The following is a 60,948-nucleotide window of genomic DNA, read 5'->3' as shown; positions in this document are numbered from 1 at the left end:
GGCTCCTTCTATTCATTGATTTTTAATTTGACGATATTACCCTTGCACTTTGTAATCATGACTTCGCATTTGCGTGGGAAAAATATTAACGGGGCGCATTACAAATAAGAAAAAATTCTACCGTTCCGGACTACGGAGATGCCGATTCCGTTTACTACTTTCGCTATTGACGAGGTTTTCCTATAGGCACCTGTTTATTTCGTACAAAGTCACCAAAAATGTGAGGCAACTGAAAAATATCGCTACATTTTTCCCGCGAGGCTAATTGCCGGTCTGTATACATTATGGAGGTCTGTGTAGAGTTACTGCAAATTTCCATGGCCCCATTTTAAAATCTATAAAGAGTTTGCGGAATATAGGTAAGGGAAGGTTTTGCTGAAAACGCAGTCCTCCGAGAGTGAGTACTTGCAAGCGAACTAAAATTTAGATCAAATAAAAATTGTCACACCTAAATATAGCCTGATTAATATTATTTTGAAGCATTAATATAGCCTGATACAAATTTACATAGCATCTCTTTGGCATTTTTATCAACTATGTAAAGGAATAGAACTCATAATCAGGATTCAAAACTTTGGAATACAAAACTTTCGTCAAAACTCATTAGAACTGGATCTCCCCTTTAGGAGCTCGTCCTGTTCTTTTCCCCCTTGCTTTTTCTCCATATCTGCCGTCTAAGCTTCTGAAAGGCATCTCTTTGTGATTTAAGGCCTCACACAGGAACTGATGGTTCTTCATTACCTGTCATTGGTTGGTTTGGATTTCATAATCAGGATTCAAAAGATAAGTCAGTAGTTGAATATATTGTGGAAATTTAGCTGGAGGTGAATTGTACCATTAGTACTGTCTTGTGCCTTCTTGTTTTCCATCCGTTTAGCAGTCTCAGCTACACCCAATTTCAAAAACATTAGTGGAGGTAGCTAAATACTTGAAATAGCCATATGAAGTCTACAGTGAAATTTGGAAAGTGAGAAGAAAACCCGATTCACCTTTAATCTTGCCTGCAAACTTCCTTTTCTTGCTAGCCCTCCTCCGTTTTCGCTCAGCTTGTGTTAGCTCTGCTTCTTCTTTGATATCTCCTTTGCCAGCAAATACCTCCTCGGGCGCCAACATGGTCGCATCAGAGACTACCAAAGGCGCAATCTGCCGATATAGGACAAAACTTTCATTATCCAATACCTAGTTTAAAATCATGGCATTTACACCCACTAATCTATTTTTTCTAAGTTTGATTTCTTATGAACGAGTGAGTGGGCCCTTACCTCTTCCATTGCCAAAGCAGGAACGTTAACTTGTATTGACATGTCTTCGATAATCTGTTACAACAGATACTAAATAAATATCGAGATAATTATGGTTGATATCGTTACTATGCTCAACCGAAAACTTAAACAACCATACCGGCTTAGGGGTGAAGTGGAAATGGGATAGAGCATCCAACTTATAGCAGAGCTTCTGGAATAGAAGACTTGCCTGGCCATAGTTAAAAAACACATACAATTCAACCAAACGCAAATTAATATTGGAAATTCAGCTAAAAAAAGGCACGTGAAGAGAAAACTAAAAACATAATGATTCCTTATTTACACCCAGATTCCCATATATTATTGCTGAATGAAGTTTATCATAGACATGAAATACTAGACTACCGCAATCCTCAGCCAAATGCATGTGGAATTGTGAAAACATATAAATCTTCACCAGACCAATAAGCATTGATTCTTCTTCTTAATTATAGAAAGAAGCACAAAAGTTATTGATTTGTGAATTTGTTGGCAACAGTCTAGTCTCCACAAGTACCTGAACAGAGAGACTGAAGAGTAGTTGCCTGCGGCAGTAAAAAAGCTTTTTATATCAACCTTAAGCAAGCATATTATAACTTTACGCCAAGATATTAAAAGGAAAAATGCTATGTTTTATACTTCTTTCTTTCGCTCATCTGAGAAAGACTCTGGCACCAGACCTATCTGCTGCAAATATTCGTTCTGCACGGAGGAAAACAAACGTTTACTTAATCTGTTGTACGTTTAAAATTACATCAAAACCATGCTAGTAACAATGTAGAGCATAGATACCCGAAAACAGCCATACAAAGTGCTTTGGGAGAAGAAAGACTAACCTCATAACTTTTATGAAGCCCCTCCGTGTTCTTGTTTTCATCAATCTCTTGATACTCTTTTGGGACCGCAGACGGTAAATTTGGTGCCTTTTGCACATCATCAAAATGCCCCTAGATATTCAGAATAATTAGGCACCAAATTGATGCTTATAAATTCCCCATGACAGGAAAAAAGAAATAGACCTGTCAACGATAGCTATCGAAACGGATTGGCCTCTACCATATCCGTTACCGATAATATCCGACGGATATTCAAAAATATTTTTGTTATCCGTTTCAATAATAATGTCGGTTATCCGATAGTATCCGGTAATATCCGATAGTAATTCATTATAATAAAAACAATTTAAGTTCTCTTTTAGTCTTTCTCTAATTTCATAAATTACAAAAAAAATCAAAGGAACCCTAAGGAAATTCGACTAAACAAAACCAAATACCTTGATCAAATGCACAAATTTGACTATAAAATTATTTTATTAAATTAGATTTAAACAAAACTCAAATCTTCTCCATCAATATTGAAAAATTCTCAGCTTTTCTCACAACCAATAAAACTAGTTGTGTTTTTGTCCTTTCATAATATTTTTATTTCTACCACTCTTCACATACTACGAAGCTAACAACTAAAATATATTGCTCCAAAAAAAATATAATATGCATTCTTTAATCGGATATTATCCTATAGGATAATGCCTTTTCCTTATCCGTTTCGTTAAGGTAAGAATATCCGATAAGGTATCCTTATCTGATATTCGTTATCCGAAATTTCGGATAATATCCTAACGATTCGGACGGATATCGAATATTCGGTTATCCATTGACAGCCCTAAAAAGAAAGAAAAAAAGAGAGAACAGAACTAACTCATACACATAGCTGATGATAAAATCCAAATTTTCTTTAAACAAAATTCAACTGCTTTCAAGAGCATCACCAATTTTCACGATCATAAAGTTTTATAACCCTCCTCAGTTTCAGTATTCGCAAAGCGGATTTGGCATTCATATATTTACCTCAAGAACCCTTTTCTTTATCAAACCTTCAAGGGATTGTGTGACCTCCTCTGTGATTACAGGAGCAGGTCTTACATTGTGCTCGAAATCTAGATCAACTTCTAGTGCAGTGTTTTTTCGCCTTTCTTTAGCAGTAACCTGCCATCAGAAATAAATACTGGATTATATCAGCAAGAGCGAATCAATTGAGTATTATGGTCTTCCTTATAAAATCGACATAGCTTACCTCTCCTAGCATATTCCATGACTTAGTCTCCATATTCGCTTTCTCCATCTCCTCTATTTTAGCACGCTGCTTCTTTTGTTCTTTTTCATAGGTAGAAAGACTTCCTTCCTTCTGCTAACATAGCGAAAAGAAATCCAAGCTTTATCTGAATCAACGTGCTAACAAGAGAAAGAATGACAATTCAGTACAAGTTTTCAATGCATATCAGAAAGGATAAAAACCTCATCTTCAAAGCCTTTGTCCAAATCATCCTCATCCTCTGAGTCTGAGCCCTCCACTCCTTCATGAGAATCAGACTTTCTTTTTATACTATCTCCCTTTTTGGCACCAAAGAAATCTTCATATCTACAGAAAACAGTTCTAATAGTTCAGAACTTTCACAAAACATTCGATACAAGTGAGACATGGTAACATGTTTCACCATCCAAAGAAAATAAATATTCAGTTAACAATAACCGAACATACTAAGAAAACTTCCATTACTTTATCTTCGGAAACATTTGAGACAAAGAGTTGCCCTGTCTAGTATATGGTGAAAGAAAAGCCTTAATCATTTCTATCAATATAAACCCAGTTTGGAGAATTTTGTCTTTTGTTGTGTGTTGGGTAATTTGGAGGGAAATAGACAGAATTGTTTTAGGAGGGAGAACTAAGACTAGGGATGAATTGAACTACTTTTGGTTATCAAGTCCACCACCATTACCATTATGTTATGGTGTTGTCATTAAGAAATTTTCAGAGGAAATTCCAACTAATAAAGGTCCACTTCAGTTGGAACACTAACCTGATTTTACTAATATTTGTGCACTATTAAAACAAGGTCAACACTTGTGTTTACTAGAAAAGATTCAGTGGCATTCTATTAAACAAAAATTGTAAGGTCAAGAATCAAAATTGTAATAATCAGTTAACGAGGTTAGGGGACAAGAAGGACCTAGCGTTTCCCATCTCATCATAGTCTTCAACTCCGAACTCCCCAATCTACAAACGAGAAAAAAAAAATGCATATTAAACAAACAAAACACCATACTGGAAACTTAAAGCCAAATTTTCTGAATTGAAGCTAGACAAAAACTCAAACTAATTTTACTACCTCAAACCTATTCCAATTTCAGAAGGAGATAGTCAATTAATCATATTACTAAGTTATGGCTTAGGGTTTAAGGTTTCATATCAAATAACATAAACATTACAAAAATCAAAACACTAAAATACTTCTCAATTGATTTTTACCTCATCATCATCCTCGTCTTCATCCACGCCAGCATACTCCCTGGCTTCATCATCTTTCATATACTTCTTCATATCTGTCATCTTCAAAAACTTATCTTCAATACCTCCACCTTCCTCGTCCTCATCCTCCTCGTCATCTTCACCATCCTCATCTAAACTACCACCAATCTCCTCAGCATCTTCCATATCCTCATCTGAATCACCACTCTCGTCATCTTCCTCATCAGAATCACCACTCTCACCATCTTCCTCATCAAAAGCCCCACTTTTCTTCTCTATCTTCCTAATCAATCCATCAAAATCCTTAGCAATCTCAACTGGGTTTTTCTCAAAATGCTTTAATTCTCGTTTAAGATTCAATACCAAGTGATTCGATTGAGTATCAATTTGTTGCCATATTTGTTCAGCATCAAATCCTTTAACAAGTAATCTTTGAAAAGGAGATTTAGGGCAAAATGGATGAAGAGAAGAGTACAAGTATTGTGAAGCTAATCGAGTGGCTTGAGATGGAATGGGAGATGGTGATAGAAACAATGGAGGATCCACTGATTTTAATTCTTTTAGTGCTTCAGAACCTCCTTCGTCATCGTTTTTAGGAATCGCCATATTTTCCTGTGTAACTCTAGCTCCGTCTTCTCTGTGAAACCCTAGGTTTTCTGTTGATCACAATGAATTATACAGCTCGGATGTTTTTCTTTCTTCCTGAAATTCAATGTAGGCGCCTTATGATATGGCGCAATGAATCCTCGATGACCCAGCCATCTGGGCCGAACCAGGACAGGCCAGTCCAAGTACAGCACTTTTTTATGGGGGGTACATGGTATGGTAACCAGTAACCAGTCGTCCAACCGAGTCTTCACAAAATCTCACACGACATATTGAAATTTCATATTCAACGATATAAAACCATGGAACAAAAAATATACTCAACGAAGATATCTTAAAAGGTCCATGGAACAAAAAAATAAACAAAAAAGGTTCTAAAAGAAACAGATCTGAGGGCATATCCCTTGGACTCCAAATTAATGTGAAATTAGGCACTGTGTTCAGGGGCGGAACTACTCATAGACTTTGGGCTGGCTGTCAAGAAAATTTTGAATTTTCACCTTAGTTTCAAGTTTGGAAGAAACTGATCAAGCCTAAACCATAGGCTTAAGCCACCCCCACCATTCCAATTAGATTTCAAGCCACCCCTACCTATATTTTCCAGCTCCGCCACTGACTGTGTTGTCAGTTTTTGCAAACTGTTCACTAGAATCCTGTTTTTTTTTCTCATTTTCATATAAATAAAGTAAGAGTGAACTACTGTATTCCGGACTTTCGTCACCAAGATAAATCTCATCTCTATGAAAGACATCAACCGAAGTTAATGTGAAACACGATTACTAAAATTAAATTACCTCCGATTCAGTATATGCCACAGTGCAGGATTCATTAGCCTCCTGTGTCTCAACATTTGCTGAATCTGGAAATCTTGTCTCTCTATAGTCTTCCATCAGCTGCTCAATCTTCCTATTTTTTTGCTTTTCTGGCTTCTGATATGGTACGTTAATGTGCACGGTCAATTAGCCTTCCTCCCTTTCAACATTTTGCTGAATCCACAATTCCTTTCTCTTCTTCCGCAATTCCCCTCTTCATCCTCTACATCAACAGCTCAATCCTCCCGTCTTTCTCTGTTAATTCATTTTCTTGCTGCTCGAGTTTCCTCCGAAGGCCAGATATAGTCTCTACAGTCCTCCGTTCAATCACCTCAAGCCGCTTAGAAGTTGCTTGTATTTCCTTTTCCTGCTCCATGACTTTTCGTTCCTGCTCCTTGATTTTTCGTTCCTGCTCCTCGGATTCTCTTTTCATTGACGCAATTTTTCGGTCCAGCACCGCAATCATTTGTAAATCTTTTCTTGTCTGACATAATATACACATGAAAATATTTTAGAATCTAGTAAAAATAAATCTAAATAGTTTACAAAATGGTTGGATGCAGTTTGTACAGAGATTAAAAAATACCAAGATTCAGGTGAAATAAAATTGCAACAGTTTCGGCAACCTAATGGCTATTGTACTACATTGTTATACGTAGTAGTTGGAATCTATAGTAGCTAAAAAATTCACCAAAGAGCGACCCATCAGAAGATTTTGAACCAGTGACTCAATCCATCTTTCATAGTATGAGGTCTTCGACAGGCTTGTCCAACGACAGACACATGTTGCTAATTCAAGACATATCAAACAGGATTTTGTGTGGAAGTTCTCGTGGTTGTGGAACCCATAAAGTCTTCGGGTTTAACAAAATCTGCTGGACCGTGGATATTAAAAGTGCATCGGAAAATGTCAAACCCGAAATCTATAAGTAAAACATGGCATAATGTTCTCAGATAACCTCAGTACAATGCAGGCCTGATTGAGTTCTAGCAACCTGGAAATTCCAAACATAAAATTTCAAATCTCAAGGTGACTTTAAGCTTTTAGCATGATAAGAGCTTAAATATACTTTTGCAGGTGTTGAGGATGGGACATGACAACTATGAATAAAATAGAGGTGAAGCACCCTAACTATAAAACTGTGGTTCCATAAAAGAAAACATATGACATGACCTTGTTGATCTCCTCCCACAAAAATTAAAACAATGGGAAAATGAGGCAGAAATAAATTGAGTCTGCTAGCTGTTGCAACATTCATAATCCCCGGTAGTTCAGGAAATTACTAGCATGATCCTCATATCTCTCTAGGAACGGCTACCACATCCATTAGTGTTGGCCAGATTCGACTGTTGAGAGCTAGATACTAAATACTGATTAAACACTTCAATTACTGAGGAAAGGCATGATCATGTCTTTTTAAAAGACAAAGGTGCAATTGACTTGTACTTACTAGGATCCGAATATCAAATGTATTTCCATGGATGTAAAGAAACCGAAGCAGGGAGACACTGGGACAGATTATTAGTATGAGATAGATCAGATTTCTAAGATACAAGTAGTATGCTAATTACTTGTTTGAATTGTTTGTGATGATTATAAAGCTATGTAACTTCTTCATGTTTAACTTGTTTTACTTTTGTTCTAGCTACAAAACGCAAAAAGATTGAAATAGCACCTCGTAATTTATGACAAAGTGTAGCTCCGTTGGAAGAAGGAAAAACAAAACAAAATATAAACGTAACCGATAATATATAAATAGTTGAATACCTCATTGAGCTGGTGTTCAGCCTCCTTGAGATGCTGTTCATAAGATTTACGCATTTCTTCAACATACTCATCTTGCTGCTAGTTCTTTCTATTCTCTCACAACATTTCGTATTCATCGCCTCCCTTTTAGTGTCAGCCAGTTCTTCCTTATACTGTTAATAAATTCAAAAACCAAAATGATCAAGGACAAAAATATGATTTTGATTACTGAATACAAACCTCAGATAAACAATAGAACTTACCAACTAAAAGAAAAGTATCAGGAAGAATACACTAGTTTCTGGGTGCACCATGTTGGGAATAAATTTATTACTTAGAATTTAGACGGTATGAGTGAGGTTGTCTGATACAGTGACCTGGGGATGACACACAATCTGGAATGGGGTGTTTGGCACGGCTCGAAATCATAATAGACGGACATGTTATAAGTAAAAGGAGAAAACAACGGCGCCATTACACAATATTGGTGGAAGAATGACTTGGAAAGTTCAAATAAGTCAGGTCATCATTTCAATTTTATCTAGATGTAAAACCCAAGAGGACTACTTTGTCAACCAGTGTTTTCAAAGGATTGTAGTGTCTATATAAAGATGCAATACAATTGTCAATAGGAAGATAAATTAGTATCTAACCAACTTCTGATCAGCTTGTTTATGGCAAGTACAAATCTCACCTTCGCAAAATGCACCTTATACAAATCGTCTCGAGGCTGAAAAGATACAGAATTCTGCACATACGTAGCACGGCAATCAAAAGCATAAACTAAAAAGTAAAAAAATCGTAATACAGAACATGGTCTCTCACTCTCACCTCTTGTTTTCCTCTTTCCACAACAGGTAGGCATGAAACATAAAGCTTTACCACATCCTTCAGCGCACACTTCCGCTTGCAAATTGGACACTGTAGTGCACAAAGAAAAACCTCAATTTACTCTTGTTCTAACCAATTGAAGTAAGACTTCAGCATTTTCATCAGGAAAAAGAAAACTAAACCTTGGAATCTCTTTGGTTGGAATGCTTAATCCATCTCTGTATGCAAGACAAACCATAGAGATATCCACAAGGAAGACAACTGCATAATAAAAAGTGCTACCATTTTAATGTGATCACAAAACACAATTCCAAATTATCAAAAACCCTAGATTTAAGAAAAAGGGGACGGAAATTACCTGACTTGATGATCACCTTGAGAAGAATAAGGATTCATACAAATAGAACATTATCATCATTCCCATTAGATTCCGCTGTCACTAAATTTAGTAGTATTATCATTGTTATCTCCGGGTTCGAGTTCAACTTTGATTCTCATATTTGATGGATTAGTAAATTCAACTTCTCGAGGTTCAAATAATCTTCTTCTGATTTCACTCTCTTCTTCATCTGCTTCACTTTCAACAGACACCATCGTCACTTCTTCTTCTTCTTCCCCCTCACTAGACGACTCTTCAAATCTTCTTCTTTCTGTTTCTGCTTCTGTTTCTCTTATCATTTCTTCATCTCTTCTTATTGCTGCTTCCATTTCTCTTGTAAATGATAAATCGGCTTCTTCTTGTAGTTCTTCTTCAAGTCCTATCAATGATAATTCCCTTTCGTCTTGTATTGGTCTCATCAATGAGAATTCCTCTAATTCCTCTTCTTCGTGTATTTGTCTCATCAGTGATTCTTCTTCTTCTAGTTGTCTTCTCAATGATAATTCCACTTCTTCTTCGAGTTGTCTTCTCACTGATTCTTCTTCTTCTAGTTGTCTTCTCAATAATAATTCCTCTTCTTCTTCTTGTTGTCTTATCGATGATATTTCTTCTGGAGATAAAAAATCTTCATCCTCAGAGCAAGTCTTACGCTCGAATGCATCCATCTTCCACGCCGCCCAGCACTTGCCATATTTTTAATGGAGCTGAAAAAACACAATCAAGAATGGAGTTTTTTTTTTCAGCCGTTAGATTTCAACAACTCATTTTAAATCTACCGATAAAAAAACGCAATTCTTAATGGAGCTAAAAAAACGCAATTAAAAATGGAGCTTTTTCTTTCAGCCGTTAGATTTCAGCAACTCATTTTAAATCTACGGATAAAAAAAACGCAATTCTTAATTGCGTTTTTTAGTTCCATTCTTAATTGCGTTTAACGCTATTCTTATTGGCGTTCAGATGGATTCCACAAAACCGTGGAGCCTTGCTTGGATTTTCTATGGAATACCCAACTTGGAAGCCACTAGACTTGACATTCCATGGTTTTTCCACACTTGGAATAGTTTGGATTCCACCATAAGACTTGCTCTCAGTGGAGGAGGAGCGATCGCCATAGTGGCTCATGTCTCACAATTGGGGGAAAAAGTGTTTCGTTTCTATTCTTTTCTAGCTTATATACTCTTTCTCCTTGTGGCAACGGCCCGAATTAGGGCTTTGAAATAGGTTAGACCGGGCTGACCGGCCCATTGAATTTGGTTAAAGTTAGAAGTGCAGATGAATTGCACCTTCAAGGTGATCAACTGTCTTTTCTTAGAGCACAGTGCGATGGCTGAAACCTTCTCTCCGGTTTGTCATAATATTTTGAGATACGGGTCTTGTCCAGTTCCTAGTTAGTAATTCTCTGAATCATTCCCGAATGATTCGCGAACGTATACGAACTGACCGAATCCGAATGATACTTCCGTATTATTTGAACTGCGAACCTAGTTCGCGGATTATATGGACCCCGTGAATGATTCACGAACGTATGCGAACTGACCGAATTCAAATGATATTTCCGAACTAGAACTCCCATAGATAACTCTCCGACCAGAATTCCGTTGATTGGTTTTTGTTTGATTTTGTATATACTTTATATTTAAACATAATTATTCGGTTAAAATTTTCTATTGATAGTTGTTTAACCGGTGTTTTATGTGTTGATTTTTGTTTAAAAGTCTATAAACTCGTTTTATAATACATTTATACGATTAAATTGTTTACTTCTTGTTAAATAATCACGCTAAAATATTTTTTTCCATCTTATAAATCATATACACATAACATTAGTCTCGTAATAAGGTCATAATACTTATCAATTTATCATATATGTAAGATGAATTTTAAGTGCCGAACTCACATTTATAAAACGAATATGCGCATACGTATGCCGTTCCGAACTACTGTTCGAACAACGAACCGTTGACCGGATTTTTGATCGAATTCGATCTATCCGAATCCGTATAATTCCCGTACGTATGCCGTCCCGAACTACTACCCATACTCTGAATTGCTAACTAGGGTCCAGTTCCTCTAATGTTTCAATGGTCTACCGATGGTAAAGTGGTTCTCATACAAAAGGAGTCTCCCATTATTCAACCAGACGCGGTTGACTCTTAAGAGTCTGGTCTGATTCGTACTTCAAATTTTCAGCATAGAGGTTTTGTGTAGAGTTGCTGCAAATTTTCTATGGCCCCATTCTAAAATCTAAAAGAGACCTGTTTTGAGGCATGCTGAATAATGCCAAAATAAGGTCACTAAATAAAAAACATCATCACCCCTTATCTACCATTTTTGATAATGGCATAACTACCCTCATTCAATTAGTGTTAATGATTATGATTAGTTTTAATAATAATGATTAATCAGGATTGTTAATGATTGACTAAGTTAAGTTGTTAGTTAGTTGAAAAAAAATCTGATTTTTAAGTAAGAGTGGGTTTTTGAGAGAGGAAGAAGAAGTGAGAAGAAAATAGGGTTTCTGAGATTTGGGGATTTGAAGAAAAATCCAGAGGACGAATACATTAATGAAGAACCTTATGCTAATAATACACAGGTATACTCGTATACGACGTCTAATCTCTCTTTTTTAGCTCAAAAAAAATGAAATTTTCCAGACTTCTTCGGAGTTCAATACTTGGTTCGGTTGAAATATAAGAGCCGAACTTCTCAAGGGAAGAACAGTTCGGGTTGTTCAATATAAGGTTCGGCTAATAATTCAAATTTCGCCTAAAGTATATACTAAGTTCGGCCTTAAAAAACATAGTTCGGCCAATAACTAAAAAAGTTTGAGACACACAGTATGATGTTCGGCTTAAAACCTATACAAGTTAAATCAGCCGAACTATATTGCATTAAACTCCGCCTAGCTTACCTGTTCGGCTGAAAACATTAAGCAGTCGAATGTGCCGAACTTCGTTGAACCCTAGTTCGACTGAAAATTGAATTACTAATCCCAGCCGAACCGATCTTCCACATAGCAAAAAAAAATAAGAAAATGCCTAAGTTCGCCTGTTTTTGTCGCAAACTTTTGGGCCGAACCAACTTTTGATAATCAAAGAAACCCTATTATATCGATCAAACTAAGCAATAATGGTCAAAATCTAGATGGATTTTTGTGAAATACCTTCTAATATACATTATGGGGGTTTTATGGAGGGGGCTCAGCTGCTGAAAATGAAAAAGAAGCAAGAAGAATAAGAAACGTGTTGACTGATTCTAGGTTTTGATTAGTTTTAGTTTAGAGTTTTAATTTAACTAAGCGTATTTCAATAATCTAATTTAGTTTAAGTTCTTAATTAAATTGAAGGATATTTAAGTAATTTAATGTAATTAAAGGGTAACCTAGTAATTCTGGTATGCTTAGACACCCCTTATAAAGATACCATAGATGGCATCATCATCTAGTATGTCTCAAAAATATTGAGTATGTCTGGTTTCAATAATAGACAAGGGGTGCATTCTTGCTCAACAAAAATTTCAAATAACAATTGGGCCCTAAACAATGTGAGGCTCTAGGCCATAGCCTAGCTGGCCTGGTCTATAAGACGGCTCTGCACGCTGGGTCCATTAGCCATTTAGCCTCCTACGTTTAGACATTGGCTGGATCTGCAAATCCTGTCTCTCTATGGCCTTCATCAACTGCTCCATCTTTCTGCCTTTTGCTTTCTTAGCTTCTGAAATGGAACGCCTATGAGCACGGTCCATTAGCCTCCCTCCTTTAAACATTTGCTGAATCTGCAATTCCCTTCTCTTTCTCCTCTTTCCCGATTCCCTCTTTATCCTCTTCATCAGCTGCTCAATCCTTTTGTCTTTTGCTTCTGTGGCCTTAATCAGTTGATCGACCGCCCTATTTTTTGCATCTAATTCATTTTTTTTCCGCTTGAGTTTCCTCTGGAGTCCAGTTATGGTCTTATCGGTCCTTTGTTGAACCTTCTTAATCTCCTCATCAACCCGCCTAGATGCTCGTCTTTCCTTTAACACCTCCTCGACAGTTCTTTCCAGAAACTCCAATTTTTTGCTATTCTCCTCGCAACATTTTGTATTTTGTATCACCTCCCTCTTCGTATCAGCCAATTCTTCCTTACACTGTTACAGAAATTCAAACCAAAACTTAGGAATGATCAAGGATCAACATATAATTTTGACTAATCTGTATACAAGCCTCAAATAAACATTACTCCAAACCAACTGAAACGAAGTACCGGAAGAAGACATGTATAGCACATATAAAGATATTACTAGACAAGCTGACAAGCCTCCATCATACTAATTATTTCTGACTGCACCATGTTGCAAATAAATTTACTACTTTGCAATGAGACGAGTATGAGCTACGTTGTATGATACAGCAACCTTGGGGGACAACTTGAGAATAAAATAGATGAACGTGCTTAAAGTAAAAGGACAAATCAATGGCGCCTCTATACACAAAATTGGTGGAAGAATGATTCTTAGAGAGCTCAGGTAAATCAAATCATTTTTTTTTAAAGAAAAAGATGTAAAAGTGGGTAGTGTCTATATGTACCCATTAAACACAGATAATTCTTAGATTACACCATGTTTGCCTGATTGAGTTCAAGCAACCCGACTATTCAAAATGCAAAACTTCAAATCTGTAAGTGCCTTACGCGTGGTTACAGCTTCTACTTTTTCAGGTATTGAGTACGGGAACATGGTCACTATGGATACAACTGAGGTGAATCACCAAATTGTAACCACCATAAAAGAGAACTCATGACCTTGTTTAATCTCCTCCCAGAAAAACCGGAAAATGCGACAAAAAAGTGAATTGAGTCCGCTAGTTGTTGCAACATTCATAATCCCCAACAGGGTTCAAGATATTACTAGCATGATCCTAATGTCTCTCTTGGAACAGCTGCTAGTGTTGTCCAGATTTGAGGTGCGATAGAATAGTAGGATGTGAACATCATCTGTCAGACGTGTTTCCATGGATGTAAAGAAAAGGGAAACAGGACACACCGAGACAGACTATTAAGAACAATTGAGATTTGTCAGTTTGTAAGGCACAGGTTGTATGCTATTTACTTGTTTGAAATCTTTGTGAAGGTTATAAAGCTATCAAATATCTTCATATTTGACTAGTTTTCCTATTTCAAGCTACTGAAGTTAGAAAAAATTAGGTGACTGACCAACACAAAAAGCAAAATGATTGAAGTAGCACCTTGGTTATGACAAAATGTAGAAAAAATAAAACTAAATTTCAGACTTAATCGATGATGAGTAAATACCTCATTGATATGCTTCTCATAGGTTTCACATATCTCTTCAAACTCATTGAGATGTTCTTCATAGGATTTACGCATCCCTTCGACGTACTCATCTTGCGTGCTAATTCTTTCCAATCTCTCGCAATATTTTGTATTTTCCAATACCTCCCTCTTGACGTCAGCCAATTCTTCCTTATACTGTTAAAAAATAAATACCAAAAGTTAGGAATGATCAAATATACTTTTGACTAATCTGTATGCAAGCCTCAAAGATACAGTACAACAAACTAACTAAACGTACAGAAGTACTACTAGACAATCTGGCAAGCATCCTTCATATATATAAATAGTTTCTTAGTGCACCATGTTGCAAAATAAATTACTACTAACAACGAGATGGGTATGCATTTAAGTTTTGTTGTCTGATAAAGCAACCTCAAAATGCTAAACTCTGGCAAGGGGCATTTGGACAAGGCTTGAAAGGAAAATTCAATTTCATAAAGGGTGATGGAGAGACTGCGCTAACAGTGCTTTGTCAACTAAAATTGCAAAACAATTTACAGTGTTTATATATACCGGTCAAACACGACTCACGACAATGTTTAGAAAATGGCGGTACAAATGTAAACAAGAAGATAAATTAATATCCAAAACACTTATAATCAGCTTGTTTCTCGCAATTACAGATCTTACCTTTGCAAAGTGCACCTTAAATATATCATCTCGAGGCTGAAAAGATACAGAATTCTGCACAAAATGCATACACGTCAATCAAAACCGTAATAAACTTTAAAATAAAAATCTGTTAATGGAACAGGCTCTCACCTCTTGTTTTCCTCTATCCACAACAGGTAGAGATGAAACATAAAGCTTTACCACATCCTTCAAAGCACATTTTTGGTTGCAGATAGGACACTATAGACACATTAAAAACATGAGTTGAGTACCCTTGTTCTGACCAATTGAAGTAAAAATTCAGTATTTTCCACAACAAAATAGTAAAAGTAAGATATTAACCTTGGAATATCTTTGCTTAGAATGTTTAATCCATCTCTGTATACAAGACAACCCATAGAGATGTCCGCAAGGAAGACAACTGCAATATCAAAAACGGTACCATTTTAAGGTGATCATAAAAGACAATCCCTAATTAACAAAAAGCCTAGGTTTAATTATAAAAAAAAGGGACAAAAATTACCTGACTTGATGATCATCATCTCCTTGGGAAGAATAAGGATTCATACAAATAGAACAACAAACAACATTCTCATCGTTCCAATTAGATTCTCCTCTCACAAAATTAGTAGTGCTATTGTTATCTCTGGGTTCGAGTTCAATTTTGATTCTATTTTCTGATGGGGAAGTAAATTCAACTTCTCTAGGTTCAAGTAATCTTCTTCTGGTTTCAATCTCTTCTTCATCTGGTTCACTTTCTAGATATTCTACCAACTGATCCTCCGTCTCTTCTTCTTCTTCTTCGCCGACTTCCAATGAAAAATCTGGTGATAAAAAGAAGTCATCTTCTTCATCCACTTCTTCTGCTAGATCCAGAAAATATTCTTGTGATTCTCCATAATCTGGGCCAAATAGAAGAGCATCATCTTCTAGTAGTTCATAATCATCAGATTCTCCATCATCTGGACCAAACAGAAGATCAGCATCTTCATCATCAGAGGAGTTGGAGTCAAGAAGGCTGTTCACTGGGTGGCCAAACTCTTCGTCAGAGTTGTAGTCAGAATCAGAAAGGTTGTTCATTGTTATTATGCCTCACAATCGGGAGAAAAGTGATTCGATAAATTTTATTTTATATAGAAAAAACTCCCCTGCTAATTATAGGAGCAAAAGCCCCATTATTAGTAGGGTGAGCATAGGCCGCATCCAATCCAGTTTTTACCTCATCCGCATCCAATCCAGTTTACTACGGACTTTAAATTTGGCATCCGCATCCAATCCAACATCCAATGGATACACAGATGAACGGATTGGGTGCGGATAATCCAATCCAACATTCAATGGATGCACAGATGAACGGATTGGGTGCGGATAATCCAATGGATTTGTATAAGTTAAAATTTATAATGAAAAAATAAATCATATATAGATGACTTCTTATAGAACCTACACATTTTATACATGTATATAAATATAGAAGTGTCATTGACAACACTCCAAGCAAACACCCTAAAAATTCCAAAACTATCAATATATTTTCTAGAAACTATATAAATGTGCTTAATCTAACTGATATGGATGTCCAGCGGATTTTCAAGGTTGCATCCGGACCCAATCCGTTATCCGTTGGATTTCAAAAATCTCATCCTCATCCATCCCATTAGCGAACGGTCCGGACATCCATCTGTAAAAATATGGTTGGTCCCGGTTAAATCCACGGATTACAGGTAATATGCTCACCCCTACCCATTAGGGCCATGATGATATGGGCCTAATGTAAGTGTGCTTCGTTATTGAGTGCTCAACATGGATTTTTAGTTATTCGATTTCAGAAAAAATGTCCATAACCCCAACATTAATTCCGTAATCAATTAACACCTATTTCATATAAAGAAGTTGAGTAAAACACGAACATACTGCAATGTATTTTGTTTCGCATGTAGATAAGGTTTGTGAGTTTTGTTTTTTATCGTGCCAAGATACAAGATTGTTTCCCATATATATTAATCCTCCTAATGTACTTGTTATATTTTCCACACATCCAGCCTAATCTGCATCAGAGTAAGTTGTAAGATTGATGTAAGTATTAAATGTGTATGTTAAACGATAATCGACCGTAGAATGAATTTAACATATGATTTTTTTGCTGCAATGAGATGTGACTCTCTTGTGTTAGCTTAAAATATTGCATAATATCCGACACTGAAGGCAATATCAGGTCGTATTGATGTTAAGTAGAGGAGGCTTCCAATAATTGATTTGTATAATTTCATATATATTTTATTGTCTTTCTCATCTCTTTGTGGTTTCGCAGTTGTAGAAATGGGAATCTACTTTGATGAAGAACCTGAAAGATGAATTTTCTTACAAGATCCCTGGCATATTTCTTGAGAGAGATTAATTTCTTTTTTTGCTGATGAATTTGTAATCCCAAAAAGAATTTTAATTTATCAATATTGCTCATCTCAAATTCTTTACTCAGGAGGATTGGAATTTTTCAGCAAATTTATTGGAAGTAGATCCATAGATGATATAATCTACGTAGATTTGAGCAATCAATACATCCTTCCATTCCATTATGCGAACATTGTTTTATCTATTTCACCTCTTGAGAATCCCTTCCTAAGAAGGGAAGTTGTTAGTTTTTCATACCAGGCTCTTAGTGCTTGTTTCAAATCATTTAATGCTTTATGAAGATTAAAAACAATAACCTAGATTTTTTTTCCATCCAAATCCCTTAGGTTGAGCGATATAAACTTCGATTCAGTTTAAGAATGCGGATTTTATGTCCATCTGAAATACCTTAATCTTGAAAAAAAAAACATGAACTATAAGTAGTCTAATGGACTCAAGGCGGGCTACATGAGCGCATGTCTCGTTGAAGTTAATTCCTTTAGTTTGAGAGTACCCTAGTGATAGGTGTCTAAAACACCTTGATATTTATCCATTGTTTATGTTTTATTTGCGAGTTTTCTTGTAAATTATGTATCTTGCGGTTGCTTTTGAGTTTATTAGGTGCAATGGAGTCATTTGGAGCGAAAAGAAGAGAAATCATCAATTTTGAGCATAAAGGGCAGAAACGTTATTTCATGTCCAACAGCTATTGGGAGCCAAGCCAAAGTGATGAGAAACCATGTAAAATTCCACACAGGATTGCTAAAGAAAGACACACATATGATCAGGGCTACCATGGAGGAAATAGTTTAGGTGGTCCATATCCATTAGTGGGTGCCTATAGTTATCCTAGTGCCCCTTATCTACTTTGCTGGATACCATCAATCATTTCCAACTTCTATTACCAAAATCCTAGAATTGATAGAAAATTATTTTTCTCAATCATTTCAGTCCAAATTCAGAGGAGGGTGCTTGTTCTATAAGAGAATGAAGGATTTGCTTCTAAGAGATTGAGAGGATGAAGATGTTGAATCGAGAATTTATTAAGAATCGGAAGATGGTTCTGTGATGGAATTTTCTAAATTTGAGATCGAGAAAATGAATTTGGTGCTGTTGTGAGGAAGGATATTTGAAGAGATGTAGTTGCATTGGGTCATTGGTGAAAGAACGTATGGTTGTAGTGATTGTAGTTGTGACTGAGATTAAGAAGTTGTTGTCGCTGGAGTTGTTGTGGTTGGATTTGGTCGAGAACTGATAATTATGGCACAAATTAAGATGGGTGTTGGTGGAATTTACATTTGATTCTGAGAGTTCATGGTATCTGATTAGGTTACGATCCCCAAACAATAATTCAATATCTTTTCAATAATTTCCTTCAATCGATTATTTAACATTATTTCTACAATCTTCAAGATATTTAACATTGATTCAATATCCTTTTCAAACCTTAATTAGAGTAATTTTTTAGTATTTTTCTGGGTCTTGAACTTCTTCTGTTCTTGATTCAATTTTCAATATCTTTTTTAACAAATTTTGATGCATATTACTCGAAGCAAGGCTAATTGTTCATCTACTACTTGGAATACATCTTTCAATACTTTTGCTGCTGATTTTGAGAGTTATTCCACAAATTTCATATTTTCTTTCACTAACATCTCTAATTTTGTTTCAAACAAACTCGATTCTACAAATTATCTTATTTGGCGAGATCAATTTGAGTCTATTCTCATCTCTACTGATCTTTTTGGGTATGTTAATGGTGAAATTCAAGAACCACCTTCTGAAATTCATACTGAAAATGCGGGGGTGTAACAACCACACCCAATATTTCTTTCGGCAATCTGTATGGACTAAACTCCAATATAATTCCAAGAGCACCAACTTAAAAGTGAGACTCAATCAAGAAAGATATCAAAGAGCTTTATCTCTTTCTCAATACAATCAGCAAATCGAACAGATAGAAACCCGTGAGCTTGATTGATGTGAGAATAACTTGGACGGTACCAAAGACCAATTTCCAAGTGCCAATCAAGTTCTATCCAACAATTAAGGTTGGATTTATCAACTGATTGAACTAGGCACAACCTGTGATATAAAAAAATATAACGCGGAAGAGAAATAACACAGATACCGAAATTTTTGTTAACGAGGAAACCGCAAATGCAGAAAAACCTCGGGACCTAGTCCAGATTTAAGCACCACATTGTATTAAGCCGCTACAGACTCTAGCCTAATACAAGTTAACTTCGGACTGAGATGTAGTTGAGCCCTAACCAAGTCTCACACTGATTAAGGTACAGTCGCGTTCCTTACGCCTCTTGAGTCTCAGCAGGACTCTGCGCACTTGATTACCTTTGCTGATATCACCCACAACTAAGAGTTTCTACGACCCAAAGTCGAAGACTTATAAACAAATTTGTCTCCCGTAGATATGTCTATCCTTTATTCTTTTTATTCCGTATTTTTATACAAAGATCAAGGTGAACAAGAACCAACTAATAATCTGGTCTTGTACTCCCGAAGAGCAGCCTAAAAATACTAGTCATCACAATAACCTAAATGATTAACATAAGAAGTTATTGCGGAATCACAAGAGTCTGAGATGAAGAACTGTTGTGATTACTTTCTATATATTACTTATCGAAGATGATTATCGAGTAAGTCTTAGGGAAGATAAAACTTAGTGCGATGGAACAAGTAAGATCAGAATACGCAACTACAGAGAAAATAGTTGGATCTAGCTTCACGAATCCCAAATGAAGTCTTCAATTCGTTAACCTAATAATGGTTTTGGAAAAACCTAGGTTAAAGGAGAATGTCGGGATTAGGTTTCCCATCTGCCAGAGTTCTCCCTTATATAGTCTTTCAAATCAGGGTTGCTTACAATCAAAGCTAAGAAATCTTAGTAACAAAGAAATTGATATTCACCGTTAGATGAACTCCTGATTTAAGATTCAAACTAAGTCTGCTTAGAAACTAAGCAATCAATTTCCATTGTTAGATGATATTATCTTGATACACACAAATGAAATATATCTATATTTATATATGGATGAACCGTACCCATACCCCAAACCTTTATACCTTGTTGGCTCAATAATAGTTAACCGAAGTTAGCCATATTAACACTTATAACTTAACAATATTCATCTAACACTTCTAGATCAAATATGATGATCAATCAATCATGATAGATAATCAAATGAATCTAAATGTGTTTCAAGAGAGTTCTTCAAATGTTCATCATCTCATAGAAATATATATATGAACAATTTGAAACAAAATCCGTTTGGTTTGTAATTGTACAAAGTACTTATACAAGAACCAACTCATGAACATAATGCCATGATTTGTAAAACTAGTTCACATACCTTAATCATTAAAGTTCCAGGGACTTTAGTTCGCAAACTAAGTTGGCAAACGAACCTGAGTTCATGAGTATGAAAATCACACTTTCCCGATTTTAGAACTTGACCACTATGTTCGCAAACAACAGTTCCGGACTTTGTCTTTGTCCGGCCGTTCGCAAACAAGGTACGCGACCAATAGTTCCAGACTTGGACTTTGTCTAGTTGTTCGCAAACAGGGTACGCGAACAACAGTTCTGGACCTTTTCACAGGTAAACTAGTTCGCAAACAATAGTTCCGGACCTGCACTAGACTTCCATAGTGCATATACAAAGTATTCATACTGTGATTGAAACATTCTTAGAAGACGACAATGGTAATCTTACACATATCACTAGCTTCAAGCAACTTTCAAGTGATTAATCGATCAATACGAAACTTCCCAAGTTAACATCAAATGATTGTCTCACACAAATCATGTAAGATGTTCAAGGTAATTTTTACATGATCATCTTTGACTTAATATTTAGTTTTCAACAAATAAATTATCTCCAACGAAACTCGTCAAGTATACGATGAACTTAGCTAAAGCTAAAAGATTTCAATACATATTTCGAGAAATAGATAAACGATATAAACTCGGCTCGAAATATCAAATATGTATAATGTAATACTCTATATAGCTATACAACTTAGTCTCTTTAGAAATAGAATAGAATAGACTTTTGAGTGATAGATAAGTTTAATCTCCACATACCTTTTTTTGATGAAGTTCCTCCAAGCTCTTCAGTATATCTTCTTCTTCAATTGGTGAACATCGTGAAGTCTAAACCTCAACTACACACGTTTATCCTAATCCGAGACATATCTATAAGTAGACTAAAAAACAAGTATATAGTATTGATCAACTAAACTTGACAAACAAGCTTGAGATGTCAACGCTTGCGAGTTCGACCGAGCAGTGCTCTAACACATACTGATGGATTTCCTGGTCCAAATCCACAATGGATTCATTGGCATAAAATTGATCGGTTTTTGAGGACGCCTTTACACCAACAGTATTAGGTGATGTTCTTGGATTGTCCTCTACTAGAGATATCTGGTGGTATAACACCCTGTGTTTTTAGTATGGTTCATGCTAAGAGATGCGTCATGGCCTGAGATGAAGCTTCATTCAAAGCTTTCGTTGCGTGGTAAGTGATAGATTCTCTTAAGCGGGATGGTGTAGAGAATATTGCATAATCATTATGCGATACGGCAGAACGAGTGGTGTGTAATCATTGTGCATCAGGATAGAGAGGGTTGGACGAACAAATGTTGTGCAATCATTGTGTACAATCATTGCGATAAACAGTGAAGCATGCATGTCATTTTGGTCCCCTTTCCATACTTGTAGAAATTCCACTAAGACATATATAGGGATGGGTACTTGGTTGAAGGTGCATATGCGGACCATGCACCAGGTAAGCTTCATAGCTTAGCCAGAAGAGTATAAATGATGAGGAAGCCTCATTTATAGATGCGTAGACTTAGGAAGAGGGTATTTAATGCTTAGGCATCATAATGCCACTCCGCGGACCTGATAATGCATAATCATTGCGCATTTTGACGAAATGGCCTATACGAACGAGGCCATTACCATTATTGCTAGGCCACGGCCTTGCAAACGAGTTTGGCTTAAGTTGTTGGTCCATTCGTGGATGAAATACGGTATGTGCTTGATCCCTTTAGAGTAGAGAAGGGTACGTTGGCAGCCGCAATGAGTTGCAGCACTGCCGGTCCAGCACGTTGGCCCATCATATCATCTAAGCTCAGCTCGATGCAAGAGATTATTGCGGCCAGACTTGATGAAGCAAGTTGCATGCCAGCTAGTGGATGCTCATACTTCCTATCAAGCCGTTCGACTTAGGCATGTACCGATGGCGCATTGGGCATGGCCTCGGAGGTAAGCTACATCGATATGCAAGTTAGTGGAGCTTGCATAAGCCTAAGGAGAGTACGGCATGAGCCTGATTGATGCACCCTTGGCATGAGCAAGACAAGCGCATGCTCTAAGAAATGTCGAAGCTTAGTGAAGAGGAAGTCCGACGGTTACTCAGCTAGATAGGAAATTCAGTGATGAATTCCCTACATTGAGGCAATGCATGTAAGGTGCATTGACTCTGGCCTTATACCCTTTTGCAGACAAGGGTGAGTCTGGAACGGTGTGGAAGCTAAAATAGCCGCATCATGCTCCACGAGCATGCCTGCGAGGGTGAATGAGCGTGCATTTTCCTAGGGATGAGGCCCGGAGTATAGCTTCATTATGGAGCACTTGGGGAGATAGCTTCATTATGGAGCACTGGGGGAGTTACGGCCTTCGCGCCCAGGCGTGTCAGGCGTAATTTTCCGGTCCGTCACAGTTGGTATCAGAGCAAGTTACGAGATAACACTAGGGACCGTGCGTAATGGACTCATTAGCGAGTATTTCCTTGAAGGAAATTCTAAGTTGGTTGGTAAGCCAGCTTATACGCAAATTGGTAGGGTAGGCCAATTATCGCGCGACAAGCATAAACTTTGCTGAGTACTGTGCCACTGCTTGGCCTAATTTAGGCACTTGACCACCGGAGACTGTCTGGGACAGTTGGCTGGTATCCATCCTACTATGGCATTTGGGCTGATCACCCCTCACCCGTCCGCGACGAAGTGTGATGTCATTACTAACGTCTGACAAAACCTGCGGACATGCCGTCTGGGGCGGTAAGTTAGTATTTCGAGGGAGTAAACAGTTAGGGATGGTTAAAGACCGGTTAATCCAACTACTCTGGCACTGGGCCACACAGTACTGCAGAAAGAATGGCTTGTCATGTTGGATTTTTCCAAAATGTTAGCAAACGGCCCTGTGAGTTTTGAATATTCCTGAGTGTTTGGTATGGGACGAGTACTTAAGAAATATGAAACCTAGTTTTGGTTGAATTTCGGGGACGAAATTCTTTAAAGGGGTGAAGAGTGTAACACCCTGTGTTTTTAGCATGGGGCATGCTAAGAGATGCGCCATGGCTTGAGATGAAGCTTCATTTAAAGCTTCTGTTGCGTAGTAAGCGGTAGATTCGCTTAAGGCCAATATCCTACCAAAATGGTGCAATATGCTTGGCATTTGTCCAAGGGCCAATCTTGCATCATCATGATTGCATTAGGCCAGTTGGGTATGTGGCCTTGAGTTTGCAGCGTAATCATTGCGCATTTCGAAGACTATTGACTTAGAACCAATATCGTACAATCATTATGCATCAGGCTAGAGCGGGCTGGCCTAGAGAATATTGCATAATCATTGTGTGATACGGCAGAACGAGTGGTGCATAATCATTGTGCATCAGGCCAGAGAGGGCGGTCCGAACGAATGTTGCGCAATCATTGCAATGAACATTGAAGCAGGCATGTCATTTTGGTCCCCTTTCCGTACTTTTAGAAATTACATTTAGATATATATAGGGAGGTGCAACTTGGTTGAAGGTGTATATGCGGACCATGCACCAAGTAAGCTTCATAGCTTAGCCGGAAGAGTATAAATCATGCGTAAGCTTCGTTTATAGATGTGTAGCCTTGCGAAGAGGGCATTTGATGCTTAGACATCATAACGCCATGCCGCGGACCCGATAATGCATAATCATTGCGTATTTTGACGAAACAGCCTATACGGACGAGGACATTACCATTATTGCTAGGCCACGACCTTGCAAACGAGTTTGGCTTAAGTTTTTGGTCCCTTCTTGGATGAAATACGGTATGTGCCTGATCCATTTAGAGTAGGTAAGGGTACGTTGGCAGCCGCAATGAGTTGCAGCACTGCCGGTCCAGCACGTTGTCCCCTCATATCATCTAAGCTCAGCTCGATGCAAGAGATTATTGCGGCCAGACTTGATGAAGCAAGTTGCATGCCAGCCAGTGGATGCTCATACTTCCTATCAATCCGTTCGACTTAGGCATGTACCAATTGAGCATTGGGCATGGCCTCGGAGGTAAGCTACATCGATATGCAAGTTAGTGGAGCTTTCATAAGCCTAAGGAGAGTATGGCATGAGCCTGATTGATGCACCCATGGCATGAGCAAGACAAGTGCATGCTCTAAGCAATTCCGAAGCTTAGTGAAGAGGAAGTCCGACGGTTACTCAGCTAGATAGGAAATTCAGTGATGAATTCCCTATGTTGAGGCAATGCATGTAAGGTGCACTGACTCTGGCCTTATGTCCTTATACCCTTTTGTGGAAAAGTGTGAATGTGGAACGGTGTGAAAGCTAAAATATCCGCATCATGCTCCACGAGCATGCCTGCGAGGGCGAATGAGCATGCATTTGCCTAGGGATGAGGCCCAGAGTGTAGCTTCATTATGGCGCACCAGGAGAGTTATGTCCTTCGCACCCAGGCGTGCCAGGCGTAATTTTCCGGTCCATCACAGGTTGTTTCTTGAAACCATTTTTAGAAATAAATTCAATGTTATAAGAAATTTGTTTCACAATCAACTTCATAACGTTCGAAGAGGTATTCAGTCAATCTTAATTATCTTCATGTTATTAAAACAATTTCTGATTATCTAGCTGCAATTAGAGAAAAGGTACATGAAGCAGATCTTACCATGTATATCTTGAATGGCTTGGGAAGAGATTATGATAATTTTGTCATATCGGATCAGAACAGGGAATCACCTTTCATGTTTCCTGAGATTAAGTCTAGGTTGTTTAATCATGAACAGTGGTTATTATATCAACAACAAGAATCTAGTGTTATGTTTGATTCACAAAATATAACTGTTTTTATGGGGGAAATGTAATTATGGTAATAATTCCAAGAAACGGAAGAATAACAAGAATACATAAGGTTTCAAGAACAATACATTCTCAAATGGTTCTTCTTCTAGTTATACACCTACTAGCACATTCTCTCAAGCCTCTACTTCTGGTTTTGTACCTATATTTGTTGCTAGTGATGGTACCTCAGACTGATTATTCTCAAGTTGACAGTATGTTGCAAGAAAGGTCATTATGCTAGTAAATGTTTCTTTATGTATGCTCCTCCGAAGAATGTATCTTTTACTTTTGTCGGTTCTTCTTCTGCGAGTGTAGCTGAGGTGGAACAAGCTTTCTTTACTCTTAATGTCAATGCTGCTTCAATCATTGATGATCCTTCGACATCTACTTGGTTGTTTGATAGTGAAGATTCTTCTCATATGACTGGTGATGGTGCACTGCTTCATAATTCTTCTACAAGGTTATGGTGGGAAATGGCAAGTCACTACCTATCTCTCTTACTGGGACTTCTTTTCTGCACACATCCAAAACTAGTTTTGAGCTATACAATATGTTGTTGGTACCTGAAATTAAGCACAACTTATTATGTGTTGTTAAATTTACTAGAGATAATTGGTGTTATTTTAGGTTTGACCCTTTTAGATATGAGATTAGGGGTGTGTCTAACAATACTCTTTTGTCAAAAGGTGTTATGGTCCATAATCTTTATCATATATCAAATGTGTCTAGTCTATCCAATTTATGTCACTATTCATTTGCTACTTCTCTCAGTGCTCCTTCTAAATTGTGGCATGCTAGGTTAGGTTATCTCTCTTCACATATTATGCATCATTTGCATTCTCAAAAGCATATTATTGTTCATTCTGATTTAGATTATTCTTTGTGTCATTCTTGTCAAATTGCTAAAATGATGAGTGCCAAATATTGTATATATTTATCCCTTTTTTTTGGCATTTAACTCATCTTTTATGCATTAATTCTACATTTTATCCATATTCTGTATTTTCATTGTTTCAAGAATAAATATTTTTATTAATTAATTTTGCATTTTTAGGTAATAAATAAAGTTCGGATGAGTCGCGGAGCAAAAAGAGCAGAAAAGTAGTGAAAAGCCGGGAGAAATCACGCAAGGAAGCCGCGAAGAATGGTGCGCACAACCTCATTTTCTACACACAAAAGCGCCTCCGTTCTCAGCCATCAGATCAGTTCTCAGAAGCATCCGACGGTCGCTCCTTCATAGAGCATCAAAATCTGAAGTCTCTGCCGAGCACCACAGCGCTGAAATTCCAAGCCTTCAGATTAGATGGTAGTTGAATCCAACGGTCGCTCCCTTGCTGTTCATCAACGTTTGATATCTCCGCCTTACACTACAACACCTAACCCCATCTAGAGCCGTTAACTTCGTTGTATCAAAAAATCTGACGGTCGCTACAAGCTTCACTTCACATCACCGTCCGATCTACCTACCATCTTCGCATCTCGCAGCTCAGAGTCACAGAACATCAAGATTCGGTAGACCCGCCTCACACCCTAGCGACCGAACCCATCCACCTAACCAAACACCCCCCTTCTCTCCCAAACAGTCGAGCCTCTCCTCCATCACCTCCCCTTTGCAGCTCTGCAGAGACACCATGTCCGCCACCACCTTCTCCACCTCTGTCACCACCTGCTCCGCCACCCACTCTCTGTCACCACGTCAAACAATGATAACCCATCATTGTTCCCATCTCCCTAGTCCATCTAATTCACTTATTCCACACATTTTCAACCGAAACCCTAAAGTGTGAAATAGGTAAATTAGGTCGAGCTAGAGTGAAATTGAAGGCATGGAGAGGTAGAGAAGGACAAATAGAAGCATGGGTCGACATCAAAATGGAGTGATTGTGTCAAATTGGGTGAGTAATCACCAACCCTAGCTACTGATATTTTGGGTGAAAATGGGTAGAACCCTAATTGTCTGTGGGTATAAATATGGGTGTGGGGGTTGTGTTAAAAACTATGCTTGGAATAGCCAGCATCCAGGACTTTCATGTCCTGTTAATGTTTTAAATTTCAGTTCAGTTTCATGTTCATGTCTACTATGTTCTGTTGATGTTACTGTTAATCCTTTTGCTTCCTGTTAGTGTTAGTTTATCATGTTAGGTTAAATTAATTCCTGTTAGTGTTTCTGTTAATGTGTTCATTGTTAATTTCAGTTGGTTATGTTAATGTTAAATGTTGTAATGCTCCTGTTGATGTTTGTTAATGTTCACTGTCATGTTTAAACTGCTGTCACAATTGATGGAATGCTAGGCTAGATATCTGTGAAGCATTGATTTGATTGTGTAATGGAAGAAATCAGTGCTCATAGCAAGCTGATTATCTTGCCATTCCTTTTGTATGCTTAGGTGCATTGTGTTGATTGAATAGTGGGGAGAAACTAGTGCTCACTAGTGACAATGAGCAAGCTAGTTCTCTTCCCACTCTAGAAGAATGCCTTAGCCTTGCTCTGTTAGTTTCACCATCTCCCTTGCCCTTGGCTTAGGCCTTGGTTCACTTGCACTGTTATCTGATTGTTGTTGTTTAGTTTCTTCATTTTCTCCATTGTCTTTCCTGTTAATTGCCGTTGTTTTTCTTTACCTTGCTTTTCTGTGCAGTTGCATATCTTGCATAATTTTCTGCCATTTGCATCTGTCTACCACCTGCATCTCATGCTGTAGTTACTAGCATTTTAGCATCTGTAGTTGTAACTTAGTAATCATTTTAGTCTTGTAAATATTAGTTAGTAATCATCTGTGGTTGTTCATTAACTTTGCTACTTAGCTATACCTTGCATCCTAGCATTAGCATTCTGTTCTGTATCATTATCATTTCCATTCTGTGTAGCTGTAGCATCACTGCATCATCTTAGACATTTGCATAATCTCTTCTCAATTGCTTAAACTGCACAACTCTGGAAACTGAATCTTTTGTTGAGTTAGCAAGTACATGTGCTTCTCCTGCTACTTAGTGCTGCCATTTCTCCCCTGCTGCTGCTTCCTCTCTAAAGCCCAGCTCACAGTTCACTTTCCAAGCTAAGGCCTGTCACTGTCAAGCCCAAATACAAAAGCCCATTGTAAATTTTTGAAAGACCACAGGCCCAGCTCAAACCAAAGACCAAACCATTCAACTGTGGGCTTAACCCAAAAGCCTAACTCAAAAGACTGAGGCCAGTTCATTCTTAGGAATAAGGCCAAAGCCAACTTCAATCACAAGCCCATTTACACTTCAAAGACCAACTGAGCCCAAGCTCAGTTCATTTCATTGTTAAAAACAAACCCATTAGACCCAATTTACTCAAAGGAGAATCAAAGCCCAACAATAGCAATTTAGAGCCCAAATAGTTAGAACACTCCAAAACACACCCGATCTCTGTGGATCGACCCGTACTTGCACGAGCTACAACCGACGACCGTGCACTTGCGGTATTACTGTAGGCCCCCATTTCATTGCGCATAATTTCTATACCCTTTTCGAGGCCTGCCAAGTTTTTGGCGCCGCTGCCGGGGACCATTTTGCATTTAAATAGAATATCTTCGGGGCCCTACCATAAAAGCAAAAGACTTCCATTTCCTTTGTCTCCATCTCATGCATCTCAACCTCTTTCTCTTATCCACTGTGATGTATGGGGATCATCCCATATTCCTTTTCTTTCTGGTTACCGATACTATATAGTCTTTATTGATGATTTTAGTCGTTTTCACTGGTTGTATCCTATGACTGTAAAGTCTGATGTTGTTGTGTGTTTTTATCATTTCAAAAATTTAACTAAACATTTGTTTTCTACAAAAATTATGATTTTCAAGTTGATGGTGCTTCTGAGTTGGTCAAAGGTCCCTTTAAGCTTTTACTAAATCTTCTGGTATTTTGATTCATATTTTGTGTCCGAAAACACCTGAACACAATGGATTTATTTAACGCAAGTATCGGCACACAACTGAAATGGGTAATATATTGCTCTTTCATGCTTCTTGTCTAAAAGAGTTTTGGTATGAGTCTTTGCTTACAGCTACTTACTTAATCAATAAGACTCCTACTAAAATTTTGAGTTTTAAATATCCCTTTGAAGTTTTGTTCAACTCTTTACTTGATTATGCCTTTTCAAAAGTGTTTGGATTCATATGTTATCCTTTTTAAGGTTACTCTAAAGCGGATAAGCTGTCTCCTAAATCTTTCAGGTGCATCTTCATAGGTTATAGTGCCTTATATAAGGTCTATAAATGTCACAATCCTATTTCCAAAAAGACACACATTTCTCGACATGAAATATTTGATGAATCTCATTTTTATTTTTCTCCATCTGCTTCCTTTTCTTTTGATAGTTCTACTTCTCTTCCATCTGAACTTTCAACTGTTATTATAACTCCACTTGTTTCTGAAATTCCTTCTTTTGTTGAGTCTCTTACTACCTCTATAATTGTTACTAGATATCAAATTGGTGTTTAAAAACCCAAACTTTTCCCGATCATGTTTCTCATTGTTCTGTTAAACATCCAATTCCTACTGCCTTTACTTCTTTATTGACCAGTACTGATGAGCCTAAGAGTTACAAGGCTGCATCCGAAATACCACAGTGGGTACCTTCAATGAAAGATGAAGTGGGTGCTCTTGTTGACAAGGATACTTGGGAGTATATGAAACCAGAACCATGGGTGAACATTCTAGGTTGTAAATGGGTATATCGAGTGAAATACAAAGCAGATGGTTTAGTGGACAAATACAAATCTAGACTTGTAGCTCAAGGTTACTATCAATTAGATGGAGTTGATTTTAATGAAACCTTTAGTCCTGTCGTAAAGTTTCCTGCTATCAGAATTGTTCTTACTTTAGACATGACTCATGCTTGGTCTTTCAGACAATTAGACATATCCAATGCTTTCTTACATGGATATCCAGATGAAGACATTTGTTAGAGTATTGCTTGGTCGAACTCGCATGCGTTTCTATCTCAAGCATGTTGTGTTAGTGATCAAAACTATAAGTCTTGATTTCTAGTCTATTATAGCTAAGTCTCAGACTAGGATAGAAAGTGTAGTTGAGCTCAAGGACTTCATGGCGATTCATCATACAAGTAGAAGAACTACTCAAGGAACCGGTGGAACTTCTCGACAAGAAGGTATGTGAAGACTTGAACTTATCTGTCACTCAAAAGTCTATCTACTCTATCTCCTACTCTTTGAGACAAGAAGTCATGTGCTATATATATAGACTTGTATTATACACATTTGGTATTTAGAGACCAGTATACCTTCCATATCTATATCTCGAAATATGTGTTGGTAAGCTTTTCACTTCGATCAAGTTTATCTTTACCTAGTGACGAAATTCATGATATTTTTCAATCATCTTGAAAATTGCTTTGACGATAAATAGTATAACAACTGTATAACGTCCTCTAAGAATGTTTCAATGATTTAAATGAGAGTTTATATTACATAACCAATGGTGGACATAAGCATTGTTGTGGAAAAAAATTTATGTATAAGTCCTATTCCTTAAACCAAATTTTGTGAACTTTGTTGATCAAGAGAACCGGAAGAATGGCGTGAGCCAAGTCCGCGAACTGCCGAATTTCTCAAACCCGAGAATTTTTGCTGGAGTTGACAAATTATTTGCTTGAAGCTAAGTCCGCGAACCCAGTCCGCGAACCGGCGAAGTTCTCATACCCGAGAATTTCTACTGGAGTTTGTAAACGCTGCCCGGTAACTTAAGTCCGCGAACCTAGTCTGCGAACTTGAGAAGGTTATATATCTGAAGATGATTTCTGAACTTAAACTTAAAAAGAATAAGGAATGCAGTTTCCAAACCGTGGCTATAAAAGTTCATGATCCGATTCAAGTGAATCAAATCATCTTTTCTTCAATCGTGTCTTGTGTAGTACACCAGATTTCCTTGCAATTGAACAACTCTCTAACTAGTTCATATTGAAGTCATTTGAACTAGTTATGGTAAAGAATAACATGGTTGATATGAAATGCTCATATGGCTAACCATTTGGTAACTATTGTTGAACTAAAAAGTGCATACATTTGGGTACGGTTAACAAACCTAGAAACGTGCATTGTCAAGTGTGTGTAACAAGCTAAGTTTTCGATCTAACGGTTGAGAAATATTAGCTTGAATCTAAATTAGGTTTTCATCTAATGGTGGATATTGATTTCTTTGTTACCAAGTTAACTTAATTGCAAACCATGATTTGAAAGACTATATAAAGGAGACATCTAGTATTGTGCAAAACTAATCCCCACACCTTACGTGTGATACTAGTTTGCGTGCTAGAGTCTTTTATCCTTCAACCTTTGGTTTTCTTCTTCTAAAACCAGGATAACGACTTAAAGACTTCATTGGGATTTTGAAGCCAGACCGATACTACTTTTATCGTAGTTGTGTGATCTGATCTTGCATCTTCTATCGTACAAGTACAATCAGATTGATTGGCTTGAGATTGATATCTCCGATATGCAAGATATAAAAAGTAGTCACAAACATCTTCGTCTCATTGTTTGTGATTCTGCAACATCTTGTGTCGCTACCATACGATTAAGATTATTGTTAGGTGATTGATAACTCTAGGATGTTCTTCGGGAATATAAGACCGGATTATCAATTGGTTCATGTTCACCTTGATTATTATCAAAATACGGAACAAAACCTTTAGGGTTTATCTGTGGGAGATAGATTGATCCTTTGATAGACTTGTATGTGTGAGACAGATTTATTTATTGTCAAAGCCTGCGATTTTGGGTCGTAGCAACTCTTAGTTGTGGCTGAGATCAGCTAAGGGAATCAAGTGCGCAGTATCCTGCTGGGATCAGAGGCGTAGGGAATATAACTGTACCTTGGATCGGTGGGAGACTGATTGGGGTTCAACTACAGTCCAGTCCGAAGTTAGCTTGGAGTAGGCTAGTGTCTGTAGCGGCTTAATATAGTGTGTGTTCAATCTGGACTAGGTCCCGGGGTTTTTCTGCATTTGCGGTTTCCTCGTTAACAAATTTTCTGGTGTTTATGTTATTTCAATTTCCGCATTATATTGTTTTATCTTTATAATTGAAATAATACATGTTGTGCGTTTAGATCACCAATTAGAATAATCCAACCCTTGGTTGTTGATTGTCATTGATTGATCCTTGGATATTGGTCTTTGGTACCATCCAAGTTATTCCTTGTGTTTGATTAAAGACTCGATGATTTCTATTAGCTTGAGTAAATCAAAACAAGAGAGAGATATTAACTCCTTGAGATACTTCTACCTAGATTGAGTCTGACTGTCAAGTTGATTCTCTAGAAAGTATTTCGGAGTTAGTCCATACAGATTCCTAAGCGAAATATTGGGTGATGTTGTTAGACCCCCGCTTTTTCAACATTTATATGACACAACCTCAAGGGTTTATTCATCCTGATTATCCCCCTTATGTCTTCCATTTAAAAAAAAAAGTATATATGGCTTAAAACAGGCCCCACGGTTTTGATTTCATCGGTTTAGTACCTTTCTTCTTTTTTTTAGTTTTATCAAGTCTAGATGTGATCGTTCAATGTTTATTCTTCACCAAGGTTATGATATGCTTATATTGGTATTATATGTTGATGATATCATGTTGACTGGTAGTTCTTCTTTGCTGATGGATAAGCTTGTTCAAGCTTTAACTTCTGAGTTTTTAATGAAAGAATTAGGGGATTTGAACTACTTTCTAGGTATTGTGGTTGTGCAAACTTATGATTGTTGTTCTTATACCAAAATAATTATGTTCTTTACCTTTTATCCAAGGATAATATGTTGAACTGTAAACCTTGTTCGACTCCTGTTGCTAAAGGTCTTAGGGTTTTAGTTCATGCTGGAAAACTTCTTGATAATCCAGATGAGTATAGGATGATAGTTGGAAGTCCGCAGTATCTAACATTAACCAAACCAGATATTTTCTTTGGGGTTACATATATGTCTCAGTTCATGAATGTCTCTACTGATAAGAATCTCTTTCTTGTGAAGCGAATCTGAAAAAGTGGGGGTCTAACAACAACACCCGATATTTTGTTTAGGCAATCTGTATGGACTAACTCCAATATATTTCCAAGAGAATCAACTAGACAGTCAAACTCAATCAAGGAAAATACATCCAAAAGTTATATCCCAATTTCTCAAATCAATTTGCAATCGAACAGATAGAGATATGTGAGCCGGCTGAATATGAGAATAACTTGGATGATACCAAAGACCAATATACAAGCGTCAATCAATTTCAATCAAGAACCAAAGGTTAGATTCACCAATTGATTGAACTACGCACAATTTGTGATATTTCAATTATATTGAAAATATAATGTGGAAAAGAAATAACACAGACACCAGAAATTTTGTTAACGAGGAAACCACAAATGCAGAAAAACCTGGGACCTAGTCCGGATTTGAACACCACACTGTATTAACCCGCTACAGACTCTAGCCTACTACAAGTTAACTGATTGGAATGTAGTTGAGCCCTAAACAATCTCACACTGATTAAGGTACAATCGCATTCCTTATGCCTCTGAATCCCAGTGGGACTCTACGCACTTGATTCCCTTAGCTGATCTCACCCACAACTAAGAGTTGCTACGACCGAAGTCGAAGACTTAATAAACAAATTTGTCTCACACAGAAAAGTCTATTGAATAGATAAATCTGTCTCCCACGGAAATACCTACGAGTTTTTGTTCCGTCTTTTGATAAATCAAGGTGAACAAGAACCAATTGATACAACCGGACTTATATTCCCGAAGAACATCCTAGTATTATCAATCACCTCACAATGATCTTAATAGTATGGCAGCGAAACAAGATATTGTGGAATCACAAACGATGAGACGAAGATGTTTGTGTCTACTTTTTATCTTACCTATCAGAGATTGAATCTCGAGTTAAAAGAAGATAGTACTCAATACGATAGAACAAAGTAAGATCAGAACATGCAACTACAGAGAAAATAGTTGGGTCTAGCTTCAGAATCCCAATGAAGTCTTTAAGTCGTTAACCTATAATGGTTTTAGGAAAAAACCTAGGTTAAAGGAGAATCGATTCTAATCGCAACTAGTATCACACATGAGGTGTGAGAATTAGGTTTCCCAGTTGCTAAAGCTCCCCCTTCTATAGCCTTCAAATCAGGGTTTGCAATCAATTCTACATTGGTAACAAAGCATTCAATATTCATCGTTAGATGAAAACCTGATCGATTCAAGCTAAAAAATTTCAACCGTTAGATTGAACTTAGCTTGTTATACACAAATGAAACGTGTACACTTGGTTGGCTCAACAATAGTTAACTGAAGTTAGCCATATGAATACTTTCGTATCAACCTTGTTCATCTTTATCACAACTAGTTCAAATGACTCAAATGAAACTAGTTATAGAGTTGTCCAATTGTTTATATTTTCATAGAAGTATACAAGACACAATTGAAGCAAAATCGATTTTGATTCACTCGAATCAATTCATGAACATTATAGCCACGGTTTGCAAAGATTTCATTCCTTATTATATAAATGTATTTGTTCACGAATAATCCGATTTCAGAACTTAACCCACTCAAGTATGCAAACGGGTACGCATACTTAGAGTTCCGGACTTGGTATGTCCGCTAGTATGCGAACGGGTACACATACTGTCGTTCACGACCATCTCAATTGAATTAGTATGAAACGGTATACATACTAAATTCCCGGACTTGAACTGTTAAGCCAGTACGCATACGGGTATGCATACTAAGTTCCCGGACTTCAACTGTTAAACCAGTACGATACGGGTATGCATAGTATGGTTCCCGGACTTGGAATAATTTTCAACAGTTAGCATACAAGTACGCATACTGTGCTATATCCAATCAATGGTTAATTGTTCTGAACTCCATTCTAATCACTGAAACATTATTAGAAGACGGGAATAGCTGTCTCACACAAACTATTAGCTTCAAAACAATTTTCAAGTGATTAAAAGATCAATACGAAACATTCGAAGTCTACATCAAATGACCGCCTCACACAAATCATGTAAGATGTTACCAGGAGATTTTCACATGATTATCTTTTGACTTTCGTCAAGAATAAAAGATGAACTTGGTTAAAGTGAAAGCTTACCAACACATATTTCGAGAAATACGTAAAGGAGTTAAACTCAACTCGAAATATCAAATGTGTATAAAATAAAGTATATATAGCTATACGACTTTTGTCTCAATAGGATATAGAGTAGAAATAAACTTTTGAGTTATAGATGAGTTCAATTCTCCACATACCTTTTGTTGATGAAGTTCCACAAGCTCCCCATAGTAGTTCTTCGTCTTCAACCGATGAACGTCGTGAAGTCTAAAGCTCAACTACACATTCTATCATAATCCGAGACATAACTATAAGTAGAATAGAAATCAAGACTTATAGTTTTGGTAATTAAACTTGACAAACAAGCTTAAGATAGCAACGCTTGCGAGTTTAACCGAGCAGTGCTCTGACATAATCCTTCAATATTTGAAAGGTAGTATCGGCTCAGGGATAACTATTAAAGGAGGCAATTTACACTCATTAAGGGCTTTTACAGATTCTGATTGGGCAAAATTCCCTGACACTAGACGGTTTACTTATGGCTTTGTCGTCTATTTGGGTTCTTCTATTATTACTTGGTCTTCTAAAACCAACCTACAGTTTCTAGGTCATCTGCTGAAGAAGAATACAAATGCTTGGACGTTGCTGCTGCTGAGTAAAAATGGGTCTCCTATGTGCTAAAAGATATGTGTATTTGTTTAAGACTTCATGCTCTTATTTACTATAATAATACCAGTTCGATTTCACTGGATTCTAACCCAGTCTTTCATGCCAGGACAAAGCATATAAAATTGCATTATCATGCTGTAAGGAAACTGGTGGAGTTTTTTTTCTTGCAGGTTCTTCATGTTGCTAGTGAGGATCAGATTATTGACATGGTTTCCAAAGGCCTATGTTATTCTTTGTTTTCGAGACTTTTGTTGCAGTTGCTTGGTTCTTCTCCCGCATCTAATGTTGCAATTACTTCTTTTTCTACTGTTATTGTTGTCTTTGTCTTTTTTACCTTCTTTGTAGTCTTTCTTTCTTTTACTCAAACTGATCAGTTGAGCATTTTCCTGTTCAGTTTGAGGGGGTGTATTAGTGTTTCTATATTAGTCAATCTTGACTTGTCTTTCTTTCAAGATTGACTTGACTACCCGTGACAGTTACAGTTGTTAGTTTCTCTTTTATATTGTCTGTCATGTAAAACAGAAGAACTTTATCGAGTCTATTCAATAATACCAAATATCGTTTTCAGTAACAAAACTCTCATATTCTAATTGGATATGTTCTTGAAGATTCAGAAGACTAATTTGATGGTGTTGGTGCTGAGTTAGGTTGAAATTCAAGGGTTTTATGTGAGAATAACAGAGGAAGGGAAGATTAAGAAGATATTCAAGTTCTCAAAAGTCTGAGATTGAAAAGAAAGAGTTGATGGGTGTTGTGGTTGAATTGCCGGAGGGATTTGGTTCCTGTTTCAGCCGAGAATCAGTGAGAATTTGTACCTGATATTGAACCTGAGATCAACAAGGTACATGTTATGGAATGAATGGCTCTGACGGTTATTGTAGTGGGTAGTTCACAATGGTGTTGATTTGAGGCTGTTGGATGAATAGGTTATAGTGGTTGTGTTTGAAGAATCAGGAGCTCGAAATGAAGAACTGAATTTGCAGTAATGGAAGAGTGGAATTTGCAGTTTTTGGTGGTTATGTATTGTGCAACTGGTGGAGTTGGCATTGATATAGATGCTCAGTGAAGAGACTTTGGTGTTGTTGTTACAGAATGAATCTAGATGTATGTTTAGGATATGATTCGTGAAGCAGGTTATGGGAATAAAATTTGTTATGTCTATGATGCAGTAGAAGCTGAAAATGGTGAAGCACTGGGTATGAAATGGATGAAGTTGTAATTGAACTGAACTTGAGTCTGTAAGGGGGTTTGAAATGATTTAGGTTAAGGTACGGATGATATTGCAGTTGAAGTTTGCTATGGATTGAATTGTGATGTCCAAGGGATATTACATGGAGGAATAAAACCTGGAGGTGGAAGTGTTGTAATGAAGAAAGGGAGGCAATGATATAATGGGTTTGTGTTGGCTAGTGGTGGCTGAAGCTACATGTGGTGTTGGTGGTAATGAGGCTTGTGTTGTGTAGAGGTAGGAGCTAATTATTAAGTTATTCAGGTGCTTATACAATTAGGGAATAAAGTTGTTTAAGTATACAACTGGAGCAGTGAAGTGTTGATGGTGTTGCAGCTGGATCTGTTGCTGCCATAGGTTGAAGTGCAGTTCAGTGGGTGTTGCTGCTTCAGTTGTGAGGCACGGAGGAGTGAAGCGCCATCATGGTGCATCACCAGATTATGGCTTGCAACGGCTCAGGCCCTAGCTTAGGAGAGCAGTCAGCTGCTGACTCATACCTAACCCGGTTTGACTCAGTGACCTTGACTGAGTTGACCCATTGACCAACTTTGACCGATGGCCGGTTTGACTTTTCCAGTCATCTGAGCTGTTTTTCGGCCAATTTTATGGACTTCCAGTGGTACTTTTTGGGCAGAATTCTACATGGGTATTTCTCACATATGGGCTTGGTGGACCACTTGGACTTGGGTTTTGAAGACTTAACCTAATTTTAGAAGTTGGAGAAAAGCTACAAAAGGAAAAACTCTTCTACAACTTTGAGGATTCTAATATTCTACTTGGACTATTTGGAGATAGCCACTTCTAGGGTTTGCTTTATTTTCATCTTCTTTTTTCAATTATTGTTATGATGATGAACTTCATAGCAATGAGTAGCTAAACACATATCGTTGGTTAAGGGTTAAGTTTATTTCTCAAAATGTTATTTGTATCAATGAATTAGTTTTGTCTCAATAATTTGTTGTTGAATGATGTAGCGATAACTCTCGTCATAATTGCCTCTCTTTCAGATCCTTCTCGAAGATCAGAATTCTTGTTGTAAAGTCCACAATAAAGTCCGCCGACTTTCCTTATCAATCGGTATTTCTCATGACAAAGTGTATCAACAAATTTTATCCAGTTTATGCACAAGTTATCTGAAAGAGTTTCAACATCACAATCAAATTTTATACACAAATTATTCCTATCATTGCAAGGGATTAATCATGTCATTTGTGAGACCACGGTTCATGAATCCGCTCTGATAATAGTTGAAATAAGAGAGGGTATTAAGTGCTCTACCAATTTTTTATTTGATAGGATTGTGAACTTGTGCAGAATAACCCCGGGACCGAGTCTAGAACTTAAACACCACATTAACATATTGTATCAAGTCGCTAAAGAAACTATCATATTATCAAACTTCGAACTGGAATATAGTTGAGACTGTATCATCCCTATGATAAATTCATTTCCAGTTATGCCCCTTGCATGTTTTGTATCTCACAAAATCCTACAAAATATGGTTCCCCTAGTTGACGTCCTTTACAGGCATAAGATTCTGCTTCAACATAAGTGAAGACTTTTAATTAATCTACCTCTAAAAGATAACCTATTCAATTCATTTTAGATATATCTTAATCAAGGTCAGTAAATACACAGGTAAGCATGTGAGAATTATTCTTTAAATCACATAAAAAATATACATGGTGGTTTGATTTCGGAACTGTGCATAATGATTGTTCTGAAAATATGCCTTATTGAAAATGCGGGGGTCTAACAACCACACCCAACAATTCGTTTGGCAGTCTGAGAGGACTTACTCCAATACACTTTCTCGAGAATCAACAATACAGTTAGACTCAATCTAGAATAAAGTATATCAAAGAGTTTAATATCTCTAACTCTTCATTAAATCCGCAACAAATAGAAATTTGCGAGCCCGATTGAATATAAGAGGAATTACTTGAACGGTACCAAAGACCAATGTTTAAGTGTCAATCAATGTAAATCAACAACCAAAAGTTGGATATTCTAATTGATTGATCTTAACGAACAACATGTGTGATATTTCAATTATATAACAAAATATAATACGGAAAAGAAATAACACGGAAACTAGAATTTTGTTGACGAGGAAACCGCAAATGCAAAAAAAACCCGGGACCTAGTCTAAATTGAACACCACACTATATTAAGACGCTACATACACTAGCCTACTACCAATTAACTTCGGACTGGACTGTAGTTGAACACTAATCAATCTAACACTGATTCAAGGTACAGTTGCGCTCCTTACGTCTCTGATCCCAGCAGGATACTACGCACTTAATTCCCTTAGTTGATCTCACCCACAACCAAGAGTTGCTACGACCCAAAGTCGAAGACTTGATAGACAAATTTGTCTCACACATAAAAGTCTATAGAATTGAATAAGTTTGTCTCCCACAGAAATACCCAAGAGTTTTTGTTCCGTCTTTTAATAAATCAAGGTGAACATGAACCAATTGATAAGCCAGACTTATATTCCCGAAGAACCGCCTAGTATTATAAATCACCTCGCAATAAACTTAATCGACTAGCGAAACAAGTTATTGTGGAATCACAAACGATGAGACGAAGGTGTTTGTGATTACTTTTTTATCTTGCCTATCGGAGATATAAAATCTTGAGCCAATTATTTCAATTGTACTCGACACGATAGAAACAGCAAAATCAGATCACACAACTACAAGAGAAGTAGTATTGGTCTGGATTCACAATCCCAATGAAGTCCTCAAGTCGTTCACCTACAGGGTCTCAAGAAGAAACCTAAGGTTAAAGGAGAATCGACTCTAGTTATGCAACTAGTAACACAGAGGAGGTATGGGGATTAGGTTTCCCAGTTGCTAGAGTTTCTCCTTTATATAGTTTTCAAATCAGGGTTTGCAATCCAAGTTACCTTGGTAACAAAGCATTCAATATTCACCGTTAGATGAAAAACCTGATTCAACCAAGCTAATATCTTTTAACCATTAGATCGAACTTAGCTTGTTACACACAAATGAAATGTACCCTCATTTAGGTTTATGCAACCGTACCTAAACGTGTACACCATGTTGGTTCACAAATAGTTAACCGAGGTTAGCCATATGATTACTCTCATATCAACCTTATTCATCTCAATCATAACTAGTTCAAATGACTCAAATGAAACTAGTTAAAGAGTTGTTCAATTGTTATATAAAACACAATTGAAATCAAATCGGTTTGATTCACTTGAATCAATCATGAACATTATAGCCACGGTTTGCAAAAATTGCATTCCTTATGATTTAAATGTTTAAGTTCATGAACTGACCGATTTGACAAAGTAACCAGGTTAAGTATGTGTACGGGTATGCGTACTTAAGCAACCGGATTTGAGTTTTTTTAAGTTTCCAAACTCAGCAGAATTTCTCGGTTCGAAAACTTCCACCAGTATGCGCACGGTTACGCATACTTAAAGTGAATAGTTTAGGAGTTTGTAGTTCCCTAACTCAGCAGATATTTTCGGTTCGAAAACTCCCTCCAGTATGTGTACGGGTATGCATACTTAGGGTGACTAGTTTAAGAGTTTGTAATTCCTAAACATAGCAGATATTTTCGGTTCGGAAACTTCTACCAGTATGCGTACGGGTACACATAATTATGTTGTATCCTTCACCAATTTGGTATACACACATATCCATACACTTGGTTCCGGGTTTGTGGATTTATATACTAATGTGCGAACACACTATATATGCTTATATCCAAACATGGTTACATTCTCAACTCTTTCTTTCAACCATTGAAACATTCTTCAATAATGACAATAGTTGTTTCACACACTATTAGCATCAAAGCAATTTTCAAGATATTGTAATAATCATTATCGAAACATTCCAAGCCTACATCAAATGATTGTATCACATAAACCATGTAAGATGTTACTCGGCAATTTTCTCATGATATAAGATGAACTTGGTCGAAGCGAAAGCTTACCAACACATATTTCGAGAAATATGTAAGCGAGATATACTCAACTCGAAATCTCAAATGTGTACAGAGAAAACTATATCTAAACACGACTTATGTCTCAACATAAGATATAGTATAAATAGACTTTCCAAGTGATAGATGAGTTCAAGTCTCCACATACCTTTTTTCTAAGAAGTTCTGCAAGCTCCCCTTAGTAGTTCTTCGTCTTCAAATGATAAACTTTGTGAAATCTAAGCTCAACTACACTATCTATGTCCTAGTCCGAGACATCTATAAATAGGCTATAAATCATACAGTTTTGATCACTAACATTGACAAACATGCTTGAGATAGCAACGCATGCGAGTTCGACCGAGCAGTGCTCTAACAATCTCCCCCTTTGTCAATTTTAGTGAGAAAACTATCAATACATATGGATTACAAAATAGATAGAAATTGTAGCTTCTCATCCAAATGCTTGATCTCCTTGGCATCTTCAACGCGACTCGAAATCTTCGTCACTTCCAAGTACTCCATGATCTTAAAGGTTGTAAGGTCAGCATCACAGTTGTTGAAGATCCGCAACGATAACAATGAGAAAACAAAATGATTCTAATCATTGTTATACGGTGTCATAGTATTATTATTAAAAATCAAAGTTCAATTGTATCACAACTTTGACAACAATACTATATGGTAATATGTACCACTCCCCCTTAGTCAATACTTCATATTAACATGAAAACCACTCCCCCTTACATAATGATCCGTAAACCATATGTATTTGTAGTATCACACTACACATTAATTCCCCCCTCCCCTTTTTGTCAATATAAATTGGCAAAGGTACGAAAACTAGTGGGATCCTCATGAAATTTTCACAGAGATAGTGCATGACCAAAAGAGAATCCATATCAACTTATTTAGATGCCATCATAAAGCCGAAGCTAAATGCATTCATCAAGGAGTTTATAAAGATACAATATAACCCCTAATATTCCACAACCGACTCCCCACAAAGATTTGACAATTAAGCACAAGTTCAAAATGAACTCTCCCTCATAGAATGTCATCCCCGAAATAACAACAAAGGGGACCTTACTTTTACAAGAAAAAAAAAGGATTTCTTTGGATAAAACCAAATTACATTAAAACATGAATTTGTATCAAAAAAAATTCAATTGAAATAACCACAAGAGAACCCATGGTTAGTTCAATTTGGAATAACAACTAAATTAACCACAAGAAAGTGATCAATTCAATTGGCCATGCTCAACATAAGAGAACTTACGGAGCAACACAATATATGCACAAGAATGTGGATCGGAGAAGACCAATACTGCGGAATAAACAAGAATTCATTCTATTTTCCATCACTATTTGCACAATGACACACAATAGACATAATCCTCGTAAACAAAAGTTTTATCCTTTCTTCCATCAAATAATGAAATAAAAGGCTTTAACTTTTGTAAGTCAAAAGTTCATCATATATTTTATCAATACTTTCATACCAACATAATAGAGATAACTTTTGAACAAGTATGGGACAGTCACAGGTTCACATACGTAAACAACATATCCCATAACAATTTGCAACATATAAAATTATAAAGATTAAAATTGCAAAAAATCATCTTCCAAATAACTTAGAATTAAATAAATAAATCCAAAAACATTGAAGATGAAAACGTTGGAAATAGCTATGTGTATTCACAATAATGGCTATTCCAAACCCCAGTAATCCTTTTAGAAACACAAGAAATAAATTCTCATAAGAAGTTTTCTATACATCAAGACAAACTCGTAATGTTGATTTGTCCTTGGAGGATAGAACGAATCTTTTTCGCATGTATTTACACCAAAAATAGCTACCAAAGGCGTATAAAAATATTTTTTTAAATAAGAAGAACATATAAAGTCATTAATGACCATGCATCATAGTTCACATACGGTGATTGTGAACATTCAAGAATCCCATAGCAATGCGTACTACTGTCCATTCTTGAACTTCCTTCTTTGTGATTCACCAACAACATTCTTGTAAAATCTGCAAATGATCTTGAAAGAGTATTACTCCAAGAATCCAAATGCCGAATTCCAAGAGAAGTGGAACAAGTATGACAAAACGGAGCAAAACACTCAAAAACAAGAGACAGGACTAATACCAATCTTAACTAGTCCAAATTCAAGAATTATCGTCTTCATTTCGAATATTCAAAGAGGAAGAGAATGCAAAAAGAATGAGGTCATTCCGAGTTCGGACGAAGAAGATACGGCCAAAACAAGATTACCGAATATCGACGTCTACAGGCAAGTATGCATACGGGTATGCAAAAGGATTTTCAGTATGCAAACGGGTATGCAAACGATTTTCCCTGTATTTTATTACAAAAACTAATTTGTAAACTGGTATGAAAACTGATATGCATACCTGACGAGTACTATGAAGGACAAAACATCACGAACAACTATTTTCAAACCGGAACATTTAAGAACCTTAAAAAAAAAAATCAAGTTAGGTAGACATGAAAAATACACAAGGTACATAGATTATCATAAAACTTGTTCAAGTTTAGAGACGTACCTTTTTAGAAGAATCCGATCGAATTCTACAACGTTACCAAACATTCAAAATCATACCCAACATAATATGTCTGCCCCAATTCTCGTGCTTCCCTCACCGTATACATAACAGGGCACTTCTTGGTGAGGATGCACTTTCAACACAATCAAGTTGTGTTGAGGTGAACAATGTCTTGCTCACCATGTCACCAATAAAGAGTTTCTTTCCAACTACTTTTGCATTCAACAAAGTTGAGAAACATCCAAGAATCTGCTTTTACAAGTTTTGCAAAAGACATTAGAGAGATACACAAAAAGTTGAGTCCCTGATGTCTCATTTTAAAACTTAATAAAAACAGTATCTACATATAATGTTTAATACTTCACAGGGAAACTCTTTTGGTGTAAGAAGACATCCTGACATGTTTACAACAACAAACAAAACAATTATCATAACACAATGTGTCAGGAATTGACGAATGAACTGATTCATGCTTTGAGGTGATACTATCAGATGACTGAGATTTAAACTCCTCTTGTAATACGTTTAGTTTACTACAACGAAGTGGATTACATAGAGGAGGAGCATTGCTCTCACTAATTAGTAAATCAATATCAACCTCGACATGAGTATTATTCATCATAACTTGATTTAGCTTGTCAAGAGATTCTTGTTCTTTCTGGAGGTATAACTCAACATCAAGAGATAAGCTTTCAAGTTTCGTTTCAAGCCCTGAAAACACTTCAAGAGATTTTAAACCTGGTGGAGGTTTAGATAGAATTTCCTCTATATATTTTATTAAATCAGTCATGGAAGAGAATTATGAAATCCCTGGATCTGGTGGTGCATTTATTGAGATAACAATTCTGTCCATATCAGACAGATACAAACACAGACTTATGAGGTCTTTAATGTGTTTGCCCGCTCTGATACCAATTGAAAATGCGGGTGTCTAACAACCACACCCAACAATTCGTTTGGCAATCTGAGAGGACTTACTCCAATAAACTTTCTAGAGAATAAACTAGACAGTTAGACTCAATCTATAATAAAGTATATCAAAGAGTTTGATATCTCTAACTCTTAATTCAATCCGCAATCAGCAAATAGAAATCTGCGAGCCCGACTGAATATAAGAGGAATTACTTGAACGGAACCAAAGATCAATGTTAAAGTGTCAATCAATGTAAATCAACAACCAAAGGTTGGATATTCTAATTGATTGATCTTAATTCACAACCTGTGATATTTCAATTATATAACAAAATATAATGCGGAAAAGAAATAAGACAGACACCCGAATTTTGTTAGCGAGGAAACTGCAAATGCAAAAAAACCCCGGGACCTAGTCTAAATTGAACACCACACTATATTAAGCCGCTACATACACTAGCCTACTACCAATTAACTTCGGACTGGACTGTAGTTGAACACTAATCAATCTAACACTGATTCAAGGTACAGTTGCGCTCCTTACGTCTCTGATCCCAGCAGGATACTACGCACTTAATTCCCTTAGTTGATCTCACCCACAACCAAGAGTTGCTACGACCCAAAGTCGAAGACTTGATAGACAAATTTGTCTCACACATAAAAGTCTATAGAATTGAATAAGTTTGTCTCCCACAGAAATACCCAAGAGTTTTTGTTCCGTCTTTTAATAAATCAAGGTGAACATGAACCAATTGATAAGCCAGACTTATATTCCCGAAGAACCGCCTAGTATTATCAATCACCTCGCAATAAACTTAATCGACTAGCGAAACAAGTTATTGTGGAATCACAAACGATGAGACGAAGGTGTTTGTGATTACTTTTTTATCTTGCCTATCGGAGATATAAAATCTCGAGCCAATTATTTCAGTTGTAATCAACACGATAGAAATAGCAAGATCATATCACACAACTACAAGAGAAGTAGTATCGTCTGGCTTCACAATCCCAATGAAGTCTTCAAGTCGTTGACCTACAGGGTCTCGAGAAGAAACCTAAGGTTAAAGGAGAATCGACTCTAGTTATGCAACTAGTAACACAGAAGAGGTGTGGGGATTAGGTTTCCCAGTTGCTAGAGTTCTCCTTTACATAGTTTTCAAATCAGGATTTGCAATCCAAGTTACCTTGGGAACAAAGCACTCAATATTCTCCGTTAGATGAAAAACCTGATTCAACCAAGCTAATATCTTTCAACCGTTAGATCGAACTTAGCTTGTTACAAACAAATGAAATGTAACCTCATTTTGGTTTATGTAACCGTACCTAAACGTGTACACCATGTTGGTTCACAAATAGTTAACCGAGATTATCCATATGATTACTCTCATATCAACCTTATTCATCTCAATCGTAACTAGTTTAAATGACTCAAATGAAACTAGTTAAAGAGTTGTTCAATTGTTATAGAAAACACAATTGAAATCAAATCGGTTTGATTAACTTGAATCAATCATGAACATTATATCCACGATTTGCAAAGATTGCATTCCTTATGATTTAAACGTTTAAGATCATGAACTGACCGATTTCACAAAGTAACCAGCTTAAGTATGCGTACAGGTATGCATACTTAAGCAACCAGACTTGAGTTTGTTAAGTTTCCAAACTCAGCATAAATTCTCGGTTCAAAAACTTCTGCTAGTATGCGTACGGGTACGCGTACTTAAGATGATTAGTTTAGGAGTTTGTAATTCCCAAACTCAGCAGATATTTTCGGTTCGAAAACTCCCTCCAGTATGCGTAGGGGTATGCATACTTAGGGTGACTAGTTTAGGAGTTTGTAATTCCTAAACACAACAAATATTTTCAGTTCGAAACTTCTACCAGTATGCGTACGGTACACATACTTATGTTGTCTCCTTCACCAATTTGGTATACACACATAAGCATACACTTGGTTCCCGGTTTGTGGATTTATGCACTAATGTGCAAACACACTATATATGCTTATATCCAAACATGGTTACGTTCTCAACTCTTTATTTCAATCATTGAAACATTCTTCCATAATGATAATAGCCGTTTTCACACACTATTAGCATCAAATCAATTTTCAAGATATTAAAATAATCGTTATCGAAACATTCCAAGCCTACATGAAATGATTGTATGACAGAAACCATGTAAGATGTTACTCGGCAATTTTCTCATGATATAAGATGAACTTAGTCGGAGCGAAAGCTTACCAACACATATTTCGAGAAATATATAAGCGAGATATACTCAACTCGAAATCTCAAATGTGTATAGAGAAAACTATATCGTAACACGACTTATGTCTCAATATAGGAGATAGTAGAAATAGACTTTCCAAGTGATAGATGAGTTCAAGTCTCCATATACCTTTTGTCGAAGAAGTTCCACAAGCTCCCCTTAGTAGTTCTTCGTCTTCAAATGATGAACTCTGTGAAATTTAAACTCAAATACACTATTTATGTCCTGGTCCGAGACATCTATAAATAGGCTAGAAATCAAGATTTATAGTTTTGATCACTAACATTGACAAACATGCTTGAGATATCAACGTATGCGAGTTCGACCGAGCAGTGCTCTAACACTTATTAACTATAAGAAATTTGATGTTCATTTAAACACTCAAGAATTTAATCATGAAACAAATACACAGGTGTTTTAGTGATCACTGATGTCTTAGAGGTGTTTATGAGAGTCATAGAACAATTTTAAAAGTATTTAAAATATAAGTCTTTAAGCATCTTTTAAACTTTTACTGTGATCATTGATCAAACTGTTCGTGAACTGTAATGCATCTCACGAGTCAGGGTGGCCCGATTTCGCCAACTTTTATCCTTTTAATTTCTACCAACATATATAAAAAATTTAGATCACCACAGCTCATGAACTGCCCCATTCTGAACTTGCGGTTTGCAAACTGGTTCGCTAACCTTACCTGTATTTCAGAAACTCGAATATCTATGATTTGCAAGATGGTTCACCAATCTACCCTCAGATGAAATAACATAAGTTTTATATTTATCTCTTTTGATGTTTGAAACATTCCCAAATGATGGAATCATTGCTTGGGAAAATGTCAAATGATCTGTAAATAAATCCTTGAACAATAAATTGTTTCGACTACTATTGTGAAGGATCTTTGAACATCCAATACTTGAATCATATTTCGAGATGTTTAACAACACAAGCTTGACTCAAAATTTCTTCTTCTATTAGAAGTCATACAACAAAGTCTCATGAGATAAAATGGTAAGATAGTAAAATAGGACGGTTTAGTCGTCACATACCTTGTTGATGAGGTCCTCCAAATATGTTCGTTGATCTTCAGTCTTCGATGGTGATGTTTGATACTCAACCACCAAATTCTAACCTACTTCGAGACTTGACTTAGTAGACTAGAAATCAAGATATAGTTTTGTTTATATATCATTAAAAACAAGCTTGAGATAAAAAAAAAACTTGTGGGTTCAACCGAGCAATGGTTTAACACACCTCACAAGAAAAATACAAGAAAATCAAAGAAGTGTTTTAGATATTTATCCTGTGGAATAACAAAGCCTGAGATGAAGAGTACTTTGTGATTTTATCTATCTTGTTCCCGATCTATAGCTCGAAAACTACAACGCTATCATGTGAAAGATAGTCTAACCGGCATTCATGAATATCTTAACGAAGACTTTAAAATTCAACCTAATATAATTTCTCCAAAGCAACCCTAGGTTTTAGATATCTAACCGTAACTAGGACATAAAAGTGCCAAGATTAAGATTTTAGTATGCAGAGAGTCCTCTATTTATATTGATGAACAAGTCTTGGTAGCTTATAAACAAAGTTAAGTTTGTGAACTAGTTTTCTTATGCTTGCGGGTAAAAACGACCTGCGGGAATTTCCGGTAAAAAGTGGTGGATGAGGAAAGTGCTCGCTGAAGCAGGTGCTCGAAGTTGCAAATATTTTAAATCTTTAAACAAATGTACTGCACGGGAATACTTTGAGTTCGAGAGACTAATATGTAGGACCCTGGAGCTAAACCAAAATAATGGTTGTTCCAGTTTCAATTCGATCACAAGAGAAGGAGAAGGGTCATTCTCTAGGGAGGGAAGCTGAGATTGTGTGTATAAAGACTGCTGGGAGGTCAGAGAAGGGTACAAAGAGTTTGGGAGAGGTTTAGAGCATTAACAGAACCGGAAAATAAAGTTGCAGAGGAAGAATGGTTTACTGCTGGTGAAGAAGATACGAAGAACATTAGACGCTTGAAGACAGTCGTTAAGCTATAGTAACAGTGACATATCGTTTATGCCGTTCTCTGTAACAATTAAGTTTGCAGCAAATATAAGTGTTACAAACCTGGTTTTGATCATTTTCTCCCATTTCATCATTTGTGAGCCTTTTTTGAGCAATGAATTCATATTTTGAGTGTGTTTCCATTATGATGAGCTAATTCTCGCGTAACTGATAGGTGTCTAAAAACACCTAATTTACTATGTAGTAGTTATGCTTTCTTTGCTATCTTTTCTTGTGAATTTTGTATTTTATGTTTGTTTTGAGTGTTTTAGGTATTTTGGAGTCCCACGGAGGAGAAGAAGAAGAAATCACCCAATTTGAGCAAAAAGGGCAAAAATGTCATTTCAGGGGCGAATACTGTATGGAGTTCAGTCAATGTTAAGGGGCAACTCTATTTGAATGAGTACTAAATACAGATCAGCTGAGGATAAGGGGCTGGAAACTTTGGTTAACCCTTATCAGAAGTGACCGGGTCCCAGAATCCGCCCCATTTATAACCTAACCCTAAAATCGAGATTTGCATCTCATTCATTTGCACCTGAAATAAAGAAAGGGAAGAAACAACTGATGCTATCAATACCAAAGCACATACCAAGAAATCGAGAGAATAAATGAGGACAACTGATGAGATTGAGCAGAATTGTGAAAGGTGATGAAGAACTGTGAATAAGAGGGAAAGGGGATCGTGTGTTTTGAATCTGTGAGTGATTTGAGAGTTCAATTGGGTTATTGATTGAGAAGCAGATTGAGAAGAAGATGGGTTAGATCTGTTGCTGTTCTTGAGATGAAATTCGAGATATCAGAAAGGGGTTATTGTTGTTAATCGGATGGGGAAGTAGCTACTGTTGGTAGGGCTGAACATGGTTTCGGTTTTTCGCTGGAATCGGACCAAACCAGACCAATTAGAAAGAAACCAAACCGAACCATTTACTAATGGATTGGTTACGGTGTAGAAAGTGGAAAACCGATAGTGTTGGTTTTGGTTTGGTTTGACCTCTAAAACCGAACCAAAAACCATTAGAAAACCGATTAATTTTTAAACTTAGTTTCTACCGTTAATTTACAAGTAGTAGATTCTACCCATTGATTTAGAGGATAAATAGAAACCCTAAATCTAATATTTCATTATGATACTCTCCCTCTTTCTCTTTCTCCTTCTCTCAGTCGCCTCCCTTCTCCACCCCCAACTACAGCCGCTGCTACTCGACTTTTTTCTTCCCGTCTTCCTTCTTTTTTATTTGTCAATAACTAAATTAAGATATATTATATATCTTCTTTTGATCTCTAGAATTAGAGCAAGCTTTAACTATTCTTGATATTTTTTGTATTTTTTTTGTCTGTAAATTTGTGTAAACCAATAGTATCGGCAACTACGATTTTTTTATCTGTAAATTTTTTTTTTTTTTTTTTTTTTGGTTTGACATAAATATTGGTTAACCAAAAACCACTGAGACAAACCGAAACCAACTGGAACCATTTGGAAACCAAACCAATGGTTAATGGATTGGTTTGGTTTGGCTAGAAACCGAACCAAAACCGACCATGAACAGCCCTAACTGTTGGTGTTGAGACCAGATCGAGAAATTCAGTGAGGAAAGATTGACGGCTGCTGTGAAGAACAAAGTGAAGCTAGTTTATGAAATCACTGTCATCGATAGAAATAGATCTTGGGGTATTGAAGATGGGTAAACTCAGTTCGATATTGTATTGATTGAAGAGGAAGAGAAGATCACTGTGATGTTGAGAAGATGATGAATCTGGTGATTCGGTCTCTGTAATTGATTGAACTGAAGATGGAATTTGTGGTTAAAATTGGTGATGGTGCTACTGCTGAAACATGGAGGAAATGGTGGTTGTTGTAATGGGTTTGTGAGATAGTAATGGTTGGTGTTGTTGCAGTACAGGAATGGAGGAAGAATTGTGCTGATATGGGTTAAGATGGTGGTCGCAGGATGATGTTGATGGTGCAGCTGTGGCTAATTGAAGTTGTTGTGCTGATAAATTGCGAAAATGAATGATTCATTAGATGTATGCTAGGTTGTTAACAGGAGAAGACCAAAAAATAGGTCTGAAATTGGCCTGGAAATACACCTGAGACAGAGGAAACTCTGTCGGATTTTCTACCCTGACGAGTCAACTCAGACCGGCGATGAGCGATCCAGCTTGTGGCTCAATTGAGTCAGTATCCAGTAAGACCGAGTAAGATGCTGAATCGGTGTCTGACTTCCTCTTCCTTGACCCGGTTGACTAATAGAGACTGTTAGTTTGACAGTTAACTGTACCGGCGACGGGACGAAATATTCCGTCTACGGAGAAGCATCTCAGGTTGCCGGCAGTGACATTTCAGGTGGACAATGGTGATTTTTCCGGCCGATTTCTGGTGATCTCGAGGACTTTTCAGGCAACCCAAATTTACAGATTTTTGTGTGGATTCTTCTCGTGGGTTTAAAGACTTGGACTTGGAATTGGATGAAGAATTAGGCTCGGATTTGAAAAGAGAAGATGGAAGATTTGAGAAAGACAAGGACTTGGAAAGAAGACTTACAAAGGGAAAGGGATTCTATTCCTAAGAGAATTGTTAGGAAATTGAAGCCTATAAATAGAGAAGTTTTCTATACACTTCCATACCTCTCTACACACACAACACTTGTGTTTTTGCTTGCTTTCAAAATTCTTCTTTTAATTATTTGTGTGAACTTCAAAAATTCTCCCTTTAATTATTTGTGTGAATTTCAAAAACATGAGTAGCTAATTTTCTTATTGATTGAGGATGAATTCCTAGTTCTTAACATGTTTGAGTTTTGTTTTTAAATCTACTTTGAAGTTTTTCACATGATTATCGTTTGTTTTACTAATAGGAATATTTATACATTCACGGTTGATTGAAAGATTGTTTAGGCGGCCAACTAAATTGATTTGTTAATTGATCTAAAGCTAGTGAAAGTTAGGGGATAAGTAATCGTTTCTTGACTCTTTACACAAGTAGCAAACAAGAGACCTTGCGGAGGGATTCTGTGGAGCAATTGTGTGTGGAAACAACGTTAGCAAGTAGACCTTGAGCTAAGAGTCTAACTACTAATATCAACCTAATAAATTCATAAATCTTAATGCGTTTAACTAAATTACATCTTGAGTGAGCTACTACTAGGTGGTTTGGTGAATAGAATCCGGTAGTCGAGAACTTCCGTATCAGGTGATACTAGGGATTTAAGAGTTTTAGCACTGAGCTAGCTGCTTTACCTACGGTTGGTGATAATCTGTGACTAATAAAAAGTGGAAAAGAACATAACTTGATTAATTGTTTTGCAACGAAGAAGGATTTCTTGATCTAATCTCTCTTATTGGTTTCAACATACACTTTTAATTGTTTTTTTTTTTTTTTTTTTTTTTTTTTTTTTTTTTTGCTTTTCAAAACCAAAACCTCCCCCTCTTTTCGTGACAACTTTACAACTAAAAATCTCTTGCTCCTCATGGGAACGAACTTGACTACACTATATTACTTGTTAATTAGGTGGAAAAACATTAATTAATTTGTTGTGGTTACGACACGCATCAGTAACCAAGGAAATGGAGAAAGCTATTTACGCATTAATAATTGGTAACTATTTTATTTACTCTAACTTGCAATTTATATTCACTCAATCATTGCTTTTGCAGAGTTATAAATTGTTTGCATAATTTTCTTAATTACTTGTGATTGAATTTGATAGGTTATACCTTGTTTAATCAATTTATAATCTATGTTTAAGGAATACAATTAATATTTGAGAATATGCCTGATTATTTGTGAATTAGGAAATAAAGGACATAAAAGATAACTAGAGTTTTGGAATATTTAATATCATTCATTCATGTGTAATAGTGGAATCTAGTGTCTTGGTTATTTTTAAATCTTGAAAACAATTTTGAATTGAGTTTTTCTTTCTTTTATCTTAAAAAAATTAATTTGAAAATCGAACCTTCACAAGTCTTGAATGAATCATTTTTCTACAACTATCAAAATCCCATCAGTTATAGTAGTGTAATTTTTTTGTGAATCAAGATCTTGAATTTTACAGATTTTTATCATTTCTCCAAACTGTCATCTTATAGTCACAAGGGTTGGAACCTGGTACTCAGTTTCGTCCTCAATATTAAAAAGGCGATTGTTTTTACACAATATGAACCCTGTTATAAGAGCAAAGATGTTGTTTGCACAATTTGCATAGTATTTTCCTTAGTGTGCTCAAATATGTAATCACATCTAGCTTTCAATCTGGTGAAATTAATGGCTAGCAAGCTGCAGCCAAGGTACTTTTCCTTGTATAACTGTTATAATTGGAGAAAACCAACAATTGAAATAATCCAGGTAAGTTTGTATTGTTACCAAATACTCCAAGAGATTTACCAAACAAACATCTACGTATTGAGATATAAGCAAGGGAACTCATAAACAGATGTGTCATAGTTAATTTCCTCCTCGCTATTGCATATAGTTTGCATATGGGATCAACATAATGAAGGATGCTAACTGTTTTAATATTCTTGGGTAAGATTCCGTGAGTACGTTTCCAAATAAAGATTTTTATGACTGGAGGCAGATCCATCTTTTAAATGTTGTCCAATTAGTTTATTGGGATCCAATGCTGTATTTCTAATCAAATTTTCCTTTGTAGAGGGACTTGACAGAGAAATCTCCAATATCAGTCAAATTCAATTGGGTATGAATCTTCTTCTCTAGGATGCAGGTCTGTCCTACAAATAAATAGCTCTTGCCTTTTTAGGGGAGAACCAGGTATTGATACAAATGATCCTCCATAAAAATAATAATAAATGGTGATGAACCAGATAACTCATATGTTGGCCACAAGAAGATGTATACGATAAACATGGTGGTGCTATGACGGTGACAAAGACGACACGCTCGGGCATCTATGTCCACAAGTGAATATCTAAGTCATGGTGCTGCCTTTTTAGGCTGGTGATCCAACCAACATATGTTTTGGTGAGGGTTTCTTGTGGATGACGAGGGATACATGCAAAAATAAAACATTTTTACAAACACTCGGTATTACGAAGATTAGGCGCAAATAGACGAGTGACGACTCGTTTATCATTCACATCTCCACTAGAGAATGCTAAAGATTTTCATTAATGCTATAGATGTTTTGTCTCACATGGATCTCTAACAATTTTGGTATCGCCAGTAGTAATCTTGAAGACTTTGGCCAAAAAATTTCCAACGAAAAATATATGACCATCTATTTGTTAGTTGTCAAAAGTTAATGGGACCGGGAGGTTACATGTGGACCGTACCTTAGCTTAAAGACTTTAAAGTCTAAAGGTTTAATAAGGATGTTTGTCTAAGTTTTACCGAATTATGGAAGGTAAGACATAACGTTGGCCGCTCATGAATTGATATTGAAGCATATGAAATATGTCTGATCTAATAGACATATATGTTAGCCTCTATTACCAACTCATAGACATTTTTTATGTCAATCCACTATCTTATTGTATCATTTGTGTTGGTTCATTGAATACACAGAATTGGTTGAAAAGACCAAAATCAATAATTCTTGGGTGAAAAAGACTTGTACATTTTGATACTGTTTAAATGGACAAAAATTAAAAAGATACTGTTCAAATGGACAAAAATATAAAAATAGTTAGGATGTAACCAGTTTCATCCTATCCATTTTCAATTTTTTTTTTTATTTTTAATTTATATCAGGATGCATCTAGTTTCATCCTTGTTATTTTTTAAGTTTAAGCCGCGATGAATCCAGTTTCATCCTTGCTATTTTTATTTTGTCCATTTCATCCATACTAATTTTTAGTCGTCCATTTGAACCAGGTTTTAAATTTTTTTGGACAAATGACCCATTTTCCGCATTGAATAACTACAATAATTGAGCACTTTATGTTGATGGAGCAAGTGTTATAGTTTCGTTGTTTATGATATTTATTATAATTTGTTGTCTTTTTTAGTTACGTGAGTTTAGCTAAAAAGAAAAAGCAATGACTAAATACAACCCATAATTCAATTATTTACAACCCTTAGAATTTTTTTTAGACCTTATTGATGAGAGCAACTGCAGTGGTGCGATCAAAACCAAAGATCAAAGATCAAAAAAAAGACCAAAATTTGGGTTTAGTCCGTGTTGTGACGCAAAGGTACATGATTAAAATTTTGTCATGCGGACTTTAAAAGTCCGCCCCATTTTTTTTTTTTGTAAAATTTCATCAGGCGGACTTTAAAAGTCCGCCCCATTTTTTGTAAATTTCATCAGGCGGACTTTAAAAGTCCGCCTCATTCTTTTTTTTTATTTAATTAAAATTTCATCGGGCGTAATTTAAATCTCCGCCCGTTAACAAGCGTACTTTAAATTTACGCCCAGCAACAAGCGTACTTTAAATTTACGCCCGACTATATTAGAATTTGGGATTTGGTCGCGACCATATTTGGTCTGGAATTTGATCTTTGGTTGGGATTTGATCTTTACTCCGTCCCACTGTGTTACGATCTCATCCCAAATTTTTGGTTATACTCGCCCACTGTGGATGCTCTGAGGGTAGACAAAATTTACACTTATCATCTCCCTTACCGATACTCAAACACATATAAATTTGATTAAGACTCCGAACTTTATAATCAACATCGATTCAATCAGTGATGATGACTTCAGTATTTAATTGGTTTTACCATGGTGATCATGAACAGGCTCTAGTGTAATAAGAGTACAAGAATCGAGAGCGAGTTTTAACGAGGTTCCGTTTATTCCTCCATTCACTACCTGTTTATGATGATCAACATGAAACGGTGCTACAACCGAAGAAGATCTGATATAATAATCAATAAATGGGTATACCTTTTTAATGTATCGGTGTTTGTGAACTACTAAAATAGTTGGGAATTTTATTCTCCATTTGAATTTCAACATCTTCACCAGATTGAATGGGAAATAGAAGGATTGTTTCGATCTTAAGGGTTGCCTCTTCTTCGTGATCTGTTATTAGTTTTCTTGAAGAGTTGAACATGTAAACATTTTTGAGGTCTTTTAAATGAATATCGTATTATATGATGGTAACTAGGCTGCTCTTGATGATAATCATCGTTATTGATTCTAGCAAATAATAATGTTATCAGTCAGATTCAAAGGTTTAACGCAAGGTTTGAAAAACGGCCGTTTTTTCCGAAAAAACGTCCGTTATAACGCTCACGTCCATATACCGTGCCCGTGAGGCTCACCAACACGCTTACCTAAATAACACCGATAAATAGGAAAAAATGGCGTTATTTAGACTCGTTATAACCATTTTCACACATGTGATTACCGTTTTTCTAAAATTAATATTTCAGTTTTTTTCTTCTAAATAACATTTTAACACACGTTTTTTACACCGTATTTTCCGTTTTCATACCGGTTAAACCCGTTTTTAAGGAAAAAAAAATTTGAGTTGGAGAAATTCTTATACAATTTTTAATTTCAAACTTACAACTAAAATTTCATAAATAATCATTAAACACTTCAAATTTTATAAACTTACAATAAGTAACCTAGTGACAGTAGTGCTTGAAATTTTAAACTTAGACAAACCAACTTGTACCGGCATTTTTTTCGACTTATTCAAGTATTTTCTGTTTTCTCGACGATTCTCAGTTGATTCCTCCTCCTCTTCCTCCGCCTCATATTGGTTCGCGTAATGCATTTGGCCTTGCATCATTTGCATTCTTCCCGCCTAAAAATATCAAAAACTGTGAATAAAAGTTCATATAATTACGAAATTAATTGTTAATAAAAATTCACACCTCTAGCATGCATGTCGCTTGTTCTTGAGGGCTACTAATCATTTTTGATATAACTTCACTGAGACAAATTTGGGGCTGAGAAATTTCATTGTTGATGAGATTGGCTGCTGGGTTGTAGATATAATATGGATTCAGAAAATGCGCTGCAGCATGAAGAGGAGAACTCAACTGATCTTTCCATCGTCGGTTAATCACACCTACAATAGAATTATTTCGAGTTTTACCCAAACCCCTTTCTATAGTTTCCACACATGTAGCAAGTGCATGAAACAAATAACCCATGGTAGGTTTATCTGAATCCAAGAAACGGATCATTTTCAATAAAGGACCAACCATCATGCATGCATTTTGGCATGTGTGCCAAAACATCTCATTCAAAATAATGTTTTTCACATCTTTAGCCGTACGAGTTTTTCCTTCTGGCGAGTTCACAAATTCTTGGTCTACAAAAAGACTCTCGATTGCATTACGTTGATCAATGATACTTTTGATTGCGATAAAATTTGTCGCAAACCTTGTTAAGCCAGGGCGCAATAGATTGCGTCCCCCATAATGTTGTCTGAATCTAGCAAGAACCCAACCATGATTATAAATAAATTTACTGATTTTTCTAGCTTCTGAAATCACACCTTTAACAAAAGGGAACTTTTCAGTATCTTCCAACATTAAATCCAACACATGAGCTTCACAAGGTACCCAAAAAAATGTACCATACTCTATGGCCAATCTCATACCTATTAAAACAAAATGAGAAATGAATTAATAATATATAAAAATAAACAACTGTAGTTAAATTAAGTTGTAATAGTTACCTGCGGCTTTGAATTGGGATCCTTGATCAGTTACTATTTGAACAATATTTGTCGGACCAATATCTTCTATAACCGGTCTGAACAAACTCATCAAATACTCTGCTGTCAACCGATTATGCTCGATGTCAACGCTTTTCAAAAATGTTGTCCCATGGCCACTGTAAACTAAGAAGTTTACAATCGTATGGTTATTTTTGTTTTTCCAACCATCTGACATGAGTGTACACCCATACTCTCTCCAATAATTTCGTTGGACCGACACCACATCCTTCTGAATCCTTTGTTTTTCCTGCCTTAATAATGGGTTCGACAACTTATAGGAAGACGGAGCTCTGTATGATTTTCCGAAATTTGCAACTGCATTGAATGCCTCGTGGTACTGAGTTGAGTTGGCCACATTGAAGGGAATATCATTAGCATAGAAAAAACGTCCAACAGAAGAATCAACTTTTTCCCGGCATGTTTTACTTCTCCCAAAATTCGCCATTCTAGGTTGAGAATCCCTATTAGTATTATATTGTCCTCCCATATCTACAGACATCCTAGGTGCTTGGTGTGATGTACGCATTGAAGAACTAGGTATGTCCATAGAGGCATGTGGACGCTGTGATGTACCTTCTCCGGCATTAGTATTCTTACTTTTTCGTCCAAAAAGGTTCTTCAACTTCGATAACCCGCCCATTTTCTTTTGTGTTACCGGCGCTTGTTCTTCTTCATCTATATCATGCACAGGGTTCCACGGCTCATTTTCATACATATCTTGAATTTCTGTATCTTCATATTCAGTTTCTGGTACTCGTTGCCGTTTTGCTTTGTTTCTGTCTTGCACCCATACTTTTGCTAAATTTTTAATCTCAGGTGGCACATGCATGCAAGGAGTAATTGTACCTCTTTGTTGTGCCAAATGCATTTTGAAACGCGAAATTCCCGCAGATACTTCTTTTTCACAAAAATTACACTTCAACTTTTTACCATCACACATTACAGTACAATATGCATGAAAAACATCTCGTTTTGCAGATGTTGATCCTTCCATTATATTATGTAAGTAGGAAATTTCACATAGCAATAAGTGACATATATAAATACAAGTTAAGTGGACATATTCCATCAATATAAAAATGGTTAGAGTAGCATTATAATTAGAAATCACAAGTTGCATTAGTCATTTACTCAACTTGAATATTAAAAGTTGAAATTAAGGATCGTGTAGCCTCTCATTTTTTCATGATTGAGAACAGGAATACAAACATACCATACATCAATTCATCATGCCATTTTTTTTATAAAGAAACAATGATTTTTTACGTGCCAATTGATTCAAGTTGATGGACTATTTAATTATGAATATTAATATTTATTAAAACATTTCTTAAATAAATGATGATAAAATGAACAAAAAATCTATATTTCTTAAAACATTTCTTAGATAAAAATGAAACATTTATTAAGTAAATATACGTTAATAGAATGAAAAATTTCTTCCCTTAACATTTCTTAAATATTTCTCAAACATCATGAAAGAAAAAAACATCGATATTTCTCAAACATCTATATTCACTACTCTAACATCATGAAAGAAAAAAACGATAATAAATAAATTAATAACGTATTATTAAATTATATCTCTAATTGAATGAAAAATCTACAAAAAATAATTAATATTACCTCTTAAACTTGTATTTGAGAAATTCAAAATATAAAGCATTCCTTTGAGCAAGAAGCAGAGAACCAGAGAACCAGAGGTATTGATTTCATTTCAATTATCTTCTTGTCCTTTTAAAGCATTCCTTTGGGCAAGAAGACATAATAGCTAGCAAATCGAAATATTCTTGAAACATTTGGAATCTCGTTGCATGCGTATGTAAGCACATGCTAGCTATGTCTTTGATCATGAAACCAACTACTCTTTTTACTTTTTTTTTTTTTGTTTTATTTCTTTAACTTTTTGAGTCTGAACTCTAAAGTACAGACCACATGTAGCATATACTGTACACACCTCCAAATGCAAAAGAAAAAGATAAATCGACTCCCTGACTTCCCTCTCTCACTCTCTTTTTCTCTAGCTAGTCTCTGACTCTCTTCCTGTTACATTCCTTGTTGGTTAGTCTTGTAGCAAGTATCTAAGAGCCTAGGAGTATTATTTGACAACAAAGTTTTGACTGCTTTTGAATCCGAATATGCATTATTGAAATGTTGGGGAATGCATTGAACTATTCGAGTGACAACTTGAACATATCAAGTGGATAGTGATAGTATGCGTGTATAAATATTGTCGGTAGACGATAACTACAATGCATTGTTATAAGTCATAGACTTAGGGTTGTGAATTTTACTAGATATCCATAAATTTGTATGTTAAAAACCCATAAACAAATAAATAAAAAATCAAATAAATAAATTAAACCAAAAAAAATGAAAAAACGTAGTAACAACGTTATTTAGACCCTTGTAACCGTTTTCACAGCTGTAATTACCGTTACATAGGAAATTCAGATCACAAATTATTTATTTTTCTTATTTAACCGTTATCACACCCGTTATTTCAAAAAAACGTCAAAAAAACGCGTTTTATTCCTATATAACACGTTTTTGACCCAAAACATGCTCACACCCGTCAAAACACGTTATAACAGGCACGCCCAGTACCTGTGACCTGGGCCGTGACCCGTTTTTCGAAGCTTGGTTTAAAGATCCAAGGCAAAAATAGATAAACAAATGGAGACGATGAAGGTGAGTATTATATACCCATATAAAAAAGGTTTGAGAAATTTTAAAAGAGTCGCATTAAACTTAATGCGGGTTGCATTTAGTCATCGCCAAACGAAAAGAAAAGAAAAGAAAAGTCCCAAATGTAATCACTTTTCCTTCTCTTGTTCTTCTTTGATTTTCATTTACCCCGTGTCAACCGTTGACCGTTCAATTGTACACACCGTCGATCCGTATGAAACAAAGAGCACCAATTCCACCTCTACAAAATTCATCAATCTGTAACTCTAGTCTTAACCAATCAAATTCCAGTATTTCTTATCTAACGGTCAAAACAAATAACACAAACTTCATACGGATCCTTGATCTAACGGAAGTTACCAAACCAAACAATTTACAAAACCTTTGTCTTCCTCAATCCGTAACTCCATATCTAAACCAATCACGTTCAATAT

General features: G+C 36.3%; 4 protein-coding genes across 7 annotated transcripts; 1 reads left to right on the top strand and 3 right to left on the bottom strand.

Moving 5' to 3' along the window:
• Positions 1 to 439: 439 nt before the first annotated feature.
• Positions 440 to 9,607, bottom strand: LOC113338759 (U3 small nucleolar ribonucleoprotein protein MPP10-like). Of its 4 annotated transcripts, none has more exons than XR_003354839.1 (18): positions 8,944 to 9,607; positions 8,768 to 8,846; positions 8,586 to 8,675; positions 8,449 to 8,502; positions 7,776 to 7,927; positions 4,590 to 6,491; positions 4,291 to 4,337; positions 3,578 to 3,701; positions 3,357 to 3,470; positions 3,131 to 3,268; positions 2,120 to 2,230; positions 1,923 to 1,985; positions 1,801 to 1,828; positions 1,402 to 1,473; positions 1,263 to 1,316; positions 990 to 1,143; positions 836 to 886; positions 440 to 741 (listed from the first exon to the last, which is right to left on the bottom strand). XR_003354839.1 is itself a non-coding variant. In XM_026584145.1 (18 exons), the coding sequence occupies exons 7-18, from the start codon at positions 5,193 to 5,195 to the stop codon at positions 713 to 715; spliced, it is 1,563 nt and encodes a 520-aa protein (XP_026439930.1). In that variant the 5' UTR covers positions 5,196 to 6,491; positions 6,594 to 7,002; positions 7,776 to 7,927; positions 8,449 to 8,502; positions 8,586 to 8,675; positions 8,768 to 8,846; positions 8,944 to 9,607; the 3' UTR covers positions 440 to 712. The 4 variants fall into 4 exon arrangements, 3 of the variants coding, with proteins under 3 accessions (XP_026439930.1, XP_026439929.1, XP_026439931.1); XM_026584145.1 differs by lacking the exon at positions 1,801 to 1,828 and adding an exon at positions 6,594 to 7,002; XM_026584144.1 differs by lacking the exon at positions 1,801 to 1,828.
• LOC113338588 (E3 ubiquitin-protein ligase RFWD3-like) lies at positions 6,231 to 8,981 on the bottom strand. The gene is made up of 7 exons (XM_026583972.1): positions 8,944 to 8,981; positions 8,768 to 8,846; positions 8,586 to 8,675; positions 8,449 to 8,502; positions 7,776 to 7,927; positions 6,924 to 7,002; positions 6,231 to 6,491 (listed from the first exon to the last, which is right to left on the bottom strand). Exons 1-7 carry the CDS (start codon positions 8,979 to 8,981, stop codon positions 6,231 to 6,233), a joined length of 753 nt encoding a protein of 250 aa, XP_026439757.1.
• Positions 9,608 to 12,304: 2,697 nt separating the features above from the next.
• Positions 12,305 to 16,030, bottom strand: LOC113339073. Its single transcript, XM_026584476.1, has 6 exons — positions 15,430 to 16,030; positions 15,249 to 15,327; positions 15,057 to 15,146; positions 14,925 to 14,978; positions 14,253 to 14,429; positions 12,305 to 13,089 (listed from the first exon to the last, which is right to left on the bottom strand). Exons 1-6 carry the CDS (start codon positions 15,984 to 15,986, stop codon positions 12,571 to 12,573), a joined length of 1,476 nt encoding a protein of 491 aa, XP_026440261.1. The 5' UTR covers positions 15,987 to 16,030; the 3' UTR covers positions 12,305 to 12,570.
• Positions 16,031 to 32,979: 16,949 nt separating this feature from the next.
• Positions 32,980 to 33,440, top strand: LOC113338587 (uncharacterized mitochondrial protein AtMg00810-like). The gene is made up of 2 exons (XM_026583971.1): positions 32,980 to 33,139; positions 33,259 to 33,440. The coding sequence occupies exons 1-2, from the start codon at positions 32,980 to 32,982 to the stop codon at positions 33,438 to 33,440; spliced, it is 342 nt and encodes a 113-aa protein (XP_026439756.1).
• The last annotated feature ends 27,508 nt before the right edge of the window (positions 33,441 to 60,948 follow it).

Source organism: Papaver somniferum, unplaced genomic scaffold (assembly GCF_003573695.1).
Source record: "Papaver somniferum cultivar HN1 unplaced genomic scaffold, ASM357369v1 unplaced-scaffold_19, whole genome shotgun sequence".
Lineage (NCBI taxonomy): Eukaryota > Viridiplantae > Streptophyta > Magnoliopsida > Ranunculales > Papaveraceae > Papaver > Papaver somniferum.
The sequence above is the reverse complement of the archived record's forward strand: the minus strand, read 5'-3'. Positions and strand labels throughout refer to the sequence as shown.

What these genes read in the sequence shown, in the direction of transcription:
- LOC113338759 (XM_026584145.1), bottom strand. Translation starts at nt 5,195, where the DNA reads ATGGCGATTCCTAAAAACGATGACGAAGGAGGTTCTGAAGCACTAAAA. An exon ending in GATGAGATGGGAAACGCTAG is followed by an intron (nt 3,702 to 4,290) that starts GTCCTTCTTGTC and finishes TGTTTTCTGTAG; the next exon opens with ATATGAAGATTTCTTTGGTG. An exon ending in CATGGAATATGCTAGGAGAG is followed by an intron (nt 3,269 to 3,356) that starts GTAAGCTATGTC and finishes TTCTGATGGCAG; the next exon opens with GTTACTGCTAAAGAAAGGCG.
- LOC113339073 (XM_026584476.1), bottom strand. Translation starts at nt 15,986, where the DNA reads ATGAACAACCTTTCTGATTCTGACTACAACTCTGACGAAGAGTTTGGC. An exon ending in TTAAGGTGCACTTTGCAAAG is followed by an intron (nt 14,430 to 14,924) that starts GTAAGATCTGTA and finishes ATTTTTTAACAG; the next exon opens with TATAAGGAAGAATTGGCTGA. An exon ending in ATGAGAAGCATATCAATGAG is followed by an intron (nt 13,090 to 14,252) that starts GTATTTACTCAT and finishes TTTCTGTAACAG; the next exon opens with TGTAAGGAAGAATTGGCTGA.
- LOC113338587 (XM_026583971.1), top strand. Translation starts at nt 32,980, where the DNA reads ATGTTTATTCTTCACCAAGGTTATGATATGCTTATATTGGTATTATAT. An exon ending in GGATTTGAACTACTTTCTAG is followed by an intron (nt 33,140 to 33,258) that starts GTATTGTGGTTG and finishes CTGTTGCTAAAG; the next exon opens with GTCTTAGGGTTTTAGTTCAT.
- LOC113338588 (XM_026583972.1), bottom strand. Translation starts at nt 8,981, where the DNA reads ATGAATCCTTATTCTTCTCAAGGTGATCATCAAGTCAG. An exon ending in ATAAGGTGCATTTTGCGAAG is followed by an intron (nt 7,928 to 8,448) that starts GTGAGATTTGTA and finishes ATTTATTAACAG; the next exon opens with TATAAGGAAGAACTGGCTGA. An exon ending in CTGAACACCAGCTCAATGAG is followed by an intron (nt 7,003 to 7,775) that starts GTATTCAACTAT and finishes TGGAATTTCCAG; the next exon opens with GTTGCTAGAACTCAATCAGG.